The 72,089-nt window shown below is 36.4% G+C and overlaps 4 protein-coding genes and 2 long non-coding RNA genes across 6 annotated transcripts; 2 read left to right on the top strand and 4 right to left on the bottom strand.

Annotated features, from left to right (window-relative positions):
• Positions 1 to 25,448: 25,448 nt before the first annotated feature.
• Positions 25,449 to 27,695, top strand: LOC113274671 (meiotic recombination protein SPO11-2-like). Its single transcript, XM_026524065.1, has 9 exons — positions 25,449 to 25,784; positions 25,964 to 26,101; positions 26,194 to 26,282; positions 26,367 to 26,495; positions 26,570 to 26,664; positions 26,752 to 26,814; positions 26,912 to 26,988; positions 27,073 to 27,200; positions 27,335 to 27,695. The coding sequence occupies exons 1-9, from the start codon at positions 25,490 to 25,492 to the stop codon at positions 27,467 to 27,469; spliced, it is 1,149 nt and encodes a 382-aa protein (XP_026379850.1). The 5' UTR covers positions 25,449 to 25,489; the 3' UTR covers positions 27,470 to 27,695.
• LOC113274669 (PIN2/TERF1-interacting telomerase inhibitor 1-like) lies at positions 27,490 to 31,395 on the bottom strand. The gene is made up of 11 exons (XM_026524064.1): positions 31,217 to 31,395; positions 31,014 to 31,098; positions 30,803 to 30,882; positions 30,647 to 30,692; positions 30,474 to 30,561; positions 30,290 to 30,356; positions 29,896 to 29,989; positions 29,387 to 29,571; positions 28,680 to 28,958; positions 28,484 to 28,600; positions 27,490 to 27,910 (listed from the first exon to the last, which is right to left on the bottom strand). Exons 1-11 carry the CDS (start codon positions 31,292 to 31,294, stop codon positions 27,854 to 27,856), a joined length of 1,176 nt encoding a protein of 391 aa, XP_026379849.1. The 5' UTR covers positions 31,295 to 31,395; the 3' UTR covers positions 27,490 to 27,853.
• An 8,625-nt stretch (positions 31,396 to 40,020) lies between these two features.
• LOC113271904 (uncharacterized mitochondrial protein AtMg00860-like) lies at positions 40,021 to 40,509 on the bottom strand. The gene has a single exon (XM_026521828.1). The coding sequence runs from the start codon at positions 40,507 to 40,509 to the stop codon at positions 40,021 to 40,023; it is 489 nt and encodes a 162-aa protein (XP_026377613.1).
• A 3,707-nt stretch (positions 40,510 to 44,216) lies between these two features.
• On the top strand, positions 44,217 to 46,956 carry LOC113273483. Its single transcript, XR_003322424.1, has 4 exons — positions 44,217 to 44,530; positions 45,245 to 45,283; positions 45,846 to 45,953; positions 46,575 to 46,956. It is a non-coding gene; the product is annotated as an uncharacterized LOC113273483 (long non-coding RNA).
• Positions 46,957 to 48,054: 1,098 nt separating this feature from the next.
• Positions 48,055 to 50,622, bottom strand: LOC113274668. The gene is made up of 2 exons (XR_003323145.1): positions 49,226 to 50,622; positions 48,055 to 48,686 (listed from the first exon to the last, which is right to left on the bottom strand). It is a non-coding gene; the product is annotated as an uncharacterized LOC113274668 (long non-coding RNA).
• A 20,841-nt stretch (positions 50,623 to 71,463) lies between these two features.
• On the bottom strand, positions 71,464 to 71,970 carry LOC113271903. The gene has a single exon (XM_026521827.1). It carries the CDS (start codon positions 71,968 to 71,970, stop codon positions 71,464 to 71,466), a length of 507 nt encoding a protein of 168 aa, XP_026377612.1.
• Between the last annotated feature and the right edge of the window lie 119 nt (positions 71,971 to 72,089).

The following is a 72,089-nucleotide window of genomic DNA, read 5'->3' as shown; positions in this document are numbered from 1 at the left end:
CAAGAAGGGAGTGATTTTTTCAGGTAATTTCAACTTTTATGTTCAGTTTGATTCATTTGAGTTCTTCATGATTGGTATAAGTCTGCAAAACATGTTCTTTTTTTTTTTAATACAAGATGATAACTTTGAACCCAGATTTAATATGTCAATGTAAACTCTGAGCATGCCATATATCGTTTATTTGTCATTGTAATTACTTATGATAGAATGAGGAATGTACCCAAGAATTGGTTGTTGGATTGTTTGGGATTCTGTCATTCTGTGTCTTGATATCTAGTGTCTTGTCAACAGGAATATGTTGCAACACAGGAACGTGGTGGTAATGTATTAACTGACTTGTCAGAGTTAGATGAATATCTTGGCGAGACGTACAGAGGTTGTCTAAATTCACTAGACATCCTGAACTATTGGAAGAACCATGAACAACAATATCCAGTACTTTCAAGAATGGCAGGGGATATTTTGTCAATTCCTATTTCAACCGTCGCATCGGAGTCTGCATTTAGCATTGGAGGAAGGGTGATTGATCGATTTTGCAGTTCCTTATTACCTGAAAATGCTGAGGCGTTAATAACAACTCGTGATTGGGAATATGGAATTGGTAAGTAAATCAATAATATTTTATTTAGTTGAGTGTCTAAATCTTATCTATAACATCGGTAGTTTTATTATGATCCATATAGGAAAAGAAGATATGGATGAGGACAATGTGATCGTTAAAGAAGATATATTAGGATTTGAACCTGACGCAGTGGAGGATGGGGCAGTGGAGGATGTGGAGGAAGTAAGTTCTTATGCGTCTAGTTAGTATTCGTACTTCTTCAATATAAAGCGGGGTAATTATGCAAATTCCATGTTTTTGACTTGAATCTTTTTTTTTGTTTGGTTTATTTTTTCTTGAAATTACAGATTCATATTGAATAGTTGGAGCAACTCAAAGATAAACATGGAATATGAGAATGTTTTATCACTTACCAGTATCTCCAAATATTGCATAGAAAAGAGATTGGAGATGTTTTTTTGATAGTTAACACTTTTTTTGATTAACCACACAATATATATTTTGTGCAGGAAGTGGTTATTAATATTATGATATTGTCGCACTTGGTGATACAAATTAGAAACAATGGTATCTACAGTCTCGGTCTCGGAAGTTTATTTTCATTATTTATCAATTATCATCATGAACTGATGAAGTACTGTGTAACTGTAACTAAAGTACTTAAGTACTAAAGTAAACTACTAATGACTAGTAAAGTAAGTCTAGTATGAATGTATGATACTATGATAGTATCTGTGTGACTGTGTCTGTGTTTCTTTAAGAAGACTAATTTTTTTAGTTTTGCAATTTTGAGGTTTTGAATTGATATACCAAATGAATTGGATGAATGTTAGATACTTAGGTTGTAGCTTGTAGGAAAGGAACTTTAGATGCCCTGAATGTAGAAGGAAATAGCCCAGAAATCGATTTCTGGCGAGTTGACTCAACAAAAACCAGGTAACCCGTGAGCACCCGTGAACCCGCGAGCTTTACCCGGGACGGGCAAGGGTGGGATAAATGACCACCCGTGAAGAATTTCAACCCGCGAGCTCAGGCTTGTATTAACCCGTAACCCGCGGGTTGGTCACAAGCCAGACCCGTCCCGCCCGTTTGCCAGCTCTAGTTGATGAAGAGGACATGCCTCAGTGCTTTAAGTGTAAGGGTTTTGGCCATTTTGCTAACGAATGCCCAAATCGTTGAAAATACACTGGGAACAAAGGTCTAGCTGTAACACTTGATGAAATGTCTGAAACCTATGATTCCGATGAAGATAGGAAATCAAGTGTAGGGCGTCTTTGTGAAAACATCGATTTTGATACTTGTAGCAATACATATATCAACCTCAATGGGTTCGGAGAAGAGGGAAACCCAATCAAGATGGAAGATTCACTGAATCCGATAACTGGAAACCCTATCAGTGATGTTTCAGGATCAACAGTATGTCTAGCTGCTTGCACATCTCAGATGCCTGAATACTATCCAAGATTGACGTGCTCGTTTTGTTCGATGAAGGGATACGAACTATCAAGGTGTTACAAATACAAGCACCAAATAAGGCACGCCAGCAAACTTCAACGAAGAGCATATCGATTAGCAAGGAAGCTGAAACTTGCTCAGAAGACCGCCGAGGTATGTAGGATCTTATCTTCGTCTAAGAAGTTGGTTTCCAAGGATAGAATAAGACCATTTGAAAAGAAAATATGGTCAAATCGTTTTGATAGACAGAGATCAGAGGATTCCTCCCATGAGAAAAAAGATGGACAAATCGTTGTTCATCGCAACACAACTTGATTGTGTCGTTGGGAAAATCTTGTCTCATGTGCCTGATCGAAAAGAGACAAGATTGAGTGTTGATCTAGGCTTCAGAAAAGTTTTTCCTTCTTTTCTTAGATTTGTTATTTTTTTTGTCTATAAAATAAAAGAAAGGGTTATTATCGACAATTATACTCTTTATAGGGTTTTAGAGTTGGGCGTATACGAACCTGTCAATAGGTTTCGGACGCTACATTCCTTTTTTCCTTTTGACATCCTTTATAAGACTTCTTTTTGAGTTAAGTGATTCCATCACACAAATCCAATTGTTCATAACTGTTCTCAAAGCACTATGTTGTCAGATGGAAAGGATGTCAACATGATTGTTAAGTCTTCAATCAAGTAAAAAGAGAAATCTCCTGTGTTCTAAGCCCCTGAAAAGAAAAAGAAAGAATATAAGAAGACCCAGGGTTTTTCCTTCTAACTCTCAGAAGTTTTCCGATGTTCTTGATGAGTTAAAGGAAATAAGAAGGGATATTTATGAAATAAAGACGTTTGTGTCTAAATCTTTGGAAATTCAGAGGACCCTAATTCGACCTCTTCATCCAAGACAGTTCGTGGGTATTGACACTCATCTCCGTGAACCTTATGTCCCGATGGTTGTCGATAACAAGGAGTTCGGGAATGATAAAGAATTTCTCAAAGGAATTGTTGTATGTCTTCTTTTTGGATTAGTTGGAAGAATAACTAGAGCTTTGAATAGCGAAGATTGTGACTACACATAGATCTTTTTGTTTTCATCTTCTTATGTTATTTTTTAGGTTTAGTGGTTTTAAATTCTAAAAATATTTGGAGGATGATATTATTGCAGTATTAATCTGTTTTGAAGTATTGCAATATTTTTATGGGATATGTATTGTTTGCGTCCGTGAACTTGAAGGTCCCATATGTTTTCAAAAGTAAAGTCGTTCATAAATTGATATTCGTATTGATGAAAGGACGAATGGACTTTTGACAATTGAAAAAGTTATGCCTATGCAGTCATTTATTTGATGGAAATAGGATAAAATCTTTTGTTTGACAAGGATAAAGTCTATTATGTCGTTATGCAAATACTGACGGAAAATAGAATATATCCTTGTATGTTATCCACTGTATTGATCTTCATTGATCCATTTTGTTATTTTCTACCGTGAAGGCTCCATTGTGTATCTTATGTTGAGCACCTTACAACTATGTCGATTAATATTGGCCTTATTGGTTGTTCCATGAGATTTTATATGTTGAGCATTCTTGAACTAAATTAATCACCTTGATTGGTTATTTAGTTATTTGCTCCGAAAGTCTTCTTTTCTCGAGCAAAATCTTTTGACAATTAAATTGATTTCCTCGGTGATTAGTTTGGTTGTGTATTCCAATTAGATTAATTATAGGTTCTCTTGTAATTAATCTAGTTGAGTTTTTAATATATTTCACAAGTTCTTGTGTTGACTATATGAACGGCTATACTAATCATGTTCTATTGGTTGATGTAGTCGTATATTCCGTAAGGTTTTACTTATGTTGAGTATTTGAACGATTAAGGTAGTCATCTCCGTGTGGTTATCTTAGAGTTTACTTGTGATTAATTTGATTTAGTTTTGGATATAAAAAATCATTTCCATGGTTTTTGGTGTCCAATTAAAAAAATCCTTCTTTTCTTTCGAAATTAAGGTCGCTCTTGTTGTTCTTTCGGGAATGACATCAAATGGGGGAGAGTTCTTTTGAATTTGTGCTTAATGGTAATATCTTGCGGGGTGTGCGGCTGTGGAATTTTATAGGGGTTATCTTGTATCTTAAAACTCCTTGATGAATGCATTTAGCTTCGGCTTTATGATTGCATATAAATTAAGTTGGTAGGTATTTTTCTTTTAGTCTATGAAATGTCTCTTGTGCAAATTTCATTTTGATCCCGTTCTTTTACCTTTGCCAATTTTATTGACAAAAATGGGGAGAAATAATGTAGTTCACACTACAAATACATATGGTTTTCGGATCATTGTGTAAAGGGGAGTGGTTTCCATGATCGAGATGGAGTATTGACAAAGGGGGAGTGATACATATCACCATAGTATTGTTGTTAAAGTCGTGATGCAATTGGACTTTGATGTTACATAATGATACTATGACACTGTATAATAATGATCGAGAATCTCGATTTCTCTCATTGTTATAGCTACAGATCTTCAACAATGGTGGTGCTAAAATTACAACCTTAGGGATCGTTGGAGTACTTGGAAGGACGAAGATTTCAAGGAACGTTGAAGATTAGACTATGGAATAGGAGCCACTAAAGTTTATCTTTTTTGTATTCTATATGTATTAATAGTTTTGTCACTAAAATTGATAAAGGGGGAGATTGTTAGAACATAGCTCGGTCAAACTCGCATGCGTTTCTATATCAAGCATATTTTTAAATGTTAGTGATCAAAACTATGAGTCTTGATTTCTAGTCTGTTATAGCTAAGTCTCGGACTAGGATAGAAAAGTGTAGTTGAGCTCAAGGACTTCATGGTGATCCATCATACAACGACGAAGATATACTCAAGGAACCGTGGAACTTCATTAGCAAAAAGTTATGTGGAGACTTGAACTTATCTATCACTCAAAAGTCTATCTATTATATCTCCTACTTCTTATGAGACAAAAAGTCGTATGCTATATAGACTAGATCATACACATTTGACATTTCGAGAAGAGTATTCACTACTTATCTTTTTCTCGAAATAGTGTGTTGGTAAAGCGTTTCGCTTTGATCAAGTTTATCTTCACCTAGTGACGAAAGTCATGAAAAGTTTCAATTACTTTGAGAATTGTTGTGACATGAAACGGTATGTGAATAACGGCTATATAACGTCCTCTGAGAATGTCTTAATGATTTGAATGAGAGTTTAGATTACATAACCATGTATTCCTTAATCTGAAGTTTTCGAACTTTGTTGATTGAGAGAAACCGGAGGAATTGGCTTTGCCAAGTCCGCGAACTGACGGAAGTTCTCTTGCCGAGAGTTTCTGCTGGGATTTTTCGAAAACTCGTTTGCGTGTTTAGTCCGAACTCAGTCCGCGAACCTAGTTCGCAAACTCGCGGAAGTCTCTTTGTAGAGATTTTCTGCTGAGTATGGAAAACTCTGCCGGTTGCCTTAAGTCCGCGAACTTGTTTGTGTGATTAAGTCGTTATGTCTAAAGATGTGCTCTGAACATGAAACTTAAATTACTAAGGAATGCTTTATGCAAACCGTGGCTATAAAGTTCATGAGACGATTCATCAAATCGAATCATCTTTGTTTCAATTGTGTCTTGTGTAGTTACATAAGATCCCATAGAAATTGAACAACTCTCTAACTAGTTCATTTGAGTCAATTGAACTAGTTATGGTGAAGAAGAACTAGGTTAATATGAATTTCTCATATGGTTAACCTTTTGGGTTACTATGTTGAACCAACATACACGTACACTTTTGGGAATGGTTTTCACAAACCCACTAAACGTCTACCCAAGTGTGTGTGTGACAAGCTATATTTTCGATATAACGGTTGAGAAATATTAGTTTGAATCTGAATCAGGTTTTCATCTAACGGTGAATATGGATTGCTTTGTAACTAAGGAAAAACCCTGATTTGAAGGATATATAAAGGAGACATCTAGCATTGTGCAAAACTAAGACCCACACGTCTGTGTGAGACTATTGCGCTCGCTAGAGTCGATTCTCCTTTAAACTTTGGTTTTCCTCTCTAAAACCAGGTTAACGACTTAAAGACTTCATTGGGATTGTGAAGCCAGACCGATACTACTTTTATCATAGTTGTGTGATCTGATCTTGCATATTCTATCGTACGAGTACAATCTATTGATTGTCTTGAGATCGTGAGAGTTCTCCGATAGGCAAGATAAAGAAGTCACAAACATCTTCGTTTCACTGTTTGTGATTCCTCGACAAACCGCTTGTGTAGTCAAGAAGGATTATTGAGAGGTGATTGATTAATCTAGGCTGTTCTTCGGGAATATAATATCGGATTATCAATTGGTTCATGTTCACCTTGATTTTATATATTAATACGGAACAAAACCCTAGGATTTTTCTGTGGGAGACAGATTTATCCTTCGATAGACTTTTCTGTGTGAGACAGATTTGTTTATTATCAAGTCTGCGATTTTGGGTTGCAGCAACTCTTAGTTGTGGGTGAGATCAGCTAAGGGAATCAAGTGCGCAGTATCCTGCTGGGATCAGAGGCGTAGGAGTACAACTATACCTTAAATTAGTGGGAGACTGATTGGGTTTCAACTATAGTCCAGTCTGAAGTTAGCTTGTAGTAGGCTAGTGTCTGTAGCGGCTTAATACAGTGTGTATTCAATCTGGACTAGGTCCCGGGGTTTTTTTACATTTGCGGTTTCCTCGTTAACAAAACTTCTGGTGTTTGTGTTATTTATTTTTCTCATTATATTTTTTATATAATTGAAATAATACAGGTTGTGCGTTAAAGATCATCAATTGGAAATTCAACCTTTGGTTGTTGATTGATCCTTGGACATTGGTATTTGGTACCGTCCAAGTTATCTCTCTTTGATAAAGACTCGCAGATTTTCATTTGTTTGAGTAAAGATCAAATCGAGAGATTGAGATATAAACTCTTTGATATATCTTTTTATTGATTGAGTCTAACTGTCTAGTTTATTCTCATAAAAAGTATATTGAAGTTTGTCCATACATATTGTTAAGCGAAATATTGGGTGGTGTTGTTATACCCCCGCTTTTTCACTAAGGTTAAAGGAGAATCGACTCTAGTTATATAACTAGTAACACACAGGAGGTGTGGGGATTACCTTTCCCAGTTGCTAGAGTTCTCCTTTATATAGTTTTCAAATCAAGGTTTGTAATCTAAGTTACCTTGGTAACAAAGCATTCAATAACCACCGTTAGATGAAAAACCTGATTCAACCAAGCTAATATCTTTCAACCGTTATATCGAACTTAGCTTTTTACACACAAATGAAATGTACCCTCATTTAGGTTTATGTAACCGTACCTAAACGTGTACACCATGTTGGTTCACAAATAGTTAACCGATGTTAGCCATATGATTACTCTCATATCAACCTTATTCATCTTAACCATAACTAGTTCAAATGACTCAAATGAAACTAGTTAAGAGTTTTTCAATTGTTTAGAAAACACATTTGAAATCAAATCGGTTTGATTCACTTGAATCAGTCATGAACATTATAGCCATGGTTTGCAAAGATTGCATTCCTTATGATTTAAATGTTCAAGTACATGAACTGACCGACTTGGCAAAGTAACCAGCTTAAGTATGTGTACGGGTATGCGTACTTAAGCAACCGGTTTTGAGTTTGTTAAGTTCCCAAACTCAGCAGAAATTTTCGGTTCAAAAACTTCCGCCAGTATGCGTACGGGTACACATACTTAAGGTGACTAGTTAAGAGTTTTGCCAAAACCAAACTCAGCAGAAATTCTCGGTTCGAGAACTTCCGCCAGTATGCGTACGGGTACGTATACTTAACCTGTCTCCTTCACCAATTTTGTACACACATATATGCATACTCTTGGCTCCCGGTTTATGGACTTATACACTAATGAGCGAACACACTATATGTGTTTATATCCAAAGATGGTTACATCATCAAATCTTTATTTAAATCATTGAAACATTTTTTCTATAATGACAATAGCCGTTTTCACACACTATTAGTATCAAAACAATTTTCAAGATATTGAAATAATCATTGTCGAAACATTCCAAGACTACATCAAATGATTGTATCACACAAACCATGTAAGATGTTACTAGGCAATTTTCTCATGATATAAGATGAACTTGGTCGAAGCAAAAGCTTACCAACATATATTTCGAGAAATATGTAAGCGAGATATACTAAGCTCGAAATCTCAAATGTGTATAAAGAAAACTATATCGTAACACGACTTATGTCTCAATATACGAGATAGTTCCACAATCTCAAGTCTCCACATACCTTTTGTCGAAGAAGTTCCACAAGATCCCCTTAGTAGTTCTTCGTCTTCAAGAGATGAACGTCGAAAGATTTAAGCTCAACTACACTATCTATGTCCTAGTTCGAGATATCTACAAATAGGCTAGAAATCAAGACTTATAGTTTTGATCACTAACATTGACAAATATGCTTGAGATAGCAACGCATGCGAGTTCGACCGAGCAATGCTCTAACAGTCTCCCCCTTTGTCAATTTTAGTGACAAAACTATCAATACATATGGATTACAAAAAAGATAAAAAAATGTAGCTTTTTATCCACATGCTTGATCTCCTTGGCATCTTCAACGCGACTCGAAATCTTCGTCACTTCCAAGTACTCCATGATCCTAAAGGTTGTAAGTTCAGCATCACAGTTGTTGAAGATACGTAGCTATAACAATGAGAAAACAAAATGCTCTCAATCATTGTTATACAGTATGATAGTATTATTACATAGCATCAAAGTTCAATTGTATCAAAACTTTGACAATAACACTATGACGATATGCATCACTCCCCCTTAGTCAATACATATCTCAACATGAAAACCACTCCCCCTTACATAATGATCCGTAAACTATATGTATTTGTAGTGTGAACTACACATTAATTCTCCCCCTTTTTGTCAAAAAAAATTGGCAAAGGTACGAAAATTAGTGGGATCCTAATGAAATTTCCACGGAGATACATCATGACCAAAAGGTGTGTTAACATACCAACAAATTTAGATGCAATCATAAATCCGGAGCTAAATGCATTAATCAAGGAGTTAATAAAGATACAAGATAACTCCCCACAAATATTTGGCAATTAAGCACAAGTTCTAAATGAACTCTCCCTCATAAAATGTCATCCCCGAAGGAACAACAAAAGTGACCTTACTTTCATAAGAAAAGAAGGATTTCTTTGGACAACCAAATCACATGAAAACATGAATTTGTATCCACAAAATTCAATCGAAATAACTACAAGAGAACCCAATTGAAAAAGCGGGGGTCTAACAACACCACCCAATATTTCGCTTAGCAATCTGTATGGACTAACTCCGAAATACTTTGCTAGAGAATCAACTAGATAGTCAGACTCAATCTAGATAAAAGTATCTCAAGGAGTTAATATCTCTCTCTTGATTTGATTTTTACTCAAGCTAATATCAATGGCGAGTCTTTATCAAATACAAGGAATAACTTGGACGGTACCAAAGACCAATGTCCAAGGATCAATCAATATCAATCAACAACCAAAGGTTGGATTTCCAATTGATGATCACGAACGCACAACCTGTATTATTTCAATTATATAAAATATAATGCGGAAAATAAATAACACAAACACCAGAAATTTTGTTAACGAGGAAACCGCAAATGCAGAAAAACCCCGGGACCTAGTCCAGATTGAATACACATTGTATTAAGCCGCTACAGACAGTAGCCTACTCCAAGCTAACTTCGGACTGGACTATAGTTGAACCCCAATCAGTCTCCCACCGATCCAAGGTAAAGTTGTACTCCTACGCCTCTGATCCCAGCAGGATACTGCGCACTTGATGCCTTTAGCTTAACTCACCCACAACCAAGAGTTGCTGCAACCCAAAATCGCAGACTTGATAATAAACAAATCTGTCTCACACAGAAAAGTCTATCAAAGGATAAATCTGTCTCTCACAGATAAACCCTAGGTTTTTTTCTCGTCTTAAGATATGAAATCAAGGTGAACAGGAACCAATTGATAATCCGGTCTTATATTCCCGAAGAACAGCCTAGATTAATCAATCACCTCTCTACAATCCTTCCTGACTATATAGGAGGTTTGTCGAGGAATCACAAACAGTGAGACGAAGATGTTTGTGACTTATTTATCTTACCTAACGGAGAACTCTCACGATCTCAAGCCAATCAAAGATTGTACTCGTACGATAGAAGATGCAAGATCAGATCACACAACTACGATAAAACTAGTATCGGCCTGGATTCACAATCCCAATGAAGTCTTTAAGTCGTTAACCTGGTTTTAGAGATGAAAACCAAAGGTTAAAGGAGAATAGACTCTAGCAAGCGCACTAGTATCACACAGACGTGTGGGGATTAGTTTTGCACAATGCTAGATGTCTCCTTTATATAGCCTTCAAATCAGGGTTTTTCCTTAGTTACAAAGCAATCCATATTCACCGTTAGATGAAAACCTGGTTTAGATTCAAGCTAATATTTCTCAACCGTTAGATCGAAAACTTAGCTTGCCACACACACTTGGGTAGACGTTTACTGGGTTGTGAAAACCATGCCCAAACGTGTACATGTATGTTGGTTGAACATTGTAACCCAAAAGGTTAACCATATGAGCATTTCATATTAACCTTGTTCTTCTTCACCATAACTAGTTCAATTGACTCAAATGAACTAGTTAGAGAGTTGTTCAATTGCTATGAGATCTTATGTAACTACACAAGACACAATTGAAACAAAGATGATTTGACTCGATTGAATCGGCTCATGAACTTTATATCCACGGTTTGCATAAATCATTCCTTAGTAATTTAAGTTTCATGTTCAGAGCACATCTTTAGATCATAACCTCTTAAGCTCCCAAATAAGTTCGCGGACTTAAGACAACCGTTGGAGTTTTCCAAACTCAACAGAAAATCTTGGCAAAGATACTTTCGCCAGTTCGCGGACTTACACGCTAACGAGTTTTTGGAAAATCACAGCAGAAGTTCTAGGTACAAGAACTTCCGTCAGTTCGCGGACTTGGCAAAGCCAATTCCTCCGGTTTCTCTCAATCAACAAAGTTCGAAAACTTCGGATTAATGAATACATGGGTATGTAATCTAAACTCTCATTCCAATCATTGAAACATTCTCAGAGGAAGTTATACAGCCGTTATTCACAGACCGTTTCGCGTCAGAGCAATTCTCAAAGTAATTGAAAATTTTCATGACTTTCGTCACTAGGTGAAGATAAACTTGATCAAAACGAAACGCTTTACCAACACATGATTTCGCGATATAGATAGGCGAGATATACTCGGCTCGAAATATCAAATGTGTATGATCCAGTCTATATAGCATACGACTTTTGTCTCATAAGAAGTAGGAGATAGAAGAGATAGACTTTTGAGTGATAGATAAGTTCAAGTCTCCACATACCTTTTTGTTGATGAAGTTCCACGGTTCCTTGAGTAGATCTTCGTCGTTGTATGACGAATCGCCATGAAGTCCTTGAGCTCAACTACACTTTTCTATCCTACTCCGAGACTTAGCTCTGTAGGCTAGAAATCAAGACTCATAGTTTTGAGCACTAACATTGACAAACATGCTTGAGATAGAAACGCATGCGAGGTCGGCCGAGCTATGCTCTAACACCATAGTTAGTTCAACCGAAAATAAACAATCAAATTAATCACAAGAAAACCCATGATTAATTCATTTGGAATACACAACCAAATTAACACAAAAAGCGATCAATTCAATTGGTCATGCTCGACATAAGCGAAACTTACAGAACAACAACTAAAATAATCAAAAGAGAATGATTAATTTAGTTGATCATGTTCGACAAGGGAACCTTACGGAGCAACAACTAAGTTAATCATAAGAGAATGATCAACTCAGTCGATTGTGCTCAACATAAGAAACCTTATGTAACAACACAGTATATGCACAAGGATTGTGGATCGGAGATCGACCAATACTGCGGAATAGACAAGGATTCATTCTATTCTCCATCACTATTTGCACAATGACATGCAATAGGCTTAATCCTTGTACACAAAAGTTTTATCCTTTCTTTTTATCAAAACATGACATAAAAGGCTTTAACTTTTTTAATGCCAAAAGTTCATTCTATATTCCATCAATACATTCATATCGACATAATAGAGATAACTTTTGAACAAGTATGGGATAGTCACAGGTTTACGGACGTAAACAACATATCCCATAACAATTTGCGATATATTAAATCATAAAGATCAAAATTTTAAAAATCATCTTCCAAAAAATACTTTAGAATTTAAATAAATAAATCTAAAAACAATGAAGATGAAAATCGTTGGACATAGCTATGTGTACTCACAATAATGGCTATTCCAAACCCTAGTTATTCTTCTAAAAACACAAAAAGAAGATTTACTAGACATCGAGACCTCTGAAGAATTCTTTATCGTCCCCGAACTCCTTGTCGTCAACATCCATAGGTACATAGGTTTCATGGAGAAAGGAGTCGATTCCAACGAACCTTCTAGGCTGATGATGTCGAACCAGGGCCTTCTGAATTTCGAGAGTTCTCACAACATAAGTCTTTATTTGTTGAATCTCATTCCTTGCTTCCTTCAACTCTTCAAGAACATCAGAAAACTTCTGAGGGTTTGAAGGAACGGCTCTTGGCTTCCTCACATTCCTTCTTTTCTTTTCAAAGTCGGAGGCAACGGAGATTTTTCTTTTTCCTTCATGGTTGATGGCTTAACAATCATATTAACATCTTCGTCTCACTGTTTGTGATTCCTCGACGTCCTCTTGTGTATTCAAGTAAGACTGTTGAGAGGTGATTGATTAATCTAGGCTGTTTTTCGGGAATATAAGACTGAATTATCAATTGGTTCATGTTCACCTTGATTATCATCAAAAGGCGGAACAAAAACTTTTAGGGTTTTTTTGTGGGAGACAGATTGATCCTTTGATAGAGTTGTCTGTGTGAGACAAATTTGTTTATTGTTAAATTCTACGATTTTGGGTCGTAGCAACTCTTGGTTGTGGGTGAGGTCAGCTAAGGGAATCAAGTGCACAGTATCCTGCTGGGATCAGAGGCGTAGGAGTACAAATGTACCTTGAATTAGTGGGAGACTGATTGGGGTTCAACTATAGTCCAGTCCGAAGTTAGCTTGGAGTAGGCTAGTGTCTGTAGCAGCTTAATACAGTGTGTATTCAATCTGGACTAGGTCCCGGGGTTTTTCTGCATTTGCGGTTTCCTCGTTAACAAAATTTTTGGTGTCTGTGTTATTTCATTTTCCGCATTATATTGTTTATCTTTATAATTGAAATAATACAGGTTGTGTGTTAAAGGTTAATCGATTGGAGATCCGACCTTGTGGTTGTCGATTTCATTGATTAACACTTGGACATTGGTCTTTGGTACCGTCCAAGTTATTCCTTGTATTTGATAAAGACTCGCTATTGTTTTTAACTTGTATAGGAGTTGCATCGGGAAATTTTTTAGGCTACATTGTATCAAAGGAAGGAGTACAGGTTGATCTAGAAAAAGTGCAAGCTGTTCGTGACATGCCAACACCAGCAACAATAAAAGATGTACAGAAGTTGAATGGACTTTTAGCTTCGCTGGGGAGATTCATTTCGCGATCATCACACAAATGCAAATATTTTTTCGATATACTCAAGAAGGGTGCGAAATTCAAATGGACTGATGAATGCGAAAAATCTTTTCAAGGGATCAAAGAACATCTTATGAATACAACTATTTTACAAAAAGCAGAATCAGAAGAAGAATTATTGATCTATCTTGCGACAACATCGCATGCATTAAGTGTCGTGTTATTGCGAATAGACGCAGGAGTGGAGAAACCCATCTACTACTTTAGCAAAACTTTTAATACTGCCGAGAAGAATTACTCAAAGATTGAGAAGCTAATCTTAGCATTAGTTTATGCATCATTTAAGCTCCGCATATATTTTCAAGCGCACAAGATAAAGGTATTAACAAAAGTACCAATTAAATCAGTGATGAAGAATTCAAAAAGATCAGGAAGAGTGGGGAGATGGAATGCACAAGTAGGCCACTTTGATATTAAATATGAAATTTTGTATTCACCAAAATCACAAGTTGTTGCAGATTTCTTGGCAGAATTTCCTTTAGAAGAAGATGAAGCGGTAGAAGAAATGATAGACATAGAAGAAGAACACGGAGATCCAAAAGACTTATTAACAGAATCAAATAGATGGGAGATATTGGTAGATGGATCATCAAATGGAGAAGGCAATGGAGTTGGAATTGTTTTAATTTCACCAGAAGGAGTGAAGATGGCTTTTTCATTCAGATTGGATTTAGCATCTACTAATAACGAAACGGAATATGAAGCTGTGATACATGCCTTAAAGTTCGCAATAGAAATGAAACTAGAAAATTCCAGGATCACTGGTGATTCGCAGCCAGTTATTCGCCAAATAAAGGGAGAGTACACTACAAATGAACCATACTTGAAGAAATACAAGAATCTCGTTGAAGAATTGTCAGCGAAAATCCCAAAAATAAAATGGAGGCACATTTCAAGAAAGGATAACAGACTCGCAGATGCTTTTGCTTTCATCTCAAGCATGATGACAGATCCAACTGCGAGATGCATAAAAATACAAACACTTCTGTCACCATTAATCAATAAAGAAGAAGAAGAAGTAAACGTGATGATAATAGACGATGAAGAAGAAGAACAAACGAACAATATCGCAGATTGGAGAACATAACTTCATGCATTTTTGGCGAAAGGAGAAACACCAAGAAATAGATTGGAAGCTCACAAGTTAAAAACCCGCGCAACGAATTATGAATTAAGATATGGGCTGCTATACCGAAAATCCTTTAATGGACCATCACTCAGATGTTTGAAACGAGAGGAAGGAGAAAAAGTGCTAAAAATGTTACATAGTGGGGATGCTGGCAATCATAGCGGGGGAAGATCTTTAGCACATAGAGCAAAAATACAAGGCTAATACTGGCCATACATGCAGGAAGATGCAAAAATAAAATAAAGATGTTGCGAAGATTTTCAGCGGCATGCACCATTGTCATCTTCAACCAGTGTGTGGCATTTTGGAAAATGGGGCTTAGATATTGTGGGACCATTTTTACCAGGTTCTGGACAAAGAAGATACTTAATAGTCGCAACAGATTATTTCACAAAATGGACAGAAGTGAAGGCAGTACATCATATTCGTGACAAAGATATCTTTACATTCATATTAGAAAATATCATTTGCAGATTCGGAATTCCTGTGCAGTTAGTATCTGATAATGGGAAACAGTTTGAAGGACAGAACATAAAAATGTTACTTAATGCATTTAAGATAAAATGTGGAAAGTCTACTCCTTTGTATCCACAAGCTAATGGTAAGGTAGAGGCAACAAACAAAACAATTGCAGATATATTAAGAAATTGTAAGGACATCATAGAGCATAGTGCGAAAAAGTACATAATGCAGTATGGGCTTATAATACAACTAGAAGAGAAGCTACTGGAATGTCACCTTTTTGTTTAACATACGGAGTTGAAGCGGTGTTACCAACAGAAGTTGTTATTCCGACAACAAAGAGAGAAGCTTGGGAGAAAAATCTTAGTGTGGGTTTGATCTTAAACAAACTTGATGAATTAGAAGAAAAAAGAGAAAGAGCTTTACAACATATGGAGAATTATCAGCAAAGATTAGCCCGTGAATGTAATAAACGTGTCAAAGTACGCGAATTCCAACCAGAAGATTTAGTTCTGCGAGAGACACCAATATATCAGCGAGAAAATGGTGGAAAATTAGCGAAAAAATGGGATGAACCTTACATCATTAAGGAGATAGTTGGAACAGGAGCTTATAAATTAATGGATCCAGAAGGTAGAGATGTAGGTCATAGACTTGACAGACCATGGAACATGTTGTACTTAAAAAGATATTATCCATAAGAAGCTTTGAGAAGTTATGGATTCTGAAAGAATAATTGCGAGATTATTTATATCAAAACAAGATCATGATGTGTGAAACTTTCGCAGAGATAATCATAGAACAATGACATAAAAGAAAGGAGCGAACCTTTATGGCGTACACCCTAGTTCGCGAATAAAATTTCGCAAGAGGCAAATGTAAGACCTAAAGTACGTCATATAAGGGGGTACCTGTTGCATGGCTCAGGGAAAGGCTACACCGCCACCGGAACCTGAGTCTTGAAGATTTGGGGTCAATAAATCCCATCCGGGAGAGGCACCTTGGATTCTCAGCTTAAGAATATGACTTAGGTTGGGTGACTAAGGTAATAAGGACTCTCCCAAGGAGTGCAGAATCTGATCAAGGCGCCGAGGTACACGGTTGAGTCAAGAGTGCCAGGGACGTTTGAAGCGTACCTTGCCATTCTTAACAAGTCTTGGATTATACTGCACTCGGCCCGAAGAAAACCCCACTTAGGGTGCAGTCTCGTAACCATAAGCCCTATAGGTAAAAGGGATAAGAGGCTGCGAAAACAACTGGTTGTTGTTAAGACTGGATGGGAGGATCTAACCTTGTATGATAGAAGTACGCCTCCTTGAAGGGGCAACCAGGGGGAGATAAGGGCGGCACCCTCCATTAGGGAGCTGATAAGTGTCTTAAGACGCAAATGTAATGAGGATTTTTACTCGCAAGGGTATTAAGGCTTGTCATATTTGTGCAACAATCCTGAAGAGGCAATAATACAAAAGAAAAAGATAAGACGAGATCAATGGGTTTTCGCATGAAAGTGCGAAGACGTCCTGCGATTTCGTCGCAAGACGGCAATGTCATGGGGCTTTATTTTCGCAAGAATATTTAGGCCTGTCATATTGTCGCAACATTCCTGAAGAGGCCATAATACAAAAGAAAATTTTAAGGCAAGATCAATGGGTTCTTGCATGAAAGTGCAAGAACGTCCTGCGAATTTGTCGCAATGATAAGAAGTGGCATAATAAGACCTTTAATTAGGAAGGCAAAATAAGACCACATGACAAAACAAAATATTTATAAGTATTCATAACAGATCAATTCTCGCAAGAAAGATAATGAGAGTCAAGTATGGGAATCAATAGACAAGAAGCATTATCTTTCTCACCAGCAAAATACTAAAAGGGAAAATTAATTCCAAAGTTGGTTGAAGAATATTATTCGCAAAAAATAATAAAGATGAGACAATTCAAGAAGATAGAACTAGATAAGAAGCTCATGCTTCAGTATTAATTCCAGTAGAAGGAGATAATAGACGTTCTTCGCCAATGTTTTCATTATCGCCAACCTCTCCTTCATTTCGATTCTGATCTTCACCTTGATTATTACCTTGATTATCGCCAGCAATTACTTCTTCAGAAGAGATTTCTTTTTCGTTTTCATCTTGATTAGCACCAGCAGTTGCTTCCTTAGAAGGAATCTCTTCTCCATCTTCCAAAAGACTATCCTCTGTACCACTTTCATAATCATAATCACTGTCAGCAGGACGAGGAACTTCATCATCATCTACTTCCAAAGGTTCGATTGATGTAAGAGAAAGAGATTTAGACAATAAAATATCATTTACAAGGACTTCATCCCGGAGATGAACTTGACGAAGAAGTGCTCTCTGATGATTCCTATCTTGAATATCCTTAAAGTAAGCAAGATAATCAAGTCTCCTTTCTGCTCGGTCCGAGAACCAGTAAGGACAGAGACGAGTAATGCATTTTCTTTGCGAATTTTGGCATATTTAGCCTCCAAAACAGAAATGGAGGAATGAAGATTTTTCTCAGACTCTGCGAAAAGTAGAATACAAAATTTCAGTAAGATGAAGAACTCAAAAACATATGACAAAGAAAAGATAGTTAAGGTAGTCAAACTATTATGACTACCTTCCTTTTGCGAAATAATATGTTGAATCAAGTTCAGACAACTATTCTCCCAGCGGTCCATCGCATCATCAAATTTATCTCCAACTAAACCTTTAAGTCGAGACTGAAGATTCTTCTCTTTAGAAATAAGAAAGGCATTTTTCTTCGCAAGAGAAGAATAAGATTCTTCTAATTTGGAATATTGTTCTTTAAGTTGATTCGCCTTTACACTTAAAGCTATTCTACCTTGAATGAGTGTATCTCTTTCAGCGATAGATGACTATGTTACTTCTTTAAGTTCATTTCTCAAAGAGCGAAGAGATTGCTCTAGGTCATCACATACTTTCTGAAGGATGCTACGTTGTTGCGAAGATATCGCCATCTTATTTAAACAAATTCGTTTCTCTTGAGATAGAGTTTTATTCTCATCTGATAAAGATTTCATCCCAAGATTAGCTTTAGTTAAAGAATAACAGAGGTGAGATATTTCATTACTTAATAAATCTTGCCTCCGAACTAATTGGGTATTTTCGTTGGTAAGATTATTTATATGATCAACAAAGTATGAATAAAGGTTATCTAATTGGTTATATTGATCCATCAAAATCTCTTTATCAAAATGGGCTTCTTCAACAGCAGATACAAATTGATATCTCTCCATTATTCATTTTGGATTTAAGGCTTAACATGTGAAAGAGGGATTTCAAGGATAATTAAATATGGAAAGGATAAAATCATTAGAAAGGCAAATTGAAGACACAGATAAGGAAATCATACCTCCCAGTTCATCATTCTTCTTGCGAAGGTTGTCGCGATCCAGCAAAAAATTCTGAAGCTTTTGATTTTCGAGACGAAGAGAATTACACTCTTTTTCCAAAGCTGATTGCGAAGCAGCTCTGTCAGAACCGAAATACTTACTCAGAATTTCGCAAATACCATACTTGATAGGATCAATGGGAGAATTCTTGCCATCATCCAGGACTTCAGACAAAACTTTGAAAGCAATATTTATTCCTTCCACGGTTTCTTTCGAAAAGGGAAGAGGCTCAGGTAGAGAACTGGCAATGATAGAAGGTTGAGAAACATTATCAATAGGAGGAGAAGAAGTTTCATTCATAGAAGGATCAATAAATGGGGTTTTCAATCATTGAAAGGTCAGTTGAAGAAATGAAATCTGGGGCATCCTTTTCGCGAATTGGAGATAATGGTTTAACTTGCGAAGATGTCGCAGGAGATTGAGAAGAGATAAGTAAATGGAATGGAACAGAGGTTTCAACGGTTTTAAGGTGGCGAGATTTCTTGAGAGGTTTATTGACATCCTTATCACCCTGCGAATTACAATCCATATAAGAAACAAAGGAAACAATATTTTTATTAGAAAAGAATAATGTTTCTTACTACCTTCTGATTCACAGACTTTCTTTTGTGTACAACAATCTTATACTGCGATTTGGGAATATTAGGGTTCTGAACCGTAAATTTGGTGTTGGAGGCGTTTTTGCGGAAATAATAACAGTATGGGAATTACATAAGCAACATCATTAAATAAAGCAGTAAGCAAGATCAATTTCAGCAAAACCCATAAGAAAGAAAAAAGAAAATTAACCTCGACGAATCTATGGAAGACACCAGCAGGAGGATTAATTCGTAAAAATTAAGAGAGTTACGAACAGTGAAGATCTTCAGAGGGAACAGTATGGAGATGAAGATGAAAATAAAAAGAGTAAAAGAAGAAGAAAGAAGAAAAGTATCAATGGCAGAATTTATAGAGTTGCAGAGATGAGAGAATAAAAAGAGAAGAGAAAGTAAAAAGAAAATGGAAAGAAGAGTAAGAAGAATATATAGAGAGGATTTTCTACTCGAAGAAATAAATACCATTAATACGAAAAGATGTGAGCGGTTAAAAAGCAGCGGTTACAGAAGACGTGTCAAGAAATAGATGGAAGAGAGGATACGTGTGAAAAATACAGAATATGAAGAGATGAACAGTTGCGGCATTTCTCACATCATTCTCTACTTCGCAGAGAAGATATGAGAAGAGGCAAGATGTAGGATCAGAATCTCGCAGCAATAATGTCTCAGCGAAATTATCAACAACACAACACAACAACGTCGCAGAACAATTTCATAAATGACATAATAAACGACGCCAGCTAAAATCATGAGAAAAATGTGATGGTCCTGCAAAAATTAGAGAGTTTGTGAGAATAACATTTGTAAGTATGCGCGAATGTCGCAAGACATATCCGAAAATAAAGGACAGATCAGCTGTCATCCACTAGGTATTTCCCTATAAATAGATGTTCAATTGTAAAGGAAAGGGAGAGATCTTTTTCTGGGTGAGAAGCAAGTAAATAGGAGAGAGAAAATCTAGAGCAATGGTTATTCTTGATTTCTTTATCTTTTCTTGTAAGATTGTTCAAAGAATCATCAATAAAATTAAGATTGTTAATCTAAAATGAGTTGAATATTAATGAAATCATATGAGGGGTGTAGTGTAGGATTTCCTGCAACTACACTAGTTGATTCTCTAGCAAAGTATTTCGGATTTAGTCCATACAAATTGCTAAGCGAAATATTGGGTGGTGTTGTTACACCCCCTCTTTTTCAAAGTGGACGACTAAATACAAGAGCGAAGAAAATTAAAAGATGAGAGTAATTGAAGTTTATGATACGAAGACAATACAAGTTGTGAAGAATCAAGCGGTAATGTACTTCACCATGGCCATTTTCATTGTTATTTTTGTATTATTTTTCTTGTCTTAAAAAAAATGAAAAATCGAAAAAAAAAATGATAAAAAAAAAGACGGAAAAATTAGTTATATTGTTTTATTAAATAAGCCATGGGGAAGAAAAATATATAAAGAAGTTTCAAGCAACAAGGGAATTGAGGAAAAGAGTTACAAATTGTCAGAGTTTTATGAAGTTTGAGAGTTTATCATCAACAGTTGAAGACCGAAGACCAAGAAGATGAAGAAAACGAGCTGAATGCTAAGTTTCTTATTACTAGCATGCAGAAACTCTATGTCATCATAGCTATTTGGATACTTGGGATGCTGGAATGATTTGAAGTTAGATCAGGTTTTGTAGGTATACCTCTTGTAAACCCTCAAGAGACTATAACTCGTCCATTAGGTACACCTAGGGGTTCAAATACATGTTGCATTAGCTAAGTTCATTTGTATCCTCGATGACATGGAGTTGTTGTACTTTAGGTAGTTTGCTCGAGGACTAGCAAAAGCTAAATGTGGGGGAATTTGATAAGTGCTTAATTTACATGTTTAGAATGTCAATTCCATACTTGTTTTATCTATAATTCTTGCATATTACTTTTTATTATGATTATTTTCTAGTTTATGTGTCATATCAGGTGAATCATCCAAAAAGGAGCTACAAAGTGCTTAAATGAACAAGGAAATGGATTCTATCAATGAAGGAAGGTCAAAGTCCAAATTCAACTCATTCAAATCTAGGAGTTCTTAACATCATCTTGAAGAGAAAGATAATACGAAAAGAATGAGGTTATTCCGATTTCGGACGAAGAAATTATAGGCAAAACAAGATTGAAACTTGAAGTTACGGAGAGAGGTTCGGCTGATAACTTCATCAGCTCGAGTCAGCCAAACCTGGAGCTTAAAAATCAATATCTTCGAAGAGTATACAGGAGAGTGTTCGGCCCAAAATCAATCCAATCAAGTGAGCCGAACCTAACACTCGCCTGGAGTGAACTTAACTTGGCAGGTTCGTCCGATAAAGGTCGGCAAGTTATGAGCCGAACCTGACAACTTCCTGAGACATATTTGGACGCGAAATTGACTTTTATCTCAAGGACACATGGTCCCGGAAGGATTCTAAATCCTAACTTTGAGAGTTCTATATAAGAAGACAGCTCATCTCATATTATACTTTTGTTCTTCATAAAATATTCTAGGGTTTACCCCTTTAGGGGGAAACCGGGTAATTGTGCAATCATGAGAAGTAAACCTTTGTTGATTAAGGATGAATTCAATGTGCTAGCATGAAGTTTTCTTGGTTATATAAATCTATTCGAAGTTTTAATCATCATCGATTGTCTTTTGTATATTCAGGGTTTATGAATGATTCTTAGATTGATTTGGGATGCATACTAGATTAGTCTATTGATTGTTCTATTGCTAGTAGAGATTTTGAACGATCCGTAATTTTCATGCATCTCCTACACAATCAGTGAACCGAGCTTACTGAGTTTAACTGATGGGATCAAACCTAAATTCACAAAGTGTAAAGCGTTCGGTTGAGTTACACCTTGTAAGCGTACCTCAAGGCGTCTCAGTTGGATAGAATCCGGTGGCTAAGCTTACATGTTATCCGGTGATATAGGGAGTTTTGGGGATAGCTAAGCGTACCTGCTTTCCCACGGTTGGTGATGAATGGTTCTAACAAATATAGATAAGTATACTAATCCAGTTATCGCTTGGTAACGGCGAAGGATTCCTTGATCATCTTTTTATTATTTGTTTCTTTTTATTTAACTTTTAAACAATCCCCCTTTGTTTTGATTTTTCTAATATAAATAACCTATCAATCACACAGCTCTTTGTGGGAACGATCTCTTACTACCGCTATATTACCAGTTAATTAGTGGAAAATATCTTAATTAATTTTTTGTGGTTACGACACGCATCACCTGATCCAATATGAAGATTGCACTTGAAGTGATAAAAGCAATAACTCTGATATGAATCAGGAAATACTTTTGGGATGCGCTGCAAAAGGCCTTCACCACGATCGATAAGAAAAACAATTGGGCGACCATCCACCACTTTTTTAAGATTGTCGAGGAACCAAAACCAATTTTGTTTGTTTTCAGCAGAAATAATATCATAAACATATGGGTAAAAACCGTTGTTTCCATTGATACGGGTTGCATCCACTAAAGCACCCTGAATCTACCAATAAGGAAAGTAGCGTTCAAGTAAATCATTTGCCTAAAATACCTATAGCTATGCTTGCAAGCACCAAAACATATGAAAATACTCTTAAATATTTTAGTTGCATGATCAATCTAAAAATTCTCATAGCTATCAGGGTTAGTTTCCTCAATGGCTTTGACATACGAAACTAAATCAGTGTAGGACTTCTTGTCATCCCCAAACTGTTGTTCAAATACGGCTTCTCTCCCTCTACGAGCATGGTGATACTTAATATTGGTCCCATAAATGTTCTTAAAAATCAAATGATCTAATTAGGTTTTAAACTAGGATCTCCTTGTATATGGTAAGATATCAAATGCTTGAATAAATTGGTTGTCACCGGCGGACTCTTCAACCTCAAACTAACACTACATCTGCCAAAAACAAAACATAGAAAAAAGAAAAATAATTAATGTGCACTAAAATGTACACCTAAAAAAAGCCTGCATATATATACAAGGTGCATAACTATGTACACCACTATGGACATACACATGAAAAGCCTATAATAAGAAATGTGCACCACAATGTACACCTAAAAAGCCTACATATATAAGGCGCAAAATTATATGTACCCCACTATGAACACCATAAATAATTAAAACTATTAATGTGGACTAATATGAAAATCACTCACCTCTAAAGAATATTAGCAGCTTTCAGAGAGAACCGATAAATGTCACCATTCACAGGCCCAAGGTGAATCCTCCATGAACATCCAACATCTTTACACTTTGTAGTATACCGACTCTTGTCATTTTTCAGAATACTAATCTTGTAACCAGTAGCTATCTTTTACTTATCCAAAACAATTCTAACAGCTTCAACACCACCCATAAATTCTCTACCTATCTCGTTAAAAATATAAATACATTCATGGGAAACAAGAGGCTACATCGCGATATACCACCCTTACAATCTTAGGACTTTCACTTTCACATGAATTTGCAGTACTAGAACTAGTGCTACAACCATATTTAGAACCAGAAGTATGCTTCTGAATCACGTCAATATTCAAATAGAAATCTTCATTGTTAATAAAAATAGTAAGAGAAACTAGACCTTATGTATTACCATGTACAAAAATTATTTGACCATTATCCATGTAGCTCAAACGTATAGTCTTTGGAGACAAAGACTTTCACTGCTTACATGCAAAACGATTCAACTAAACTACGGTGCTCTGTGTACTTACGTACACGAAAAGGTGTCCAATGCTCACCACGATTCAAAATAGCATAAACAACCTTTTCAGACATGGTTGACACCCTTGCATATTACAAAGAACATAGATACAAAACTGGAAAACGTACGTAAAGTGTTCAAAGAATACATTTGCTATAAAAAGATATCACTCCGTGGAAAATGTAAGAATACACATGCCATAAAAAGATATCAATCACCATGAACGAAATTCAGAGCGTTATACAGACACACACGGACATATGAAGACATTAAAAAATCAAATTACATATAAAAATATATGAAAATCACCAACGCAAATATATTTCAAATCAAAAAACAATCTGAACCAACTAACACCGATATTTAGAACAAAAAAAATTTGAATAACATTTTAATACATGACAGAGATAATAACATTTGAAGCTTCAATCAATTTTTTAGATTTGAGTAACCTCTTTCAACTGCTTAACCGTGTGGGGACTTCTCAGTCGTTTCTCGAATAGAAAAGAAGTATCTTTTTTCTGGGAACATGGTCAACCAGAAAAACTATACAGTGTACAACAAAGTACACATTCTACATATTCAAAAATAAATAGAAATCAAATGCAATCAAAGATTTATCGAAGATCAAAGATTTACAGTCTTATTACAACACATAAATTAATAAATTAAAAGCCTACAATCAAACATCAGTTCGATTTCATATCATCCATCGAATTAAAAAAAAAAACAGTAATCAAAAGCATTTCACGAGAATCATAACATAAGAAATAAAACACATCGAATTAAGATCACAAATGAATAAGTTGTAACAAATAGTATTCCTATCATGAATTTGAAAAACCACACAATCTGAAATAATTTTGAACGACAAACCAAAAGAAAATAAGCGATTAAAGATGGAAAATTAACGTGAGATTGAAATTTTGTTGCAGAAAGTCTTCCAAAATCTTTCTCTATCTGTTTAATCGCCTCTAAAAAAATTGTGTGTCTCATTCTCTCTCAATCTTTAGTGAATTCAAATTTCAGATCCAAAAAATTCGATTCAAAAATATTGATTTATATATATAATCACTAGAAAATTATTTATGGTATATTAAAAATACGGAAATCGGGGATTCACTCCGTTTTTTTGGACTAACTCATCCACAATTTCGACTAAACCGAAAAACGCGAGATTATTTGGACTAATCTTTACCGGGCTTTGGAGGGGGTGGATTAGAACTTCCAAAACCCACTAAAAAGGGATTAAAAGTTAATTTCTATAATATCTTCCCTACTCAGAGAACAAATATACACTGCCGCTTCAGAAAACCTTACACAAATTTCAAATCATTTCTTCATCTTCTTCCCCTTTAAAATCTTCATCTTCTTTCTCTTTCCCGCGTAAATCTCTACCCCACCTTCTTCCAAAATCAGCTTTCAAATCCCAAAAAAATGTCAGATCTGATGAAATCGTCGTTATTCCACTCACACCGACACCTCTGTCACGCAGAAATCCTCACACCAGCAGAAGTTAAAGCAAGAATCGAAGTAGCAGTACTCAATTTCCTCAGAATCTTAAATTCACCAACATCTCCAGCCATATCTGATCTTCCATTGATACAACGAAGCTCGAAGAACAGCCGAGTCAGTCGTGGATTATTAACTGATGAGTCGTCGATCTTTCTTTCTCATTCCTTTACAACTAGATCGCTGATGAAACCTAGTTCTGCTAAAGCCTTTGTCAGAGGTAATAATCACAAAGTCAAATCAATTTATTCAGAAATTCGATTCAATTTGTTTTAATTGAGCTTGTGACTCGGTTCTGGTTTGTATACCACCGTGCCACGGCGGAGTAACTCGAATTTTACCACCGTTTTTACTTGGTAGACTCGGAAGAGTCGTTAATGAATTTGTTGTTTGAAACAGTGTGGAAAGTGATGGAGATGTGTTATCAATTACTGATGAAGGAGAAGAGAGTTACACAGAGGGAGCTTTTCTATAAACTGTTATGTGATTCACCTGAGTTTTTCGCTTCTCAATTAGAGGTTAATCGATCTATTCAAGGTTAATCCATTACGCAAATTTCATTACATTTCTTCAATTATCTGATTTTTTGCATTTTTAAGGTTCTAATTTGGGGGATTTTAGTGCATTAGATGTTGTTGCGCTGCTTCGGTGTAGTAGGCATAGTCTTGGGATCATGGCATCGAGTCGAGGACTTGTTGCTGGACGTTTGATGATTCAAGTATGTTGCACTTGATTTTCTTTTACTTGTGGTTAGCAAGAATCTGAATTGTGAAGTGATTTTGGTTTTTGTTTGCTTGGAAAGGAGCCGAACAAAGAAGTAGTGGATTGCTCAATGTGTGGGTCTTCTGGGTATGCGATTACCGGGGATTTGAGTTTGTTAGAGAAGATGAGTATTCAATCTGATGCAAGATATATTATCGTTGTCGAAAAGGTAAGGCATCTATGCGCAATAGTATCTTGGTGATTTATGAGCCATTTCGCTGTACTCACTGGTCTTTTGTGCAGCATGCTATCTTTCAGAGGCTTGCAGAGGATCGGATTTTCAATCAGATTCCAAGCATACTTATTACTGCCAAAGGTTATCCAGACATTGCTACAAGGTAGTCTGAGACATGGTTTGATTCTGACCTTAATTTCTTGGGTCTGAAATAGCCTGTGACACTTGTTTCTTCTATGATGTAAAATAGGTTTCTTCTGCATCGACTCAGCCGAGCTTTCCCAAACCTGCCTATCTTTGCACTGGTTGACTGGTGCAGTACATGAAATCTTTCTTAATTTCCATGTTTTCACTAGGAATTTGATGTACTTTTCTACCCATTCTAGTGCTGATAGTTTATAGCAATATAGGAATCCTGCAGGGCTAGCTATACTAGGCACCTATAAGTTCGGAAGCATAGGGATGGGTCTGGAGGCATACAAATATGGTAATCTCATCCAATTTGCATTGCTTTTTTTGTTCATTCCATATTGCATTATTACTCACAGAAACAGTCATTCTGATCTTTCAGCCTGCAATGTTAAATGGCTGGGAGTCAGAGGGAACGATTTACAGCTCATACCTGAAGAGTCATATGTTCCACTGAAGCCACGTGATCTGCAGATAGCTAAAAGCTTGATGTCCTGTGACATGTTGCAGGTAAATAAGACTTTGATGCACCCACCCACTCATGCAATGAGTTCATTGCTTCATTGAACTGTTGTTTTTCTTGTATAAAATTATAAGCCTGAAACTCTATTGACTTAACTGTGTCTTTGGGTTGGGACTTGTAGGATTCTTACAGAGAGGAACTGGCAATGATGGTGCAGAGTGGTAAAAGAGCAGAAATTGAAGCCCTCTATTTCAACGGATATGACTTCCTGGGAAAGTACATTGCAAGAAAAATTGTTCAAGCCGACTATATCTAATAAGCTGTAACTAACTCTTATATATTCTATTACACAATGCTGTCCACTGTTATTCCATCCTTGTTTCTGTTCTGAACAAAATTACAGAGATTTTGTGTTCTGAACAAAATTACAGAGATGTGCCATGTTCAAATAATTGGTATAGATAAATTTAGACAGAATCAAGTTGGTGCACCTTGTTCAAACCAAGGACACAGATTCATCATAACAGGATACACGTCATTATACAAAAATTAGGTATAGAAACACAAATAACCATAATGCTACCAAATGTAAACAAATACAAAATCAAGTCTGACAACCCCTCTTTTTACCACTCAATAATAATATGATATCGCAGGTACGCTAGCTCGGAATGCTGCTACAAAAATTGCTGGTCTCAAATCATTGTGGGAGACTCACTTTCTTCCCATCCATATGAAACTTCTTGCTGCCTACAAGCTGCATTCATAAACACCCAACTTTTAGCAAAAGGACTGAAATTGAACACCCAAAAACGTTTTGCCACAAATTCTTTTATCAACTTAATGCATGTCAACCATTTAGGTAGGGGACTATAAGCACAGCCTAGTAGAACAATGTCTAGAAGAAACTGCAGGTATTGCAAAATTTGGATAATAGTTATCTGAAAGTCTGATGTATATAAAATTCATACGTTACAAAATCCGGCTATTCCCACCCTAGTCTACTAATAATTCGGCGGGGTAGAACAAAATTATTCAAACTTCTAACTTGGACTTATGGGAACTACTGTAAGCAGGTGTCGTGTATCCAGTAACTCGTGTGAAGGAAATGCATAGCTACTCTAACAACATATAGTGAAATATGAGTGGGCAATAAGACCAAACTTCCTCTTTGGTCTAACTCAGCAAATGAAAACAAAACTAACCATGTCAGTTAAACCCCGACAAGAAGACAATACTAAGTGGGTAAAGGAAAACGCAGGGTATTACACATTCATTAACTGTCCAAATTTTACTGTCCAAATTTTCAACAGTTTCTAGGATTTCTTACCTTCTGTTTCAAGTATGAGAAAGCATCGCGCTTTGAAGAAAATTTTGAAAAAACAGATGGTGATTGGGCCTCAATGAGTGATCTTAGATCTTTCAGCTTCATTGACTTGCCAGGGGCCTGCAATTAGAGTTAATTTAGTTTACAATAGAACGTTTCATTTAAAAGCTGATGAAATTGCATATTTTGAGAAAAGCACCTCACGAAGTAGCTTTTTGCACAACTTTTTCAAGTTAATTTTCTCCCCGTCACTCCTCTCTGTTATGACAACCTCACTGAGCTTTTGTTTTACTGGAGGACAAGGTTCAGCAGAATCCTCGGATTCATCGTCCTCTTGATTGCTGTCTTCACCATCATCGTCTTCATCGTCATCTTCACTATCACTAAATGATGTCTTCTTCCCCTTCCAATCAGCACCAGCAATTTTCTTCGACTTACCCTTAGCTCCCAGACCTTGCTTTCCAGTTGTAGCTTTATCCTACAGGATGAAATGACAAATATCAGAATTACCCGCAGAAATCTATACAGTAACTCATATGTTTATCACAATCAAAAGGTTTATTATTTCTTGATAAGGTAAAGACATCTAGAGATTTTTTACAAATTATGAGAGAATTTACAAAAACAACCTATAAATGCACATAGACTACAAACTCAATGTATAAACACCCTTGGAAGTTAGTGAACAGTTTACTGCAATTGAACCTATCAAATCACAACACTTCAGTCTTATAATCATGCTGCTGGTTACCAAAATCATAACTGAATCCCGACACTTGAGTTAGTAAGCAGTTCCATAGGTTACAAAAAGTTTGAGATTTACATGTCAGAATCTACACACATAAAAATATAATGACAAGAGAACAATAAAACAACTGACTATACCCGTAAGACAGTAAATAGTACCTGACAAAGATTATACAGATCTTCTTGATCTTGTTCATGAAAAACAGCCCTTTTGCCTGATCCAGGTGCATCATCAGAACTTCGTTTAGATTTCTTCTTTGGTTTAGACGTTGCTCCAAGAAGTCCCCCAGAAACGAATCCATATTTAATGCCCCACCAATTTACTGGCACGTCGTTTGGCTTGTCTGTCATAATTTGAAATGTTTAAGTAGAAATAAGAGAACAATACTGGTAGGTAAAAGTTCTCTTGAAAAAAGGTATCCCTGGTGCTGCCCAAAGCTTATAGAGCTACAGAAGTTATCTGTCAAACCCCAAAATTTCATTTGTTCACCTCAACTAAACAGCACTACTATGATCTACGTGAACCTTCATCATTCCAGCTATTAGCTATTGCATTTAGATCCAAACCTTTATCTAGTTGAGTAATTGTGCAGAAACTAAAACAAAATTTCTTTTGTTAACCTCAACTTCAGAACACTACTATCACGTATGAAAAGTTATTCAGTTACCTTCATCTTGGCAGCTATTCGACGCAACTGTCGCTTTTGTCTCCAATTCCGAAGCTTCATCTAGTTGTACATCCTCCTTCTCGGTTTTTTTGACCTGCATGTGCCAAGCATGGACTTGTTATGAACCTATTGGAATACAAGTGTTATTACCTTTGGAATACAAATGTAATTGCAAGCAAACCAAACTGGCAATTACAGAACCTCAATATCCTCATGTGACTAGTGTAGAAAATATGATCATGTGCTTGTGTAGACACAAATGCACAACGTGACTCAATGAGAGAAATATGATTCAGTATGATCACTCATTTCTTAATACAAATAGTGGTGCAAGTAACACCAACCACCAGGCATATTTGACAAGAAAAGTTAAATTAGATGTTCAGAAAATTACAAGAATTCCCTCAAGATCTTTCAAAGAATATCCATTAACACGCTTCCCCCTTTCCCTCTTTTGGTATCTACAAAAACAAGAGAACCAATTCAATCAAAACCCCAGACCATAATATTACAATTTATACATGACCAATTACGAAAAAACAAAACAGAAAGACAAATAATTTCATTATTTTGCCAACCTGCCCTGTGGACGAGTACTCTTAACGACAGGCTCCTTAACTTCTTTAGCTTCAACTTTCTCAGCATCAACGGAAGAAACTTTCTTGCCTGCACATTACACAAACTTAAACAATTAACTCACACTCCACACTACTTAAACAACCAACAAATACAAATCTCATTTTCACGTCACCTTCTTTATCATCATCATCATCATCTTCAACGTGTACTGCTGCTTGCTGCCAATTACAAATAAACCAAACGAACACGTCATATTCCACAAAACAAAAAACTGGTTTTTATTTTCATTCATAAATTCGAAGTATATTAAAATTAAAACATTTCTTACCACTTTCAATCTTTTAAGAATATTATCAAATTGCGTAGTATCAAATGCCCAATTGTTCTTCACTTGGTCCAAACCAACACCTACAGAAAAAACCCAACAAATTCCCACAAAAATTAAACCTAATTTTCAATACCCAACACTGAAATTACACACACAACTGAAACTTTTGCATCAGAAATCAAAGAAATTAGGAAAGGGTTTTATCAAAAACCTGAAGTGTCCTGCTTATTTTTAACTCGAACGTGACCTTTAATTCCTTGTTTATCTTTCCCAAGTCCTTCACCTTCTTCCCATCCCTACAACACAAAAAAACAAACCCATTATTTTGGAATCAAAATGAAACAAAAACCCTAATTAATTTTCAACTTCGGGTAAGTAATTTTAGAAAAAAGAGAGATTTTTCTTTTTTGTTACCATTGTTTTCATGAGGCGGAAAGCAGCAGAGCTTCTGGAAACTCCAACATAACATAGAGGAGCTTCAGGTGCCGCCATGACTACGATTCTGAATAGATCAAGCAATCTCTCTCTCTGCTATTCTGAGATTCAACTCAGAAGGTTTTTCCAGAGAAAGGAAAAAGAAAAAGAATGAAAAAAGGGGTTTTACGATGCTAAAATAGCACCCAAATTGTGGGAGTGTGGGACCCTCGAATTTGGTCTATCTCGGAGTTGAGTCCGATTTATGTTTCGGGGGATTTGGGAAGGGTACTTGGTCATCTCAGAGTCGTACATGGTAAGGGTATTTTTGTGCTAGGGCTATGGAATAAATGTTAGAGACATCCCCTCGCTAAGTCAAGTCAGAGACTAAGTGAAAGAGTGAGTATTAGACCGTGGGAGTAGTGGATATTAAAAGGTTGATATTCAGCCAGTCGAAAAGAAATAATCTCTCCAAACAGCTGATTATATGCCTCCCAGGTATATCCTTTTACTTTTAATAACATAAAATAAAAATAAAAAGAAACAATGTGTGTATCTAGTTAGGAGCCATGCTCGCCCGAAAATAGAATATACTATAGGACCTGTATCAAACTTTTTTAAAATAAATATTAAAATTCCGAAGAAAAAAAATGTATAAACCGTTAAGGGGCATTTTTTTCCAAGCTGCTAAAGATAAGTTTCTTAGTTTCGATTGTTGGACGCTCTTTGATTTGAAGGAGTTTTGGTGAAGGTTAACCTCTCCACTACCCGTAATAATACCTAATTTGATCAAATCTGATCGAACTCCTTCTTTCTGAGTGCGAGTTTTCACTCCATATACCCTGCTTTCTCAACCTCACCCTGAAGCATTTAGTTAAGGAAGGAAAGTTATGAAAGAAAACACTGCAGCGCAGTGCAATGTGGGACGGAGGTAATTGTTTCATTTCACTGTTTTTATTAGTAAGTTTTCCATTTGATCATACGTGTGATGTAGGGTGTAGCTTCATTTCTCTCTTTTTATTAGTAAGTTCCCCGTTTGTCCATCTTCATTCGGTTCGTCCATCCGCACATGTCATTGATGGCATTAGATTATGAAATAGATGTGAATGTCAAATTACAAATCCCTCACATATTAGATTGGATGCCGATGATGTCAAACCTAGTTTATGCCGAACCATGCTCACCCCTAACACTACTGAACAGGAGTGTGAAATGGGCTTACAAACTTTAATTAGTTTTGAGAGCCATCTAGATAAAATGGGCGGTTAGTAATTACTCACCCTTGTCATGGGCTAGCTCTGCCCCCTGATAGTTAGTAGGGATGCACATGGGCTAGTATGAACCGGTTTTCATCTCATCTGCATCCAATCGAAAACAAAAACAAAATCCCCGACAACGGCGTCAAAATTTGAAGTGTGTCGTAGGTGCACAAATTAACTCACTTATATTCTACTTTACTAATGAATAATATAGTAACAAATAAGATTCGTTCCCACGGAGAACAGGGAGTTTTAATTGTCAAAAATGTCACAATGGGGGATTTTATTTTAGATTCAAAGTAAAATCAAAGCAATTAAAAATAATTAAATTGCAAGCAATGGAGAGAAATATGATCAGGGATTCCTTCTTCGTTATTAAACAGTCATTAAAGTAGCATATTCATCTATTCTTTGTAAATCACAGATTATTACCAACCGTAGGAAAGCAGGTACGCTTGGCGATCCCCAAATTTCCTTATATCAATGGAAAACAGGTACGCTTAGTCTCCAAATTCTATCTGTCTGAACCACCTTGAGGTATGCTTACAAGATGTAATTCAGTCGAATGCCTTAAGGTTTGTGAACTTAGGTTTTGTCCTAGCAGTTAAACTCAGTAAGCTCGGTCCACTTACTAGGGTTGTTTTTACTTGTGATTGCTCCATAGAATCTCTCTGCAAGGTTTCGCAATTTCTACTTGTGTAAGACTTATTCAACAATCACGGATATCCTAACTCGTTACTAGCATTAGATTTACTAGCAAATTGACTTAGTTGGCCACCTAAACAATTGATCAATCAATCATATATTTATTAGTTATAGTAAAAACAATCAATAACCATGCGAAGAATTAAAATAGATTTATATGCTGTATCAAATCATGTATTAGAACTTAGAATTAATCTCCAATCACTAAGAAGTTTATCTACTCATGGTACTAACAAAACCCATGACTTTCATATGATAAAATGGTAAAGAAATAGTTACGGTGATGGAAATAACTCCAAACCCTAGCTTTTCTTCCTTATGTTCTTCTCTCCAAAAACTTGATTAAAGATTAAAAGATATCCTCAAAAGTATTAAAAAAGTCTCTTATATAGTACCCAAACTGTATGTGCGCCCGTGTGCCAAATTTCGTGTCAAACAGCTGCCAAAAAGCTAGCCAAATTCCAAAATTGGTTGCTGCCAAAGTCTGGCCGTGCAAGGAATTTTCTAAACAGTCCTATGGGCCTGCGGCAACACCAAAGAGTGCAGCCCATTTGATCTTTAGGTTGCAACCATTGGCCTATCAGTTCCACAGAACTGACAGTTTATTCCTTCTTCTCTTATTACGGCCAGGACTTTCCATCTGTATGTTCTCCTGGATGTTTCGTATTTTTTTTCTTTTCAACTTACGGTCGGGACTTTCAACCGTAACTTCTCTTGTATGTTTAACTCTTTCTCGTCAGTTTTACGGCAGAAACTATTCATCCGTAAACTCTCCTGTAACTTTTAGTTTCTCGGCTTCTCTAACTCCACCAACAGTGAAACTACTGCTTCACTCGAGCTGGAATCATTCTTATCTTCCGAGAACATCACAAATCATCAACTACCATGATTAATTATCAAACTCAAGTTATTGTTAGTTTAGTCGGTGGAAAAGAGTTTGGGTTTGTTTAAACTTTATGTTGACTAAACTTTTGCCTAAAGTTTAGTTACTTATAAACCAAGTTAGGAAACCATGTTCCTAAGGTAATGATTTCTTAAGGGCCAAGTTTGTATCTCTATATATATGGCTAGAATTGTAGGTTTGTAGACAGTCCAACCTAGAAGAGTGATAAATCCTTGTGCTTAGGGTTTTGGTCTCTTTGTTAGGGAGGGTCGTGTGCTACCGTGAAGGTCAATATCAGTGTGAGAGAAAAACTTGTAGAGAGAGAATTTTGGTGTTCTAGTGTGTCGGGTTTAGGGCTTTGCCCTAAACAAATTTTCTAGTTTCATGTTTCTCCTCTGTTAGTAGCATCTATGAAGACGATGCAGAAGAGAAGACACGAGGCTGTTTTGGCGAATGTTAAAGAGTTGGTTTCTATGGTTTCTTCAATGGTGTTCTCGGGTATTTCTTGTTAACTCTTTGGTTATTGTCTTGGGTTGCGGAAAGAGCATGTAATGGTCTTTGATTTAATGGAAACTTTTCTGGTGGTGTTGGCCGTGGATGTAGCATGTAAAGGTGAACCACGTATATCTTGTGTTGTGGTTGTGCAGGTTTGTTTATCTTCTGTCTCTATTATTATTTCTCCCATGTTTGGTTCAAGTCGCCAATTGTCCTTTGTGATCCTGTGTTCCGCTGTGCTCGGGGTGCCAATTTTCTCAACAATTGGTATCAGAGCCATTGGACATGCGGGTGTGATTGAACCGCTGAATGATGGTTTATTTTTCGGGTGGAGAAATCTGTTTTGAAGATAATGTTTCAACCGGTGTGACACAAAGATGGATTTGTGATGTGATTTACAAATCGGAGAGGTTCAACTTGGTAGAATTTTATGTTCTTCATTTAGTTTTATGATGTAGTATGGGATGCAGATTAAGGATGAATGAGGTGGAATACATAGATACTTATGATTTACAATTATTCGCATCTTTCTCGTCCACCGATGGTATCATGTAAGAAGCATATCCTTCTCGAGTTCATCTCTTATCTATCCACTCAGGTTCGACTTCCATCTTCATTTGTCGCTGGCAACTCCATGATATCGACAGCTACAAGAGCGACCAAGCTCCATCAAACTACCAAACCCATCACCGGTGACTCTTCCTATCGACCATCATTGCTTCCAACTCTTACAATGTCCTACTTGAACTGCACCTCCCCCCACTATCGACAACAACATCATCTCCATCGAGTTCTTCCTTTTCCATCTCAAAACTCACTGTCCTTTCCAATCGAGTCGCAGCTAACCCATCTTAATATCGAACTAGCATTGCTGCCATGCTCAAAATATCCACGGACTCAAGCTCATTGTCTCGTTCTAACACAGGCATTAACTATCTCCTACATCACCGATAATATCCCAAACAACTCTCAATATTCAGAATCAGTCATCACCAATCACGATGATCAATCACGGAAAACAGTATCACCGATGGCATCACATCACCTTTATGTGAGATTATTAGTTCCACATTGTTGGACAATCTAAGATCATGCGGTTTATAATCCTTTGGGACTCTCCACTCATTTACAATTGGTTTTGAGTTGGATGCCCGTATTCTAACGAGTCATTTGACCGCGCCTTTATTCCGCGTCACCCAATTTGATTGTCCACGTGTTAGACCCAACGAGGCTACACGTGATGGGGCGTGTTGATGTTATTAGTCCCGTATTGTTGGACAATCTAAGATCCTGCAGTTTACAATCCTTTGGGACTCTCCACTCATTGCCAATTAGTTTTGGGTCGGATGCCCGTATTCTAACACTTTCTTAGCACAAGCTATCCTATTGTCAGCAAACTCCTATTTTCCAGGTAGGTCCCGTCCTTGACTAACAACAACCAGTTTTGCTGGTTTGAACCCAAACTCCCTGAACTGGTCGAGTGGAGAAGATGAAGAAAGTGGCAGCCCTTAATCAATGACCTGCTTGAATTTATCCTCATTCCACTGTCAGTCATAGGAGACTGACAGTTCGGTTTCATTTATATGGTTTGCTGCATCGACATCTTTCGCCAATTCGACTCGCTCCAAATGCTCCTAACTTCTGCATACGATGTCGGATTGACTCAATTCTTTCGTCGTTGGCTTCGTATTTTCGTCCTCTTCAAAATGATAACAAAAACTCCTTGATTTGAACGAGGTCTACCTGGTCTTTGTCCCTTATCCGCTCATAGCTAACTTCTTTTATTGCACAATTAAGTGCAATTTCACTTCTTTCGGATGAATCACCTAGCAAAACACAAAGAGAAAAACGAACATAATATACAACAATTTCCAAGAATATAAGAAATTACTAGTAGGGGTGGTACTTGGGTTGGTTGGGAGGGTTACAAGGCTTGGTCAAGGCAGACTCGAGCTAGGAATCCTTTGCTCAGATTGCCCATCGAACCCGTGAAACCCATGGAGGTACTGCCCAAGCCCTCCCAAGTTGTGTTCCCCGGGTTTCTCGGGTTGGCCCAAGTTTCGCTAGACATACGAGTTTGTTAATATGATAATAACAAAATAATAAGATTCAATTGCTATATTTATCTTAAATTTCCAAATAACTGAAAATTATTTACAATAATATAAACTTTTTTTCATATTGAATGATTAATGAGATAGATATAATTTATATTTTCGTTATTAGATTTGAAGGTAATATCTAAAATTACTCTAAATAGATAGTAATACCAATTATAAAAAAAATAGTTTATATAACTATATTATAGTTCTTCGGGTTGGGCGGGTTACTCGGGTTAGAAATATTTGTGCCCATGCTTGCCCAAATTTAACTCGGGTTTATAAAATTTATGCTCAAGTTTGCCCAAAGTTTTGAAATATGTTGCCCATGTCCGCCCAACGTTCGGGTTGGGCATGGGTTGGGTGGGTTAACTCAACCCAAGTCCCACCCCTAATTACTAGCATGGATTCGACACTGAATATCTGTAATATATGCACTTAATAACATCCAGTCGAATTTATTACGGATTTCGAATTTGACATCCACATCTAATCCAACATCCAACGCATTTGTATCTAATTGATGCATGGATGGACGAGTTAGATGCGAATACTACAATGTATTTATTTTATAATTAAAACTTTAAATTGGAAAATAATAATAATAAAATTGACTTGAATACAATGACTAATCAAGAAAAAGAAAAGAAAAAAGACTTGAGTTTGCATCTCAATGTCAAGGCCTAAATGTTTAATAGAAGAAAATGATGAGGAGATAAGTTTGTCATATAGTGGACTACTAAACTAACCCAATATTTTATAACTATAAATATTTTTATTCTAATAGATGTGGATATCCAACGAATTTTTAAGATTAGACCCGCACCCAATCCAAAATCCGTTAGATTCCAAAATTGCATCCGCATCCAATCCATTAGTGAACGGTTTAGGCACCCATCTTCAAAAATACGTTTGGTCCTGATAAAATCCACAGATTTCGGGCTAAATGCTCACACCTAATAATTAGGTCAAGCACTATAGTTGAGAACTCATCTTGGTTATAACTTAATAGTAGGGGAAGACAATTATTATTGGGCATCGCATATCTCTAATGTAGTGAATCTGGTCGGCTTGACTTGGCTAGTGAGTTGAACACATTTATTCCACCTATTATGATCAATCGAGTAGAATTTAAAGAACACACACAATAACCTACTCTTCCAAATGGAATGAGCCTGAATTCATTAGTTCTTTCTTATTCTAATTACATGAAATCAGTTGCCATAAATACATCAATTTCTCTCAACTCACTACTCTCATCCTCAGCTTCATTCCTATCTCACTAACCATCTAGTGGCTAACAAAACGATCGGAATAGACCAAGCTTTGACTGACGTGTGTAAAAGGGAAAGGACCAATAACAACTCACCGATATCACTCACTGATTTACACCCTGATACGATTCCAGCTCACTGAGTTACACACAGACTCAAAATAAAACAAGTAAATACTTAGGCCAGTTGAGTGACCAGTGAGATGCTAGGCATATGACAATACCCTCCGGTTCTAAACATCCTTGTCCTCAAGGATGAAATTAGGGAATTGAGCGCGAATATGATGGAAGTCCTCCCATGTAGCATCTTCAGGTTGAGAGTTGGTCCACTGAATAAGGAGTTGTTTAACTGGTACACCACCTTGCAATGTTGCTCTGGTGTTTAAAACAGCTACATGAGTGGCAATGAAAGCACCTGAAGTGTCCACCAATGGAAGTGATGGAGGGAAAACTGCATGAAGGCAGATTTTCTTCTTTAGCTGTGATACATGAATAACAGGATGTATTCTTGATCCAACTTGGAGATTCAGTCTGTAAGCTACTAAGCCAATATTCTGCAATACCTCAAAAGGACCATAATACCTTGCTGAGAGTTTAAAGTTCTTTCTAAGAGCAACTGATGATTGTCTATAGGGTTGTAGTTTCAAATACACCCAATCCCCTACAACAAAGGATCTGTCACATCTTGATTGATCAGCATAAAAGTTCATTCTATCTTGGGCTCTGAGTAAATCTTCCTTAAGCAACTATAACATGTGATCCTTCTCTTGCAAGTATTCTGGAACAGAAGAAACTGAAGTAGTAGTTTTTATTGGAAAAGCAAGATGAGGAGGAGTAAACCCATAGAGAGCTTGAAATGGTGACATCTTGAGGCTTGTGTGATAATTGGTGTTGATCCACCATTCAGCTAGAGCCAGACAGTTAGACCATAGCTTAGGATTGGTACCAGTCATGCATCTCAAATACTGTTCTAAGCATGCATTGGTTCTCTCAGTTTGGCCATCAGACTGAGGGTGGTAGGAAGTGCTTAAGTTCAGTATAGTGCCCATAGATTTGAAGAGTGCTTACCAGAACTGGTTAATAAAAATATTGCCCCTGTCAGAGACTATAGTTGATGGAAATCCATGAAGTTTAAATATGTGTTGCATGAACTCTTTAGATACTTATATGGTTGTAAATGGATGGCTAATAGCCAAGAAGTGACAATACTTGGTAAATCTATCCACAATTACCAAAATGATAGATTTCCTATTTGATAAAGGTAAACCCTCAATGAAATCCATAGATATGTGTTGCCAAGGGGTGTCTGGTACAGGTAATTGGAGCAGGCCAGCAGGGGCAGTGTGTTCATGCTTATTACATTGGCACACATCACAGTTGGCTAAAAATTGGAAAATGTCTTGCTTCATCTTTGGCCAGTAAAAATGTGACTTAGCTCTAGTGTACATGCCAAGCATACCAGAGTGACCCCCTACAACTAAAGAATATACTGAATGCATAATAGATTTTCTAATGTGGTTTCCACTACCAACATATAATCTAGTTTTTTACCTGAGAATGCCTCCGTGCAATGACAGTGACTGATGAGAAGGATTGACCAGCATTTGGGCCAAAAGTGGTTGAACTACAGTGTCATCTGCATAACTACTGATGACGTCTTGAGCCCACTGAGGTTGAGTTAAAGAAATAGCAAGACATTCAGTAGAGTGGTGGAGTCTGGACAAGGCATCAACAACAATATTATCTTGTCCTTTTTTGTACTTGATCACATAATCCAAACCCAAAAGCTTCATAAGCCACTTTTGTTGTAGAATTGAAGTCATTCTTTGGTCCATGAAGAATTTCATACTTTGATGATCAGTATTAATAATGAATTGAGAATGAGAAAGATAATGTTTCCATTTTTGTACAAGCATAACTATGGCTAGTAGTTCCTTTTCATAAGTGGAAAGAGCCAAGGCTTTTGGACCCAGAGGTTTACTGAAAAATGCTATAGGTTTCCCAAACTGTATCAGTACAACACCTACACCCCTGGAGCATGCATCAGTTTCTAGAACAAAGGGAGAAGAAAAATCTGGTAATGCAAGCACTTAAGCAGTTGTCATATCCTGTTTAAGGTCTTGGAATGCTTGAAGTGCAACAGGAGACCAAGCAAATGAGTCCTTCTTGAGCATGTCCGTAAGTGGCCTTCTAATAGTGCCATAACCTTTTATGAATCTCCTATAGTGACCAGTAAGACCAAGGAATCCTCTGGGTTGCTTGAGATTTGTTGGTTGTGGCCAATTCTGCATTGCAGCTAGTTTGTCAGGATCAGCAGCAACTCCTTCAGAAGAAATCAGATGACCCAAGTAAGCCAATTGAGGTTGAGCAAATGAATATTTCTTTAAGTTGGCTGAAAGGATGTTCTGTCTCAGTAGGGAGAGAACTTGAGAAAGATGTAACACATGGTCCTCCAAGGATTTGTTGTAGATGAGAATATCATCAAAAAATACCAACACAAACTTCCTTATAAAGGGTTGGAACACCTTATTTATAAGGGATTGAAATGTGTCAGGTGCATTGGTTAGCCCAAATGGCATTACCTTGAACTCTTAATGTCCATGGTGGGTTCTAAATGCATTTTTGTAGATGTCCTTAATGTGCATTCTAATATGATGATAACCAGACGTGAGATCCAATTTGGTAAAGATTACAGCCCCATTAAGTTCATCAAGTAATTCTTCAATTAGTGGAATTGGAAACTTATCCTTAATGATGATCATATCATTAAGTTTCCTATAGTCCACACAGAACCTCCATGGGCCATCTTTCTTTTTAACCAGTAATATTAGAGAAGCAAAGGGGATGTGATTGTCCTGTATAAGCCCAGCATCCAACATTTCTTGAACCAGCTTCTCAACCACTGCTTTTTGTATGTAAGGGCATCTATAAGGTCTTTGAGAAATTGGTAAATAAAATGGTTTTAAAGGAATTTTGTGATCTAAATCTCTAGGTGGAGGGAGAGTAGATGGTTCATCAAACACATCTGCATAATCTTGAAGTAAAGAAGTAACTTCTGGAGGTGTATGAGTGATAGGGGTAGCAGTAATGGAGAAAAACTGACCAATGAGTGCAGGAGTGTTGTTTATAATAAAGTTGAAGAATGATTCATCACTAAGAAAACTGTAAGAAGGATTAGGTGAGTGTCCCTGTAAGGTGATGAGTTTTCCATGATGGTGGAATGAGACTTTGAGCTCAGCCAGATTAAACATGACATCTCCTAGCCCTTTTAACCAATCAACACCTAACACCATATAACACCCTCCTAATGGGAGTGCTCTCAAATCAGTAGAAAAATGATACCCTTGCATAGAACACTGTAAATCTTGACAAACACCTTCACTGATAGTTGTATCACCATTTGCTACTGTGACTAGCATTTTTCCAGTTGGAACCATGTGGAGATGTAATTTGTTGGCTAATTCTGCGTCCACAAAACTATGAGTGCTCCCTGTATCTATCAAGACAAAGATATCATGGTTATTAAATTTGCCAGGGACTCTAATAGTGCTTTGATTCACCAACCCAGTCAAGGCATGGAGGGAAATTCCATGGCAGTGTCCCCTGAAGTTGTAGAAGAAGCAACTTCTTCTTCTGAGTCATCAACAGGTGGAGAAGAGTTGTCCTCATCAAATGCAACTAGCATGAATAATTGTTGAGTTTTACAACGATGACCCGGCTTGTAAAACACATCACAGTTATAACATAAGCCTTTGTCAAGTCGAGCTTGCATTTGAGCGGGTGTTGTTGGTGGTAATGATGGTTCAGGCTTGGTAGGGGTAAGAGGGTGTGTAATAATTGGTTTATCAGATGAAAATGATGGGTTAGGAAGATTGGTGAGTGGTGTTAGAGAGGGTTTGTAGCTAGATGATGGTGAAAAGGAGCTGGATGATTGTGTGAAGGGTCGATTAAATGGTCTAGCTCGTTTTAGTTGATAATCTACTGAAGCTTGTTGTAAACGAGCTAAATAGAAAGCCTCATAATCAGAATTGGGTTTGAACATCTGAATATGATTACAAATTTCTTCTTTTAATCCACTGATAAAACTCATAGTGAAATAATCCTTAGAGAAACTTGGATTCTAATTTTTCATAATAGCTTTCAAGGACTTATATCTCTCAAAATAATGTTCAATTGTAGTAATCTGAGACAATTTATTGAAGCTACCCACATAGTTATCATACGCAACATCCTCAAATCGAAAACAAACATCAGAAGAAAACATATTCCAATCGAAAAATAGTTTACCCTCTTGATAATCCAAAAACCAGGCATCAGCCTTATCATCCATATGAGTCGAAGCTAAATATACCCTCTTAGAAGGATCAACAACATTCAAATAAAAAAATAGTTCACATTTACGAAGCCGAGCTCTAGGATTAGAACCATCAAATCTGGGATAACCAATTTTAGGTTGACGAAGAAAATTAGAGGAAGAAAAAATCATACCAGAAGTAAACCCAGATTCAGTGTGTTGATGAGTGTTGTTATTGTCAGCAGAAGCACTTGGATCTGGAGCACCTGGAATACGAAGACGTTTACAAATCGTAGTAAACTGAGAAAGCAAGGTCTCTCCAATTGAAGTGATCTTGAGTTTGATGTCTGATACATCTTTTTCCAAGACTGATAAACGTTCTCCATCAAGTTTTTGTTGATGAGCAACGTCCTTTACTGTAGGTGCTTTCCCACCTCCTGTCATGAATCAAACACAGGATCAACGAAGCTTATACCAAATATTATGATCAATCGAGTAGAATTTGAAGAACACACACAATAACCTACTCTTCCAAATGAAATGAGCCTGAATTCATGAATTTTTTCTTCTTACAATTACATAGAAATCAGTTGCCATAAATACATCAATTTCTCTCAACTCACTACTCTCATCCTCAGTCGTTCATTCCTATCTCACTAACCATCTAGTGGCTAACAAAACGATTGTAATAGACCAAGCTTTGACTGACGCGTGTAAAAGGGAAAAGACCAATAACAGCTCACCGATCTCACTCACTGAGTAACACCCTGATACGGTTCCAGCTCACTGAGTTACAGACAGACTCAAAATTAAACAAGTAAATACTTAGGCCAGCTGAGTGACTAGTGCAGATGCTAGGCATATGACACCACCTTATATATAGCTAAGTGATACCCGACAAAAGCTCAATTTTTATATGGAAATAAACTTTGCGAAAACTGAATTTTCGTATGGTTTTCGACAAAAACTAAGTATTTTGTCTTCAAATTTTATTATGTGTTAAATTTTTTGGGATCTTTCTTTTTTATATATAGAAAATCGAAATATCCATGTAGAATACAACTAAAATTTCTGTATTTAATATTTAAGCGGAATGCACCTCTGCCACATTGAATGTTGCTTTCTTTTTGCTTGGTTAGGCCTATTTCTATGCACATGAAAAAAAAATGTTGTTTGGCATATCAGGTGGCATGGAAAACGAGTTGCGCTACTATGGGAAAACCACTGAGGGACAGAGTTACTAGCAAACAATATTGACAATATCGCCAGTGCTGCCAGGAATATCGCCCGATATTGACGTTAGCGCCAACGACAAGTTCTTTATCCCTATAAATAAGTAATTTTCAAACTCAGAACTTAGCCCAAATTTTTTGTGTAAATTTTTTTCTCTATTTCTCTATCTAGTTTCTCTATTTATCTTTTTCTCAAGCTAATTTATTTTTCAAAGTTTTCCCAAATGGCACAATTTCAAACCCAACCTGATTTGGCAACACAACTTGATTTTTCTGAGTAGTGCTTGAAAGTGCCGTTAAGAAGATATGTGATAGTTATAAAGCAAAGAAGTCTTGAAGTTTTTTATATTAACACTACACGATATCCTGGATTTTGCAACATTTCAGTTTCGGGGGTGTGCAACGGATATTGTCGTTGCACCATGTGCAACGCCGTTGTCCGTTGCGCACCCGGAAAAACGTTGCACAAAATAAATACCATTGATTTAGTAAAATGAAATTATTTGAGCAAAGTATTGGAAATTATGAAAACGTTGCTCAACGTTCCGCAACATTTCTTTTAATAATATTTTTTTTAATCTGCAAATTTTTTTATTTATTTTTTCTTTTAATTTATAAAAGGAAAGATTTTCTTGAGCGTTGGATGGGGCTGGGATCCGTATGACTTGTTTATTTCTATTATAACCGTTGGATTAGAAAAGTGTGGTTTTTTTTGGCTGGGTAAGATATCTGCAGATCAATCTCTCTACCACTTCAGACTCGTATTTTGCTCTTATCTCTTTTTCTCTCTTATTTTCATTTTCACTCATTTATTTCAGACTCGTTTTTCGCTCTATCTTTCCTTCTGAGAAATCTCAAACCCATAGATCTATTTTATTTCCGAGAAATCACAGGAATCAAAACCTTCACTTTTAACCAAATTAAAACATATACTCGTAATCAAAACCCAAAGTTGAAAATCTAGAAAACCAAATCAAAACCCAAAAATATCCATCTAAAACCTAGAAAATCAATTTGTTCGTGAAATCGAAAATCAGTTCATCCATAGTTGATTTCTTTGTTGATTTTCAAGAGGTATAAGATCTACTACTACTACTACTACTACTACTACTACTGTTGTTATTTGATTTTGGTTTTGTTGGTTATACTATAATCTATTGTTTGACCTAACTCTTTGATATTGGAGTCTGCATATTTATGTTTTGATGATTTTCGTTGCTTTTATGTAATTTTAAGACAAGGGGTGTGTTTTAATTTTAATATAATGTATTTATTGAAGTCGTTTTGGTTTTCGATGTTAGGGTTTTATTTTGGGGTATGTATTGATTTCAGTTTGGTTATTTTTAATCATAGGTTTTGATTTCATTTTGGATTTTGAAGTTGTAGAGATTTAGGTTACTTTTGATAGGTTTTTTCATCTGGGTTTCCTTAGAATTGAAAAAAAAAAGGGGGATTAAGATTTTACTCTGAAATTGAAGTGATAAGATGATGATTATTTTTTTTCACTCATGGATTCTTTGTCTATTTAAGAACTTTAATCTGGGTTTTTTCTTTGATTTGCTCAATTTTTTTATATTCTTTTTTGAAGATTTTTGTTCAGTACAACTCAAGTGTTCACTGTGTTCTAGTATTTTGGTATTAGTTCATTTTATTGGTTAGGTAAGCAGTTGTGTCAAAGGTCATGCAAGTTTGTAATCATTATGAAATGTCAGGAAGCTGATCTTGTGAGTTTATTCATCTTTTGTTGTTGTAATGGATTACTAAAGTATTGTTTGTGTTTTGGTGCAGGTTTTGTAGAGTAAAATTGCGGCTCTAAGGACTTGAAAGGTTAGGTTTTGCAGAGTATACCTTTTGTTCAGATTGTATGCTTTTTGTTTCTCTTGTATCTAAATGTTCAGATTCTTACTTTTTTTTTTTTTTGGTTTGCTTACTTAGGTATTGACATATTGTGCACTATGTGTCTCTCTTATTGTGTTTAGTCTAATTTGTTTTCAGTTTGCTTAGCATTCAATTAGCTGATCATTTCAGAAGATTGATTTTTTGGTTTTGTTGTGAATTATAGGCTAGAATATTAGTACATGAGCAGATACTTTTATGGTAAATTAAAATCTTGTTTGTGTATTAATGTAGAACGTCCCAACAGACTGAGAAAGGTTGGATGTTTGAAGATAGATTCAGTCATTTGTATAAAACAGGAGTAGATACTTTTATTGCCTTCACATATAAGAACAGAACTAGAGACTCACAATTATGTCCATGTCCTTGTGATTTTCGGCTTACAATGATTCAGAATAATTGTTTTATGCTCTTAGCTGTGATATTTCAGTCTTTTATGTTATTATTTATTGACCACATATATGTGTGGATTACTAATACTTTTATTTTGTAGGTCAATGGAACAAATGCAAAGCACATCTAAAGGTACGACATCACAGCAAAATATAGGAGTGCCCATCAATTATGGTGGTAACAAGCAGGTCAAAGTTACAGAACGAAGGTTATTCTTTCCTTTTTTTGTTTTTTGTTTCTCTTGTGCTCTGCTCCAGTAGTGGTAACTATATGACACAAATTCTAATTATATGTTGTAGGTCATGTTGTTTTTTCCCCTTCATGAAAACTACCTTTCCATTTTTTGTCATATTTTGAACGCATAACTGAAGTTTGAAACTAGCAGTCTGGCATAAGGAGATAATTGTTTATAATCTATCTACAGGCATGGTTGACTAGATGTTTTTTTATGCTTTTATTGGTTTTAGTTTTACTTGATTAAGACATGGGATTTTGGTTCGTAAGTTTGATGCTTAGTTTTTTTCCCTTGCTTGTACGATATGTTCACTGATTGGAAAAAGCATTGAATGGTACGTTCCTTTTGCTGTAATTCTCTGATAGTTTTACCTTACACTTTCTTAGGAAGCTGATATTCCACTTTAATCTCATACTTGATATTTCTAGTTACAATTTTTCTTGATAACAAATTAATGTTTTCCTCCCACCTGCATTTTGTTGTGTTTGTCAATGACGCTGGCTGCTGACAGGGATCCAACATCTGTTAGTTCTATTTTTGGATAGCTTATTATACTGTTTGCAATTCACTCATATCTCCCCTCTTTTTGTCCAGAGAACCAAAACTAGCAGAACTAGCTAATGCATTGGATCAATATTTTTGTGTGTCTAAGATATCATTGCATCCGAGGCACATGAAGCCTCACCAAATTCAAGGTTTCAACTTCTTGCTTAGAAACGCAGTCGATGAAGGTGATGCCCAGTCATTATGTGAGGCAATTGCGGGTCATGTTTTTGTGTTATCGACCATTTTGTATTTTCAAATTCAGAAACTTGGGTTCTTGACAAAAGTCAGTACAATCTTTGAATCAACCAAATAATTGTATGGGTTTATGATAGTCATCTATTAAATTCTTATGAGGAATTCATAAATTGCAAGTTGATACGAATATATATGTATAGTTCTATATTGTGATAATCAATCATATGTTTGTGATGATAATGTGTTTAAGAGATTCCTTCTGTATGAAAAATTGGGTCTTGTAATTGATCTAGAATGGTTTATGCAGGTGCAGAAATCTGGAATGGAATATATATGCAGGTGCAGAAATCTGCCGGATTTTTTTTTTCAACTATAAATATTATGCAACGGATATAAATGTTGGAAATCAATACGTTGCTTTGACTTGCTTCCATGAGCAACGGTACAAAAAACAAGATAACGTTGCAGAATTTTTAGTAGAACTATTTAACTGTTTGCCTAATAAAAAAACGTTGCTCAAATTAAATATTTACGTTGCTTAAATTATCCAATACGTTGCTCAAATTATAAATTAAAACGTTGGTAAACAAGGTGCGCAACGGTGCGAAAACTTGCTCTATTTTATTTAAGCAACGTACACTGACGTTGCACAATAATTTGTTACACCGTATTAGCAACGTCCATGGCGTTGCTTAAATTCATAGCAACACGGGTATTCGTTCCAAAATAGCTTTTTTGGTGTAGTGTAACCAAGTCAAAACCGCAACTAAGAAAAGGAAAAGAAAAGTTCAAGGCAAAACAAATTTGAAGCCAAAGAAGTGGATAAACAAAGGAAACTCCTTTCATGAGCGCATTTGTTGGAAGTTTTGTGAAATGAAGAATTAAGATTGGCAAGATGAAAAACATTGTCCCAATTTTTTCTTTTTAAAGTCTATATTTCAAATTATTATTGTCTAGTTTTATGTCTTGTAAAATGACTATTAATGATTATATCGAAGTTTAATGAATTTAAAAATTTGACGAGTATTCTTGAAAATTAAGCTTAATTCTATTCTTAATCAAATCCTTCATTTTAATTAGAGATACATTTAATAGATTTAACAAATATTAAAATTTAATACTTAGAAAATTAAAAAATTAAAATATAAAAATTTAAGTGGACAATTAAGAAATTAAGACATAAATATTGGGCAATATTTGGAAAAATATCTTAAAATCACGAAACAACTTCCAAATTGGAAGTCTCGTGTGATCTCACATAGTTTAAACCTTTCAAAACGATGGGGCGAATATCATGATTTCCAGAGTAGAGATGGTGTCACGTCAATAATAATTTTTTTTTGTGAATTAGGTATTTCATAATAACTGCCTAACATTGGGTGTTAGGAACCCTTACATCGTTGTCATCTAATGTGTTCGGACTTGCATATGTTGCCTCATTAAAACCTTGACAAAGAAAACCCATTGTGGTAAAGCATTGTCGAAGGGAAAAGAGTACAACGCAAAGTGTCCAAAAAAATAAAACAGGATTGAAACTACTTAATATAAAAAAATTACATTCATAGAAGACCCTAAAACTAAAGTTGCAAAGATAACACAAACATTTATAATTCTTCATTAAACTGGGAAACATTCTTTCTCCATCGGTACCCAATGAGTAGTCTTCTAATACTGGCTGTATGTGTTGATTCACAAACAAGTTGTGAAGATTGAGAGTTTTAGCTCGCGATAAAACTATCAAGATGGATTCCTGAGCCCTTCTACCACGAACAAGTCTGATAAAAGTGTCACGACGGCCTATACAGGAAAGAGATCTCTTCTTAATGACAGACGACGACGATTTAGTCTTTGCAACAAATCGAAGATTTGAATGGTGAAAGTTGCATTTTCGAAAAAATACAACCATATAGAACATAACCAATATTGATTTCAGCATCATGTTGTTTCACAGGAGTCTTCAATTTCCTATTCCACGAAAAAGCACAAAGGTAGATTAAATTGCATACGAACATTACATAGACACAATACATGTTAAAGAAAATTGCTAATGAACAGAAAATAACTAGGCAAAGACTGTACAAGATAAGTACAAATTAAAAGCTTAGTCTACTGGCGGGTCTCAATGAAACGAGGGGTCGAAATTTTAAATAACCTCAAGCAGAGAAAGGGAATGCAAAATAACACAGAGCAAAACTAGAGACAACTAACAACTTAGTGGCTAGAAAAGCTAAGGTATTTTTAAAAAAGCTACGTATTTGTAAAATTTAGTGAACCTGAATGAGATACATCATAATCAAAACGAAAGAAATTAACAAACAAAAGAAAAATAATCAAAGAAAGAGAGGAAGAAAAAGGCCCCTGAATGGCCAAACCAATTTGCGATTCTGTCCATGCACTTGATTCCTAAACTTGTCTCGAAAAGATTAGAAGAAACACAAGGAAACTAAAACGTTGGAAACTAAAATGAAAGTATAGATGTCAAGGGTTTTTTTAGATGGAATTACCTGGGGGCTTAGTCAGATCAGTGAGGCTAGGATGTATACTGAGGTTATGTTCTTCATTCTGACTATTATTTATCAAGCACATCAGACTATAAAATGATCGAGCAAAATCAAGCAATCAAGGAAGATCTAAAACTTTAAAGAAAATAGGGACAAATAGGAGGTATACAAGCAGACAAAGCAAGACACAAAGGAGAAAAAATTAGAACCGAATCTCATACAGAGAGACAATTAGAAATTAGAGAAAAGAAATGGAAGAGAGCACTAAGAAGGAGAAAGAGGGAGATTTAAACAACAATAGAACAAGCAAACAGAAACATAGAGCAGCGAGGAACTAAGGCGAACAACAACATGAATAAACAGAACTTAAGAAGTATCCATAAGCAAATCACATACAAAGGGGTAAAGAAGACATAACACCACTAAGAAGAACCAGAGAAGAAGTATCAAAACAAGAGCAAGGATTTAAGGAAAAATCCGCATCAAAATTGAACCACATATCTTAACAACAGTTATAAGAAAAAGCAGGAGAGAAGAAGCATGGCAAGAAAAGAACACCCATTAAACAAAAGATTCATGACCAAAATCAGAGAGAATAGAAACAAGAAGAAGGTTACTTAGATCAGAAATTTTGATTTCCTTTTGGTACCAATTTTCTTTATAAAAACCCAATTCAATTTTTGAAGACATCTTATCAAACCCCAACTTACAGATCCTATTTTAATCGATCTGAAGAAGAAGGAGAAGAAAGGAGGAAAAGAGAAAAAAGAATTAGATCTGCAGAGAATACCATCATTCAACTTAAAAGAAAGCAACAAACAAACAAATAAACACCCTAGATAAATCGATTCAAGAAATATGCAGAGAGAAGAGACCGCCATAGAAAGAACAAGAAAGCTATAAACATAAATTGAAACAGAGCAGAATACAAGGAATAGACTTATTATGCCATCAAAACAATAGTATTTCACATCAGATTCCACAGATCCATAACACCCACCCCTTGATCTAACTTTTGTCCCCAAACTGTCCTAAGATTTACTTTCTAATGGGTTTTGCCGCCATTAGAGAAGGTTGTTTTTTAGGGTTTTTACTGTGAGGAAGAGAAGAGAAAGAGGAGAGAGAACAGAACGACCTGTCTTTACGTCAATAATGATGAGTAACCGGTTTGAATCTATTTTAGCTGACTAAAGTTTCTTGGGAGTTCGATAGTAGTTGTTTCTCAGAAATGTACTTTTCATTTTGTTTTGATGGGTAAATAATAAATAAAAAGATATTCAAGAAGAGAGAAAAAAGTTCGCAAGACATCAACAAAGGCTGCGAATCTACTTTCAAACGGAAGGAAGGACATGGAGTCCACCAAAAAAAAACAACCAAATCATGATTTTGATTTGAATAGATTGAAATATGTTAATTGACCAAAAAAAATTAAAAATAAGAGAAAGCAAGACAAAAAAAGAACAACACAAGCTCAACTAGAAAAACACTTCATGGGACCATTAGGATGTGAAACACAATGTTTGTGCCTCGGGATAGATTTTGAATCACGTGTCAAATTTTAGTCTAACACGTCTAATTAGATACTGGTTTTTATGGGCGTATTTGAAAGAGAATCTCTTCCAGCAAGACTGCAAGAGTGTATATCCAAGTTATGTAGCAATTACTACGTACACTATACACCTTCAAATATTTTTATGGGCTTTAAAATAAAGTTATCGTGTTTTTGTAATATATTTAAGAAACTGGCCGTTATTTCAAATCTTTTTATAAAGTGGTCTACATTGACATTTTTTATCTCATTTTTTAAAAAAACGGGTAATTGCAGTTAACCGTATATGTGGCAGTTATCTCATGTAGTAAATGTCATTTTAGCCCTTAAATTAGTCATCAGGTAGAGTTAGCGCAATGAAAAATGAGTCAATTCGGTGACTCAGTGCTCATCTTCTCCGTCTCTTCATGAAACTGAGTACTATTTGATGTTCATTGATCAATCATAAAAAATTACCATAAATCAAAACATGGGAATTTGAAAAATTCTATCGTTACGCACCAAGCTCGTCATCTTCCTAGTAAAGTTTCAGGAATTAGAAACCATAGCATTTTTTTAATCCCCAAAAGAATACTCGACTCATCAATTCACAACATTAAACCCAAATTGAAATCACCCGAACATAACCCAATTAAACTCAAATCACAGATTAAACCCAAAGATGTAAAACATGGAAAAAAAGAAAATCGAAATCAACTGTTCAAAATCTTCTTCTTTATTGTAACATGTTCTTCCCCAAAATAGTAGCAACAAAACTAAATAAATTGAAATCAGTCATGGATACTGTATGAAAATCAACAAAAAAATAGTAGCAAGTAAAAATTACCATGCTAATCCTAGGAAAAACGAACCTAAGCATGTAAAGCCCATCATTATTAAGCTTCTCCTCTGCCGTCTTTTAGCCATAGAATTATTAGCCAGAATTTTCTTCTCGTAATCTTGTCATTATTTTCCTTCATCGATTCATCAGTGTCACAGTTCAAACTAGACCCATCAATACTAGCTTGGTCAAATCCTCCTCTTCATTATTAAACATACTCCATTTGTCTTGGCTCATCTTTCCTTTGTTATTGTCAACTGAACTTAACAACTCTAGATCCATTGATCCACCTCCCTTATATGAGTTCCGTCTAAGTGCAGCTCTCTTTTTAATAATTTAGTGATTCGCAGAGGATATGGTAGTAATTTGAGCATACTAATTTGACTAAATCAATACTTTTGACCATCTTAGTGGGTCCCGAGGGAAACCCTAACAGAAAGGCCACTTTTTAGAAGATTTAAATTTTGTGGCCGGTTTATTAGTTATATGGATGGAAGCTGGCCAGTTTTTTAATTTGCCCATTTTTAATTTCCTTTGTCAGTGTGAATTATTAGGGTTCCGACACTGCGGGAAGTACTGAATAAATCCTATACAAGGCTGATTGTCTATTGGCCAGGTGTCTTTTTGTTTTTTTTTAAATCCCGAAGGTGCTACACTTCCCCCGCTCACTTCTCCCACTCCCTTTTCCCATTAGGTGTCATCGTTCTTAGCCCTTGATGCCTGGATTGAGATTAGCAGGGGATCCCATCATTATTGGATTTAAGCGATAGATACTTGACACATGGGTGGGGGAAAAGAGTGGGGGAAGAGAGCGAGGGATGTATATCATTTTCGTAAAAATCCAGATAAATGACTGACGTTTTTTTTCAGTTTGCAGTTTAAATCCATACGATGAAATTCCTATTATTGCTTTAACGCTTTCATTAAGATGTCCATGGACTGGGCCGATCCTGGTGGGGAAATAGGACAAGACCCACTTTGGGGCATCAAGCCTACCGGGTCAACAAATTCCATATAATGCAAAAACTAATATACACATAGTATGTAATAGCATTGTGCAAGATCGTGTAGTTTCTGTTAAGATATTCCGTATCTTGCATGTTATGATATCCCATATCTTGCATATATTGTGTAGTTATCCTGTAGTTACTATATTGTATTCTGTTTCCTTATTTGTTGTCTGTAATCTTGTATAAATTGAGTCTGTATTCCTTGAGAATATTGCAATACACAGAAACCCTTTCATTAGATCTCTATGCCATGACAAACTCTGTCTTGATATCAGATCTAGGTAACATTTAATCATCCACTTCCGTCGCTAATCAAGAAAAAAATCAAACTCTCAATATCGTGATCAAGAAACCAGAAATCTATCTCATCTTTATCTTTTGTTTATAACCTAAACCCTACCTGTCAAGAATCCTTGTTGTGTGTTTCCAGTTATCCATTAAGCAATTATCATGTCGCGTGAAGAATCTCAACCCATCACCATGAAGTCCGATGGAACTGTTGATGATGGTTTTTAACTTAGGGTTAAAATTGTAAAACATTGGTCTGACGTGACGTCACTCTGTAAGGAAATGGATCTTTAAAAACCAATATCTCCACTAGCACATTTATTGAACCATTCAATATGTCTACATCAAATTTACCCAGACTCACGGATGCGACAACCATCCCAAATACGCTATAAATTTCGGCACTATGCCAGTACAAGACTCACTGGGTACCTTTTTTTCTCTCTATATATATACTACGTTCCGCGGCAGAACCCTTAGTATTAGCTGGAATCATCTTCGCTCATGCAAGCTACACGTGCCAAAGGCATGCCAACCATGCCAGCCACGCCACCATTCCAAAGGCATGCACGAACCATGCCAGCCACGCGCACTATGCCAAAGGCATGCGCAAGCCACGCCAGCCGTGCTTCCATGCCGCCGGCTGCCAACGGAAGGTAGTCACAATCAAAGGCTACCCTTCCTCCTGATATGGAAATCTCAGCCGTCCAAGTCCGCCACCAAACTAAAAGACTTGTGACGACTTTTTTGGCCACAAGGCCAAATTTCTTGGCTTGTGCCACCAAAACCTAACTTTGGCCATGCCGGCATCCCTCTTGAATTCTTCCCGAGTTTTATTGTCAGGCTGTTTTCACCCCCTAAACGAGCCCAAAACCTAAATATTCACTCGGGGAGGAGATAGAGAATTCTTTTCCGATCAGAATGGAGGGGCGAACCGTCAAAATCCGAGTCCGTACGGGAATTCTACAACAATTCTAGTAAAGGGCGCTAATTAGGGTTTCAGCATGTCAAACCCTAATTTAGACAAAGCCGCACGCTGCCAGCGGCTCCCTTCCAAGCCGCAAGTGATTCCCTTCCAAGCCGCAAGCGCTTACCTTCCAAGCCGCACGCTGCCAGCGGCTCCCTTCCAAGCCGCACGCTGCCAATGGCTCCCTTCCAAGACGCAAGCGATTCCCTTCGAAGACGCAAGCGCTTCCCTTCCAAGACGCAAGCGACTCCCTTCCAAGCTGCACACTTTCAGCGTCTCTTTTCCAAGCCGCAAACGACTCCCTTCCAATCCATAAGCGACTCCCTTCCAAGCCGCACACTGCCAGCGACTCAACTTCACGCAAAAGCCATGTCGGCCATGCAACCATGCCGCTTGATGCCAAACGGAAGGTAGCCACTATCAATGGCTACCCTTCCTCCTGAGATGCAGATCTCAGCCGTACAAACTTTCCACCAAACGACTTGTGGCAATCTCTTGGATACGGTGAAATCTCTTGGCCACGGTGCCAAAACCCTAATTTGGCCACGGTGCCAAAGCCCTAATTTGTCCACGCCAAAGCCATGCCAGTCGTGCCTCCATGCCGTTGGCTGCCAAACGGAAGGTTGCAACAATCAATGACTCGACTATCCTTCCTCCTGAGATGTAGATCTCAGCCGTACAAACTTTCCACCAAATGACTTGTGGCAATCTCTTGGCTACGGTGCAAACACTCGGCCACAGTGCCAAAGCCATGCTGGCCATCCATGCCGCTGGATGCCAAACGGAAGGTTGCAACAATCAACGGATATCCTTCCTTATGAGATGCAAATCTCAGCCGTACAAGCTCGCCACTAAACCAAACGACTTGTGGAAACCTTTGGCTACGCTGCCAACTCTTTGGCCACGACACACAGTTAGCTATAACAATTCTTTGGTCACGACACCAAATCCTAATTATCCACTCCAAGATCATGCACAAGCCATTCCAACACCGTGGCCACACCATTGGCTACCAACGGAAGGTAACCATAATCAACGGCTAACCTTCCTCTCAAGATGCAAAATCTCGGCCGTCGAAGGTCACCACCGAACTGGAAATCCTCTCAATCTTAACTTGCCAAACAATAGCAACATGCTACACGTTTTCCACGAAAACACTCGATACATCAAAACATGTCACAAACTGGGGGATGCTCATCATGGTATTAGTCTGGGGGTTTACAGCGTGCGGCGTACACTACGCCCGTTACAAGAAAGTGTCATAAGAGTGAAGCGGTTAGTAAATACAAGGAGTAATGGTGAAACGTTTCCTTCATTATGGAAACATCAATTCCAGGTGTTACCCGTTACTGATTTCTTTCATTTACTCAACCGTTTCCACTTCTTACGAGACCAGTGTACGTTTCGTTGCGACTTGTATAAATAGGTCTCACCTATTTCCACCAAACAACAAATTATGGTCAGGAGAATAAAACACTCAAAAATCACTTGTTAGCTTTCCAATCTGCTAGCGTTTCACTTTCTGACCCAATTCGTCAAACAACCACTCTTCCAGAATCAACTATTCTGGTCTCAACACTCTCTTCGCTTCCCTCCCTAAGACCAACCCTTCTCCTTCACTTTGTGACCGAAGCAAGTCCGAAACGACCATTTCTTGGTTTAGGCCGGATTTGTACAGATTGATCTCTCGAATCAAAGTACTCCCTTGCAGTACATTGTTTAGGGTTTAGACTCGCTTCTCACCCACACAAACGAAATTATCAAAATCAGCAGAAACCGTTTTCACCCTTAAACATGAACCAAGTATAATCATTGGTCCTTTCTCATGAGAAGTTTTCTAAAGAGAAAAAACATGTGGAAATATATTGATGGTAAAGAAAAATGTCCGGTGACTAGCACTAGTGGTAAAGAAAAAGATGTTGTAGATACATATCCTTCTGAAACTTGGGAAATCAACAACTACAAAATCATCAGTTGGATAAGCAACACTGTCATTGCTTCCATAAGTATGTAACTTACTAGTTTTGAAGAAGCCAAAGAAGCATGTGATTTTCTTGCAAAGAGATACACACAACTTAACTTCGCACAAAGATACAAGCTTGAAAAAGATATTCGAGCCTTGAAACAACAACCAGAGCAAACAATATCTGATTTTCACTCTGAAATGTCAATTGTGTGGAATCAACTAGCACTTATGGAGCCTAAATGGACAATTGATGTAGAATTGTGGCAGAAATACAGATAAGAATCACATCTTGTTCAACTTCGAATGGCTTTAAGAGATGAGTTTGAATCTGTGAGAGCTTCTATTCTTCATAGAAATCCAATGTCGACTGTAGAAAGTGCCTTATCTGAACTTATTACTGAAGAGACGCAAAAAAGAAACAAGCTAGATATCCCAGCAATTCTTACAGTACCTTCTCGTCCAAGTTCTAATCCAAGTTTTAGTTCACAGAGAAACTTTTTAGCTCCAAATTATCGTGACCTTTCACAGTGGAAATCAGCAGTTTCGCGACCGACAAAGCAAGTCATTTAACTCGTATCTATGACTTGCTTTGTCAGTCGAAGAAAGGGTCGCTGTTTGAGCGTCTTTTTCAACTATGACGTGTCTCTGGGGGTCGTTTAAAATCTTATATCAACGACCGATTTAACAGTCAAAACTTTATGACTGTCTTCAATCAGTCATAGATATAAATCTTAATATATATATAAAAAAAAAGATTCAGATTGGTTCTCTGGCCTGACTGAATCTGACTAAATCTGAAATCAGATTGAAATGAAACTCAAATGAGAATCAAATGAAAACCAAATTCAAATGAGAATCAAATGAAACTCAAATTAAAATTCGAATGAGAATCAAATGAAACTCAAATTAGAATTCAAATGAGAATCAAATGAAAACCAAATTCAAATCAAATAAAAATGAGAATCAAATTAAACTTGCACACAAATAATCATTCAATTTAACATTCATTCATTCATTGGTTTCAAATTACACAAAGGATTAAAATCTGTAATTCTGACCAGTGTAATCTGTAGTTCTAGGATTCGATTACAAAACGATGAACTAAAAAACTATTGATTAAACAAAAAAATTATAAACTCCGATGATGATGAAGAACTTACTCTTACTTCATAATGGTGTACCTGCACAGAAAAATCCATCAGCTGATTAATGTGGGGAGTTTTACGAAGACAAGCAAGCGGTAACAACAATATAATGAGATAGAAAAATTGTAATAGCAAGTCCCTTGTATTGAACTAAGAGCAAGGTAGGGGTTATTGGTTCTTTGACTTTTACAAATACAAGTTCATCATGTGCTACCACTGCACCATAAGATTAGTTCAATTTTAATTTTTTTTAAGGAAATGAAATTACTAAACGAAGAACCATGAGTACGGTTATGATGAACAAATAAGTTGAACTAAAAAAATGTGATGGAAAAATGGGATTATACTAATTATTAAGGAGAATATATAACATGTCAAGGATATATCAAACTTCAAAAGGTACACAATTCTAACAAAAGAAGTTTGAATTACAATTGAAGCATGCTAACCAGTGGAATCAACAAAAAGAAAATATAGAGCACTCTATAAACTACTTTTGCAGCATAGAGTGCAACTGAAATATAACCAATTCAGAAAGTATAGAGCACTCTATAAACTACTTTTGCACTCGATAAACTACTTCAATAAAATTTAGGAAGACACGCGTCAATCCATCTCAGCTCATTTGGTAGTAAGTAAGACACTATGACATAGACAAAACTAAACTAAGAAAACAGTTTCAGAACTTGCACTAAATTTGGTGTCAAACAAGCATAGGGACCCTAAAATTCACCAGCCACGTTACTAAGTTCTTTTTTGTTTATAATAGTACTAGTTCTAGAAAATTGCCACTATATGATGTTCTTTGCAGGCATGTGTGTCTTAATAGAAATCAAGATTATATCATTTACTTAACCATATAATGCCTTCCTATTTCCTTGTTCTTTTAACTTTCAAAATCAACGGTAGATTGATTTAACTTCATAGTTAGGAAACTATTAGTTTAAGTCTTAACTTACTAATAGTTTAAGTCTTTTAAACGAGCTACCTCGAAAGTTAAAACATACACATGATATGCTATAATTATAAAACAAAAATTGGCATCGACACCAAGTAAGCTGCAGCCCAGGTAACACACTATGAAGTCTAAAACATCGCATACCTAATATGCAAAGCGCGTTGGTTTCTTGGTCGTTGAGAATTGGACATATTCATATCTCTTGCAACTGGTTCAACTTCTTCTTTATCCTCACCTTCTACTACGAACACGACAAGTATAATATTAAAACCCACTACTTAAGCATTGAAATTCAAGCTTAGTCATCAAATTATGAACTCATACTCTAACCCTAAGCATATATGTGAACAGAACACATGAAAAATGTTTTTGTAAATGAAGCTAATAGGGTATCACAATTAGACTTCACTATTGACAGTTCCCACTTCAACATAACAAACAGATTGTAAGAAACATGATTAGAATCAAATTGACAGTTCCCTTCAGATTTATGTTCTAACTTACAAGTTACTCCTACATACAGGAAAATGCCAAAGAAGAGAAATATGATAAGAATGAAAGTAAACAAGATATATCATGATTTTGAAAACACACGAATGAATAAGGATGGACCAAACAGTATTCTTTATAATCAAGATGCAAAACAGAACACCAAAGCTCAGCTCACCTGCGCAGAAACTAAACCTGTAGTAGTAAACTGGTATCCGTATTTCCATACCAGTTGTGATCCGCATGGCCACGGAATCGTCCCGTTATTGACCAAGCGCCAAATTTAAGTGAATGAAGTTAATGGGGCAACCAGGGTTCCATATGGAATGTTTACATCTTGAATGAAATAGCTCTGAAGATACGACAGTTCTTGTTTCTTCCCGCGGCCTTGCAAGATATGTTGCAGATAAGGGATGGGTGGAGATGGACCTTGAAAAAAATAACACTGCAAATAATATAAGCACATGTAAACCGTCAATACAAGTCAAAATTAAATGCTAAAACAGTTCTATTGACAACACAATATTCTAGCTCCTTACCGGACGAGGACATGGGTAAAAGATGGGTTTGTCTATTCTGATGTATTCAGCGTCATTCCTTAATTCCGAGAATCAAATAGTTTAGAGATTGTAATATTATCTCTCCTACAAAATGATTCCCAATGTAAATGAATTAAACAAAGTAAGAGAAGAGAGAGATAGAGATGGCGAATTCCCATGTAAAAGAGGTGAGAGAGAAGAAAAATAAATAAAAAGATAAATAGATAAGGTTCTTTGGGTTTTAATGTGGATATGAGATATTTAATCACAGCCGTAGGTCAGTGATCGGACGCAATCTCGAGAAAATCTAACCACGGAATCATCTGGGCTCAGCGGTCGCGACATCGGTAGTTAAAGAGGGTTAATATAATAATAAAATATTGTTATTCAACGACCGTGTTCAGCGCTTTTAGAAATTTTCAACCGTCTTGACCGGTCTGTGGTCTACTGACTGCCATTGAGGGTCGGGGACGTGGGTCAGTAAAACCCCATTTTCCACTAGTGTTTCTCAAGTACAGTGTCATAACTGTAAGAATTTTGGACATCTAGTAAAGAATTGTCCTTCACCTGTGAATACAAGTAACTCTCAAGGTAACTCTCAAAGATTAACTATGCAAGGTTCAGCACCATCACCAGGCACACCGCAATGCAACTACTGCAAGGAATTTGGACACATTGTAGGAAATTGCACTTATCCATCTTCAAGAAATATGAGAAACAAGAGAAGATTTGGCACTGCAGCTCCATCATATTACTCTCCAGGTCATGTTACTGCTGCACCAGTTCTTGAGCAAGCACATGATTCATCAAACTCTACGTCAAACAATTTTGCAGCTACAACCAATTTGGCAGACACTTAAGAGATGCTGAAACAAGCTCTTGCAATTGGTAACAATCCTATAGCAATAACTGCTTTTTCAGTTCCTTCAGGTAATTTTTCAATCGAATGGTTTTTTGATTCAGGAGCATCAAACCATATGACATATAACTCAAATTTATTTGAGAAAATGAAACCTTTTGTTACTCCTAAGATTCATATAGCAGACGGGTCAGGAATGATTGCTACTCATATTGGGCAGCTTAAAGTTTCAAAAAAGATACACATAGCAGATGTCCTTCTTGTTCCAAAAATTAAGATAAATCTTATTTCCATTGGTCAATTATGTAACCAGGGTTTTAATATCTTCTTTTCATCTCATGGTTGTGTTATATAGGGTCCCAAAACAGAGAGGATTATTGAGATAGGCCGTAGAGTTGGTCGTCTTTACCTCCTGGAGTCTCTATCTATTCCTCAATCCAACAACAAACTTGTTGCTGCTCTAGCTTCTACTTTACCTTCCACAATATATCCTTTTATTTCTTGACACTATAAGCTTGGTCATGTCTCCTTTTCTCGTCTTTTCTATATAATTAGTAAAGGGCTTCTAGGTTTTGTTCCTTTAGACAAAGAGACTCACTGTATTGCTTGTAAGATGGGTAAACAACCATCTCTTCCATTTAATAATAGTACTACTTTTTTTTTTGCACCTTTTGATCTCATTCATTCTGATGTTTGGGGAAAGTCTCCTATTGCCTCAAAGGGGGGAGCTTTGTACTATGTTAATTTCATTGATGATTACACTCGTTATACATGGGTGTATCTTTTTAAATCCAGATCAGAGTTCTTAAGAATTCTAACTGATCGTTCTCCAATATGATCAAAACCCAATTCGAAAAATCCATCAAAATATTTCGAGCAGATCAGGGAGGTGAATACATATCCAATCCTTTCAAAGAGTTTTAAAATTTTAGGGTACTCTACTTCAGTTATCTTGCACTGAAACACCAGAACAGAATGGTGTCGCAGAACGTAAACATCGTCATATCAGAGAAACAACTAGGACACAACTTCTCTCTTCCTCTGTTCCCTCTAATTTTTGGGGTAAATATGTTATCACTGCTATATACACCATTAATCGAGTTCATACTGCTGTTATAGGTGGTATATCTCCCTATGAACGATTATATAGTAAGAAACCAGATTATTCAGAGCTGCATGTGTTTGGTCTAACTTGTTTTGTCCTACTTTATGAAAGAGAACGCAACAAACTTGGTAAAAAGAACACTATCTGTGTGTTTTTTGGTTATGGCATAGAGAAGAAAGGCTATAGATGTTATGATCCATAAAGTAGGAGATCGTGTATTTCTCGTCATGTTACCTTATGGGAAAAGATACCTTTTTGGTCCCTTCCTATTAGTAAAACATCTTCTCCAGAAAACTTTTCATACATCCATTCGATGATGAATCTCTATCTGTCTCAACTTCTCATAGTACCTCTGATAGCAATGTTTTTCAACCTACACCTGTTAAATCCACAGAAGCAGCTATTGACCACTCTATGGAAGATCCCAATACAACAACTCAACATGGGGATCCTGCGCATGAAACTGCTCAACTGCCTACTCGAACACGACGACCTCCATCTAAGTTATCTGACTATCACTGCTCATTAACAACTATTTTAACAGAACATGAACCTAAAAACTACAGGGAAGCTTCAGTAATACCAGAGTGGAAAGACTCGATGAGAGAAGAACTAACTGCTCATAAACAAGCTGGCACATGGGATATAGTTGATCTACCTCCTGGTAAACCTGTTGTGGGAAGTAAATGGTTTTACAAGGTCAAGACTAAATCAGATGGTATGTTAGATCGTCGAAAATCTTGTGTGGTTGCACAGGGTTATACACAAGAGTATGGTATTGATTATGAAGAAACTTTTGCTCTGGTTGCACGAATGACTACAGTTCGTACATTGCTCGTTGTTGTTGCTTCTCGCAAATGGAATCTCCACTACATGGATGATAAATATGCGTTTCTTCATGGTGATTTTCAAGAAGAAGTTTATATGAGACCACCACCTGGCTTAGAACATGCTCCAAATCAAGTCTGTAAGTTGCGCAACCCCTCGTGCTTGGTTTGAAAAAATTTCAACTGCAATTCTTAAGTATGGTTTCACTCAAAGCCCTTACGACTCAGCTATGTTTGTTCGATCAACTAGTAAGGGTATGTTTCTCCTTTTGCTCTATGCCGATGATATGATCATCACAGAAAGTCACTTAGAAGGTATTCAAGCTCTTAAATCTCATCTCCACTCTTGTTTTGAAATGAAGGATCTTGGTTTCTTGAGATATTTCCTTGGAATAGAAGTTGACAACTTTTCTGAAGGATATTTCATCTCACAAGTCAAGTATGCATCTGAAATTTTGCATCGTGCCGGTCTAACTGATTGTAAGATTGCAGACACACCACTTGAATTAAATGTCAATCTCAATCCTGTCGAAGGAAAAACTCTTTCAAATCCTACTCTTTACAGGCAGTTAGTAGGAAGTCTAAACTATCTGACTATTACCAGACCAGACATCAGTTACGTAGAACATGTTGTTAGTCAATTCATGTTTGCTCCACGGTCACCATATTTTGCTGTTGTTCTTCGGATCTTACGCTATATTAAAGGTACTTTGTATCAAGGGTTATATTTTTCATCTGCCTCTGATCTTCGCCTTCTTGCATACTCTGACTCAGATTGGGCAGGAGATGTAATTGACAAACAATCAACTACTGGGTACTGTATGTTTCTTGGAAATTCTATCATTTCCTGGCGCAGTAAGAAACAATCTGTAGTGTCACGCTATAGTGCAGAAGAAGAATATCGAGCTTTAGCTCATATTACCTCTGATTGTGTGGATATGATGGCTCTTGGATGACATGGGAGTTCATCTGACAGATTCTACTCCTCTTTATTGTGACAACAAGGCTGCTATTCATATAACTCATAATGATGTCTTTCATGAACGCACAAAACATATTGAAATAGACTGCCATTTTGTTCGTCATCATTACAAGTAACATACCATTGCACTACCTCATGTGTCTTCTGAGTTCCAGCTTGCAGATCTCTTCACCAAGTCTCTATCTTCTCCTCGTATTCGTTTTCTGGTTAACAAACTCAAGATGTGTTGTGCACCATCTTGAGTTTGAGGGGGGATGTTAAGATATTCCATATCTTGCATGTTACGATATCCCATATCTTGCATATATTGTGTAGTTATCATGTAGTTACTATGTTGTATTCTGTTTCCTTATTTGTCGTCTGTAATCTTATATAAGTTGAGGCTGTATTCCTTGAGAATATTGCAATACACAGAAACCCTTTCATTAGATCTCTATGCCATGAAAAACTATGTCAGTTTCCATGGATTTTCTTGTAACTATTCTTAAGTGCGTGGCCCAATATAGAAATATGATGTCTATCCTACAGATCTTGATTATTTTTGATAAGAAGATTGAATATATTAATTAAGTAAGATAATACAAAAGTTTTACAATTTCATTTTTTTCCGAAAACATTAGAAAGGATACTTTCTTTGTGGATTTGTTGTTGCATATGCTTCGAAAAGTGTTGTAGTCTTCTTATTCTTGCTTCCTTTGCTACTGAATCTGCGACATTATTGTAATCTCTGTATATAAATTTTATCCTGGCTTGTGGAAGAGTGTCCAGAATGGAAATAATGTCTTCTATAGTATTCTCCGCCATCCAGGCAACTGCTGCATCTTTTTTGTTAATGCAATCAGACAAAACTTTACAATTTGTAGCAATAAAGACGCTGGAGAGAATATTATCTTCTAGCCAATTTAAATCCTTCAAAACTGATTTTGCTTCTGCGTGTAAAGCCGAGGAAGCCCAATCTGAACCTGCAGAAATATGCTTAAAAGCTTCTTGTTCTACCGAGTAAAGAATGAAAGCATATCCCATTGCCAAATTCTCCTTGTTAAAGGAGGCATCTGTAAAAATTATCCAATCAGAGTTGAAATTGTTGCACTTATTTGTATTTTTCTTCTTTTTTTGAGCACTTGTTTGCAACTTCTCTTTATTAGGCAGTTGGGTTTGTAAAAAAATCCTAATCTGTTGGATCAAAGCATATGGATCTGGATTAGTTTTCCTAAAAATTACTTCACATCTATACTTCCACAAAAACCAAGTGACCCTTGCGATGTGTTCACAATTTTTTGAGTAAATTGTATCTGATATCCAGTTCTCAACCCACTTAACAATCGAATCTATGTTGATTTGTGAGTTGACTGTGTTCAAGTCGCATCTAAACCAGATTGCTCTAACGAAAGGACATTTTCTGAAAAGGTGATCTTTTGTTTCTGCCTCTTGGTTTTTACATAGAGGACACTCTGATGAGATTTCTGGTTGTGGGCTGCCAATCTGCTATTTGTTAGGAGCGCCTTTTGGATCATTTTCCAAATAAATAGTCGGATCCGAGGTATTGTCTTCAAATTCCAAATATTTTCCAACGGGAATATAATATCTTCCTCATCATTATTATGTTGATTGATAAGGTAGTTGTAAATATTTTTTGCCGAAAAAGCTCCCGAAATATGGTGTTCCCATCTGTTTCTGTCCCTATTTTCTTTATTCGGGGAAATTGCTAGAATTTTTCCTTTAATTTCTGGGGAAAAGTATTCATCTAATTTTTCAACATCCCAGTCACCATCAGAATTTAGTAGCTCATGGACTTTTTGAGGTATCTGGTCCGGTTTATCACTTGGTTGGGTTAATGTATTTGTGCAAGGTATCCATTTGTCTTCCCAGATCCTTGTGTTTTTTCCGTCTTTCACTTGCCAGATGAAGTTTCCTTTTATAATATTGAGACCCTTCTGAATATTTGTCCAAATCCATGAGAGTTCATAATTTCTTGTCGGTTGAAAAGGGTTTGATCCATGAAAATATTTCGCTTCTAGTAATTTTACCCATAGTTGGTCCTTTTCTGTCATCACTCTACTTGCTAACTTCGTTAGAAGGGCTATATTGAAGTTATGGGGATTCTTAATTCCTAGACCGCCTTGGGACTTTGGTTTGCACATGCCTTTCCACGCTCTTATATATCCACCTTTTGTTTTTGCCTTATCCTTATTCCACCAAAAATCTCTCTGAATTTTGTCAAGTTTATCAAGAGTATCTTTTGGAAGGGCAAGCATCTGCATCTGATATGTTGGATACGACTGGAGAATTGATTGAATTAAAATTTTCCTACCCGCTTGTGAAAGTAACTTTGATTTCCACCCTTGAAGCGTATTATAGTACCTTTGCAAAAGGGATTCAAAGTTTTCTTTTTTATTTTTTTCGAAGAAAAGAGGTGTACCGAGATACCTGTCATGTTTTGTCAGGAACGAGACTTTTAGGATTTTTGCTATTATCTGTGCATGTTTTGGGTGAATTTTTGAGCTGAAGTAAATCCCCGATTTCTGTAAATTTACCATTTGACCCGTAATTTCCCCAAATTTGGATAATATATCCAAAAGGTTTTTTTGCTTTTCCTAAATCTGCCCTTGTGAATAGAAAACAATCATCTGCGAAAAAAAGATGGGATATAGTAGGTGCATGTTTGTTTATTTTAATTCCTGAGATTCTTTTTTCTACTGTGGATTTCTCCAGGAGTCTTGAAAGGACTTCCATGCAAATTAGAAACAGATAATGAGATAGGGGATCTCCTTGTCTAAAGCCTCTATATGTGGAGAACGTTGGGCCTGGGAACCGTTTAGCAGGATAGAGTATGAGGTTGTGGAAATACATTGGGTGATGAGGTTGACACATCCATCACTAAATCCAAAAGATGATAAGGCTTTTTGAATAAAGGACCACTCCACTCTATCAAAAGCTTTTGAAAGATCAATCTTGAGAGCTAGAAATCCTTTTTTATTTTTAGACGTTTTCATAGAGTGTATCAGCTCATGGGCTATGATGATGTTGTCCGTTATTTGTCTTCCTGGGAGAAAGGCTGATTGATTTGGAGATATTAACCTATTCAGGATGGGTTTTAATCTGTTTGCTAGAATTTTTGAAATGAGTTTATATATTGTATTGTTAATGCTAATTGGGCGGAAATCTGCCGGGGTTTGAGGAGTGGAGATTTAGGGAATGAGTGTAATGAAAGAGTGATTCATTTCTTTTTCCTTAAGCCCTGTCCGAAAAAAATCTTACGTATAGTTAATTATGTCCAGGCCCAGAATTTCCCAGTTTGCTTTGAGAAAACCCGGTTGGAAACTATCTGGACCTGGAGCACCCCAAGGGTTCATGTTTGCAAGAGTTGACCAGATTTCTTCTTTGGTGGGGATTTTGATTAGGAGTGAATTTTCTGAATCAGAAACGCAAGGCTGTATAATTCCTTCTAAATCTACATTGGAGTTATTATTATTTTGGGAGGCGCCAATTTGGGAAAAGTGATTTATTAGGAGCGAATTGATTTGATCTCGTTCTGAAATCCAGAGCCCTGATGGTTCTCTGAGAGAATGAATTGCGTTAATTTTTTTCCTATTTGGAGTGGAAGCATGGAAATATTCGGTATTTTGATCGTATTCCTTGAAGAATTTATCCCTAGATAGTTGGTGGTAATAATCATTTTTTATTTTATACCACTTTCCTAATTCAGCTTGGAGGTTTTTGAGGATGTCGATCTTGGAAGCTATGTTTCCGGAATTATGAATATTGTCTATTTTTCTATTAAGGATTTTTATATTTTTATGGATATTACCGAAAACATCAGAATTCCACTGGGCTAGATCTGAGGAGAGAGATTTCAAGGTTGAGATGAAAATTTTCGAACAGGAGTTGGAAGAGTGATTACTTCAGGATGCTTCGACTACCGATTTAAGAGTCGGGTGAGATAGCCAAGATCTAATGCATCTAAAAGGTTTATGTAATATTTTTGATTCTGGGTTGGTATCTAAAAGGATAGGAGCATGGTCTGATCCCACTCTGGTTAGGTGACTTACCTTTGTATTTGGGAAAAATTGAATCCATTTATAGGATGTTAGAGCTCTATCGATTCTTTTGCAAATATTTGCATTTCCACTCCTGTTGTTTGACCATGTGAAATGAGCGCCTTCGTAACCCGCATCTTGGAGGCTCAGAGAATCTATAATCTGTCTAACAATTGCTTTGCTGCTTGAGCTTGTGTTATTACCTCCCTGTTTTTCTGCTGGGTCCAAGATGATGTTCAAATCCCCAATTAAAGCCCATGTTTTTTGGACTTGATTTGCTAAATTCTGAATGTGAGACCATTGAATTATTTTTTCTTCAGCTTCGACTGCACCATATATATAGGTTAATTCGGAAACTTTATCATCATATGAACCTTCAAAATGACAAACATTAAACTGCGCTGATACTAATTTTAATTCTACATTGTTATTCCAGGCGATCGCTAGCCCCTTAGCTATTCCCACAGATGGAATAATAAACCAATCAAAAAATTTCGATTTTTTCAAAATAAGATCCATTTTTTCAAAATGAGCTTTTGTTTCAGAGAGAAAAACTATATCTGGCTTGAAATCATTGTACAAATTATTTAAATGATCTCTAGTTATAGGGGTACCAATACCCTGAACATTCCATGAGAGAATCCTCATGGCAGTTAAAATCAGAAAAAAGGGGAAAAGTTGAGAAGACAGAGACCCAAAAAGTAGAAAGGATAAAAATTGAGTAACAAGAAAAAACTATGAAACTGTTGAAGGAACCGAACAATGGAAGAAACTACAAATGATAACAATACTAAAGGGGCTAACAGTACAAAAATAAATAAATAAATGAAAGCACCTAAACAGATTAAAAAGCAAACTAGGGATCAATACAGGGTAAAACAACTAAAGCCAAATCACAAAGAAAAAAACTCAAAAAAAGAGCTCACAGGCTCTGATGGCAGTCTACACAAAGTATCCCATTTGTTACTATCACAGATGAGTCTGGTTCTTAAGCATCTGCAATACTATTACCCATTGAGGATGAGCCTTCTCCATTAAACTATTGGTGAGGGCAGTGCATATCGGCAATGACAGCATTAGCTTGTTGTTATTGTATCTCCACTTGTTAAGCAATGATGAATTATAAGCAGTTATGCAACTTAATCCCAATGAGGTCACAATATCCACTCCGAGTCTTCGCCTCTCTTAGAATCTGATATTTGCACTCACAGAGATGGAATAACTTCCATTTGTTTTCAATACAGGACATGAAAACAAAAGATACTACCCAAGTAGGCAAAAAACCTCCTTATAATATCACTATTGACTTGATCAGGGTTTAGATTATAACTCTTCAACTGGACTCCAGTAAGCAAGATTTTTATTCTTTTCCCCTTTCCTAAAGCAAACTAGATCACCCTATACTTTCCTATTTACAACCTTTAAAACTCTGTGCAATTTAAACTCTCTTTCAAATCAGATTAATAACACCCAGGCCCTTACAATTTACAGGCAGAAAGACCCCCTTGAATCTCCCAATTGAAATAGCAAGGAAATTCTGACGCCTTAGCTATTTCCATCTCCTTGTTCAACAAAACTACTTAACAAACAACTAGTCCAAAGCTTTTCATGATTTTGAAAACAGGCAGGAAGGGACTACAAAGGACTAGAACTGTCTACCATTACTTCAGATTCAGGGAATTTGGGATTTGAAATATCAAAATAGAAACATCACCATGACAAAATCAAACATGGTGATACAGCAGACTCAGCTAAGAAGCTACACACACGGGAAGAGAAAAACTTAAAATTGAAAGGATGGGTATTTTCTCACAAAAGATTAATAACAAGAAAATTAAGCACAACCGGGATAACAAAAACTTCATTTTTCAAGAAGGCTATTATTGGGGCGTCACATTCCATTAGAGGGGCGTCACCTAATAGGACAAAAACGGGTCACCCAGAAGTAATATCAAAAACCCCTTATCTCAAATAATTTTGTAATGACCGAACAACCCTTTAGTTAATTTTAATTTTATTAGATAATAATTAATTCTACGGTTGGAATCAATCCAAACCTGGACGTAAAACCAATTTCTACGTTTGGAATCAACCCAAACCTGGACGTAAAATCAATTTCTACAGTTGGAATTAAAAGGAACCTGGACGTAAAATTGAAATTTACGGCTAGGTTGACGAAATGAAAATTCAGTAAACTAAATCCAGACGTAAAATTGAAAATTACGGTTGGAATTCAACTGAACCTAGACGTAAAATTGAAAATTACAGTTGGAATTCAACTAAACCTAGACGTAATTCAATTAAAAGTAACTAAAACCCTAATTTTACTTCGATTTCATTCAATCTAACCTATTTTAAGCACAAAAACAAGTAAACAAAGATGGGTATGTTCGATTATTACCTTACATACACCATGGGTTTGTTCGATGAAATGAATTCAAATGGATTTACGATGAAAAAGATGAAGAGAAAGAGGAGAGGAAGAAGAAGAGCAATTGAAATGTGAAGAATGAAGAATAGAAATTAGGTTTTGTTTCTGTTTTTAAGTTTTAATTTTAATTGAAAGGTAGTTTGGACAGTTGCTATTGAATCAAAAGTACCCCATAACCAGATTCTTGGTCACTAAATATCCAAGTGAAGCCTCTCTATTGGATGGTGACGCCCCAATAATAGCCTTCTTTTTCAAAGTATATGTAGGAGAAATTAGGATTTTTATTAAGAGATTCGAAATATAAATTCCACAGGGAGAATTGAAAAAAAAAAAAAAGGAAATTTATCTGGAGGCTGATGAAGATCCTATACAATCAAACTCTATGAAATTCAATCGAGGGATAAGAAAACGGGAAGAAATTCCAATAAAAGGCAAATTCAACATGGAAAAGATAATTGGAACAATGAAATTGATTTCTGCATGAAGGTTATCCAATAGAACTTTAAGTCAATAGAACAATAAAATTCGTTACCTGACAAAGGTGGAATATTCAAACGAAATCGATATGGAAGCTTTGAAATAGGAATAATAAACCCCAAATAGCCCATTTTCTGCCAATCATTATTCAAAATCAGACGAAACTGCAATAGAGATCTCTAAAGATGTTAAATAATCCCCCTTGTCTCTAAAAAAATCATCTCCTGATAAAAGATTTTCGATTTCTTCAACCCAGTTTCATAAATCCGAAATTGATGCATAGATCTGTACAAGATGCAGGAAGAAACCTCGATGCCCTCACCATTTTCATCTTCAGACTCAACTTATCTCTACCAAAAATCAAACCAGACTCACCTATAGCAAACATACTATGGATGCTTGTATATTGTGACCATCAGAGCCCATGAACGGCCGATTACCGCTCATGGGAGAGACGAAAACCATGAACAGAAGACAAAAATCGAATAAAAACCGGTGTCTTCGTGGGAAAGCGTTTCTTTTTAAGTGTATTCCGGTGATCGATTCTTTCTGATCTTGATTATCATTTGGATACTTAAAAAATGGAAAGCCTTGTTTTAGTTCTCCGTCAGTCTATCCCTCTCTACGTTCTCCTATCTTTTAAAGTGGGAAGAAAATACTCCCGAGGTCGCTTAATGGTTGATTATATTGTAACTCTTTATTCAATTCAATTGTAATGGAGGTACATTCAAGAAAATTACAATAGGGCAACGTTTGCATCTGCTTGTCGGAATATGACATTCATTTCAAGAAATGACCATAGTGCTTTGAACTTGGTGGGACCATCCAGCCGTCATAGGGCATCTATGACGTCTTGTGTGAGCTCACATAGTTTAAAATTTTCAAAATGATGGGGCGAATATCATGATTTGAAAACTAGAAATGGCGTCACGTCAATAATGATGAGTAATCAGTCTGAGTCTATTTTATCCGACTGAAGTTTCTTGGGAGTTTAGACAGACAATAGTTGCTTCTAACAAATGTACTTTTCATTGGGCCATTTTGTTTTGGTCGGTAAAATAAAATATTTTAAGAAGAGAGAAAAAGGTTCTCAAGACATCAACAGAAGGTGCAAATCCACCTCCAACCAAAGGAAGGTCGACAGTGAATCCACCACCTCAAGAACAAAAAAAAACAACTGAAACAACCAAAAGCAGGACTGGAAAGGAACAACACAAGCTCGTCTTAAAAAGAAAAATCATGGGGCCACTAGGGATCAGTAGATTTTGAGTCACATATCAAAAGATTAAGTCTAAGATGGATAATTAAATACTGGTTTTATAAGTTAACTAGGCGACCTGTCTGCTGTTCATGGCCCCATGATTTCTTCTTTCTTCGTGGGAAAGCGTTTCTTTTCATCATTTCATGGACTACTTAGGGGTCCATAAATAACTTATGGGTCCTGGGTAGATTTTGGAGTCCCATGAAAATCTGGTTTTACTTATTAGCTTCAAATAATACAAAAAACAAAAAAGAAGCTGGTTTTTGTAGCCGGAAAAATAATTAGTATAACCCGAAGTGTTCATTCAAGTTCAATGACAATTACAGCAACAATTATATTCCAGTTTCTTTTATAATTGCATGTGAGTTAACGTTCTTCAAGTAAAATAATTAGTTACAATATGCTTGATTTTAATTTTCTTTAATTGTTTTAAATGAAGAACGCTAATCAACCTAGTATTGTTTTAATTGTGTTCTATTTAAACTCTCTTAAGAACTGCTAATTACGGTTTTCTACCCTAATCTTCGATATCTATTCACGTCCTTCTGGTATAGTTTCAAGTTCAGGCCTCCAACTTCTCGGCGTATCATCGTCATCAACGTTATTATGCTCATGATCAAATAATCCTTTAGAAACTTTGGCGATCAAGTCTTCAATTGAACCCTTTTTCGTTAACAACTCTTGAAGCTGTTGCTTTGTTATAATCACTTTAATTTGCTTTACTTCCCCAGATAAGTTCTGATTATTATCTGACGATTGAGAATTAGTAGGATGAAGATAATAAACATTTCCAGTTCTCAGTTCATAATTAGGAGGGAGAATCTGGGACGACCCTTCCCAGATCCCGACTCCAAAACCATCGAAATTCACCAAGACATCCTTAACTAAAACTGATGATAGGTACTCGACAGCAACCTTTCCGTTCATCTTCAACACCCGTACAACCTTTTCTTGGTATGTCGTCGTCGACTCAACCAGAGTATCGATTGAACTAATTCTTTTGGGTTGTCTTAATTGAATTAGAAAACAACTACCCATGTTTCTTAGTATGTGCTTCATGATCATTTCAAGCCTTCAACAAAAAAAAGAGAAGCAGCAGGAGACAGACAGAAAGAATGAATTTGTGTAAGTAAAGTTTGTGCGGTTTTTTGTATTGA

The sequence above is a fragment of the Papaver somniferum genome, chromosome 4 (assembly GCF_003573695.1).
Source record: "Papaver somniferum cultivar HN1 chromosome 4, ASM357369v1, whole genome shotgun sequence".
NCBI lineage: Eukaryota > Viridiplantae > Streptophyta > Magnoliopsida > Ranunculales > Papaveraceae > Papaver > Papaver somniferum.
Note: the sequence above shows the minus strand (reverse complement) of the source record. Positions and strands in the feature narration are given on the sequence as shown.

Coding starts and splice junctions, on each gene's coding strand:
- LOC113274671 (XM_026524065.1), top strand. CDS start 25,490: ATGTCAGATCTGATGAAATCGTCGTTATTCCACTCACACCGACACCTC. Junction 26,665..26,751: donor TATCCAGACATTGCTACAAG/GTAGTCTGAGAC, acceptor GATGTAAAATAG/GTTTCTTCTGCATCGACTCA. Junction 26,989..27,072: donor TCTGGAGGCATACAAATATG/GTAATCTCATCC, acceptor CTGATCTTTCAG/CCTGCAATGTTAAATGGCTG.
- LOC113274669 (XM_026524064.1), bottom strand. CDS start 31,294: ATGGCGGCACCTGAAGCTCCTCTATGTTATGTTGGAGTTTCCAGAAGC. Junction 28,959..29,386: donor ATCTGTATAATCTTTGTCAG/GTACTATTTACT, acceptor TTCATCCTGTAG/GATAAAGCTACAACTGGAAA. Junction 28,601..28,679: donor GCAAAAAGCTACTTCGTGAG/GTGCTTTTCTCA, acceptor CTCTAATTGCAG/GCCCCTGGCAAGTCAATGAA.
- LOC113271904 (XM_026521828.1), bottom strand. CDS start 40,509: ATGCCATTTGGGCTAACCAATGCACCTGACACATTTCAATCCCTTATA.
- LOC113271903 (XM_026521827.1), bottom strand. CDS start 71,970: ATGGGTAGTTGTTTTCTAATTCAATTAAGACAACCCAAAAGAATTAGT.